Genomic DNA, 72089 nt, shown 5'->3' on the forward strand with positions numbered 1-72089 from the left:
CTAGGCACATGTTCACACTATCCACTAAACAGAAAAAACTCATGAAAAAAAACAAATTAAGCAAATACCATGCAGTAAATAAATAAATAGCAATAGCGCATGAAATTAATATAGGGTGCTTAGTTAATATAATTTTCATCAAAAAAATGTAAAAGCCATCCCACCACGTCATGGTGACCTTATTCGGGATGGTCCTAACCTCTAATTTTAAAACCTTACCATTTGTCAGGTTTTAATACTAGAGGTTAGGACCATCCCAAACAGGGTCACCGTGACGTTAGAATGTGTCCGGCAGTATACAAATCACATACTTGTAGTCACTGGATGTGTGAACACCGCTCCATTCATTCTCTACGGGAAAAAGTGCAGCGCTCAGAATCCCTATAGGGAATGAAAGGAGCAACAGTCCATTCTCCCCAGGGATAATAGTGCCCCAGCGATCGGACCCCCCAATAATCAACACGTTATCACTTTTTTGGATAGGTGACAACTTTTTTTCACTGGTCAACCCATTTAATATGCAATTTGATTGAGCATTTAGTCTTATGAACAAAATTGGGGGGCTTTTTTTTCTTTCCTGGGACAGATTTTTTTTTCTAATGTTTAGCTTCTGATTTCCACTAATAATTGTTCCCAATATTGATTTTCCAAAAATGAGTGTGAACCTCCAAAACTTGAGAAGGCATACAATCATACTTTTGTACACACGGTGGCGCTGTGCACTACAGAGACTCCTGTACGAGGTGACGCGCTCTATCCACCGGAAGCGGCTGGTTTCCGGCAGTATGGCGGCGCCCAGTACAACGTGGGTGATGTGTCTGTAAGTAACGGGAATGAAGCGTAAGAGCTCGGCCCGGGGCGGCCCCGTGCAGATAAAGAAGCTCCAGCTCTCCGTGCAGCACTTTGTGGAGAAAGCGGAGGCTCCGGATGCTGAGACTCGAGGTGCTGCGGGATTCCCGGCCCATGCCGGCAGAGCGAAGAGCCGTAAGGAGCTGAGGAAGGAGAAGCGGCTCTCCAAGAAGATCAGGAGGAAAGCCTACTACGAGAGGAAGTTCCCAGGAAAACAGGGGGTCACTGAGAATGACCAGGGGGCATCCAAGGCCGCTCACCCCGCGGCAAAGAAGCCGCCAGCACCCGCTCAGGAGGGCAGAGAGGATCCACCCGTGAAGAAAGCTGCAGTCACAGCAAAGAGGCCAGACGCCAAGAAGAGGAAGAAAAAGAAGAAGCTCGGCAAAGAGGAGGCCAGGAAGAAGTGTCTGCTGGAGGCCAATGAGAAAGAGGACAAGGAGATCAAGAGGCTGGAGAGGAGCCTGAGAATGAACAGGAGGAGGAACAAGAGCTCCCTGCCCCAGGCCTTCACACAGGATGGTCTGGACTATATCCTGGGGGTCCTGGAACCCGGAGGGGCCAACTTTGGCCTCTACGATGATGAGGAAGAGGAGGCCAACACTGCAGAAAAACTGCAAAAACTGTATGAGGGTGTAGATGAGGAAGAGACTGGGAAGGACGACGGGAGTGATGAGGAAGAGATCGGGAAGGACGACGGGAGTGATGAGGAAGAGATCGGGAAGGACGACGGGGGTGATGAGGAAGAGATCGGGAAGGACGACGGGAGTGATGAGGAAGAGACGGGGAAGGATGATGGGAGTGATGAGGAAGAGAAGGGGAAGGACGACGGGAGTGATGAGGAGGAGAAAGGGTCTGAGATGGGTGATGACATTGATGGAGAAGAGGAAAATTATGTCAATGAAGGAGGCTATGCTGAGGAACAGCTGTCTGAAGAGGATGAGGCTGTAGAGCGGGAACGTGAAGCCTCCGGAGAAGAAATTGCAGAGGAGGAGGATGATGTGAATGAACCAGTTACTATTACCAAGGTATGTTTTTTGGTTTTGGTCCCGTTATAGCTTTAGTTTATTTTTGCTCTGGGGTTAAATAAAATAGTCTGTAACATTGTTCTTGATTTGAAAATTGCTAAAACCTTAATGGAAACCTGATGGACCACTTTGTCATATTATAGTGTGCGCAGAGATCTCTCAGGGTCAATTAAAAGGTTGTCTGGGTTATTTGTAAAAAAAAAAAAAAAAAAAACTGGAAATGTGTTAAAGTAGTAAAATGACTGTTACCGATTAAGTCCAACCTCCAGCACTTGCGGCTTCATTGGTCCTGCTGCTGTGACTTCACATGACTGCCACAACCTATTCCTGGTCTCAGTGGTAAGTCCAGTGATTGGCTGCAGTGGTCACATGAATGATCTACAGCAGGTGAGCATAGAAGGGCCGGCTGGAGGCAGGGAATTGAATATTTAAGTAATATGTATTTTTATACCACATTTCTAGGTCTTAAATTTAAAAAATCTTCCCACATTACTTTGTTAAACACATCTGGCCTGGCTGTTATGGAAGCTGCTATGATTCTAAAAGCCTCCATACATGTTATTGTCGGCCAATATCACTGGGTACAGCAGACAATCCAATGTGTATGGGTCACCAGCCAACATATAGTCAGGGAAGATGTCAATCAGGCATGTCCAGATTCGGACTGCCGATCACATTGTTTTCCTGGAGATAAGCTTCCAGCCGCCATGTGATTCAGCGGCTTGCTCAAAAAGAACACAGGAGCGCTCGGCCGAGCGAAGCCGCAACTGAGAACTTACAGCAGCCGGTGCCAGGTGATTTTTAATCACTAAAATCTGGGGAGGGAAAAAAGTTTTTTGTACTGCCGTAATCGCAATGACCCTGGGAGTCGTGTTAGTCACTTTTCCTTCACAGTGACTATCGTAAAAACAAAACAATGGTGGAATTGCGTTGTTTTTTTGTGTGTTTTTTTTAACCAACTCTCAGCACTTGGAATTTTATCCTTGTTTTGAGCACATTACATGGTAAAATAATTGACATAATTGAAAACTGCTGTACAATTTGTTCCTCAAGAAGACAAGTCCTCATACAGCTATGTTGGCAGAAAAATAAAAATGGGGCTGAAAAAAACGGAAACGTAAAAAATGAAAAATTGCCCAGTCTTTAAGTGGTTTCAACTATTAAATTAACTCACGGTAGTTGTTCCATTTTTATATGCTAGTGTAGAATTAAATTGTGGATTTATTTACAGTGTACCATGGTCAGGAATGTGGTGTGTCGATGTGTAGTGAGGCCGTATGTATCAAGAGCGGAGTATTGTTATCCAGTGTGTCAGTGAATGAGTGACAACAAATCTGTACTTGCTTTCACTATTTCTATAAATCTCATATTGTTCTGCCATTGCTTTTCACACTGACTAGAAGTTTGGAGCTTTGAGGTTGAGATGAAACTTTTTTTTAACCCTCTATGATCTGTACCGGGTTGTTTTATGTATAGACTCTATCGCTACATTTATGTGAAGATGGGTGCACAGTGGACATCTGTCTGTGATTGAGAGGCTGAATACGATGAACCCAAAACCAGGGGGGAAAAAATACTGACTGCTCTATTACCTCTAGTTAAAAGTTAACAGTAATGTGAATGGAGCCTCATTTACACTTGTGTCATTGCTGATGTAATTATCCCGGTTATAGGTATGTGCACACGCTAAGTATTTGCTGCAAACACCAAAGTGTTGCCAAAAATATGCAATATAAAATATGCACATTTTGACGCATTTTTTTTATGTTTTTTATTCTCCATTCATTAGAATTGGTGAAAAACGCTGAAAAAATTGACATGCTCCAAACTTGAAACTGCTTCCAATCTGCAAGGAAAAAATAAGCAACGAGTGCATGAGACTTCAGGAATCTCATTCACTTTGCTGGTATTAAGAAATCCTTTAGTTTTTGTAACAAAAATGCATGGAATAAAAGTGACAAAAACCCAGCAAATACTTACCTTTTTTATTATTATTTATTCCATGGCGCTTTACATGTGAAAAGGGGAAATATAGACAAGTGTAATATACAAGTGTAAGACAAGGGACACACAAGTACATAAGGAGAGGGGACCCTGCCCGCGAGGGCTCACAGTCTACAGGGATGGGTGAGGATACAGTAGGAGAGGGTAGAGCAGGTTGTGCGGTGGTTCAGTAGACAGAGGATCATTGCAGGCTGTAGGCTTGTCGGAACAGGTGGGTCTTCAGGTTCTTCTTGAAGGTTTCCGTTGATGGTGAGAGTCTGATGTGTTGCGGTAGGGAGTTCCAGAGTATGGGGGAAGCACGGGAGAAGTCTTGTATGCGGTTGTGGGAAGAAGAGCTAAGGGGGAGTAGAGAAGGAGATCTTGGGGTGATCGAAGGTTGCGTGCGGGTAGGTACCTAGAGACCATGTCACAGATGTATGGAGGAGACAGGTTGTGGATGGCTTTGTATGTCATGGTTTGGGTTTTGAATTGGATCCTCTGGGCAATAGGAAGCCAGTGAAGGGCCTGGCATAGGGGGGAGGCTGGGGAATAGCGGGGAGACAGGTGGATTAGTCGGGCAGCAGAGTGTAGGATGGACTGGAGCGGTGCTAGAGGGGAGGCCAGAGAGTAGGAGGTTGCAGTAGTCGAGGCGGGAGATAAGAGCATGCACTAGTGTTTTTGTGGTTTCGTGGTTGAGGAATGAGCGGATCCGGGAAATATTTTTGAGTTTGGGGCGGCAGGAGGAGGCGAGGGCTTGGATATGTGGTTTGAAAGAGAGCGCAGAGTCGAGGATCACCCCAAGGCACCGGGCATGCGGGACTGGGGAAAGAGAGCAGCCGTTGACATTGATGGATAGGTCTGGTGGAGGGGTAGAGTGAGATGGGGGAAAGATGATGAATTCTGTTTTGTCCATGTTCAGTTTGAGAAACCGAGCAGAGAAGAAGGCTGAGATAGCAGACAGACATTGTGGGATGTCAGTCAGTAAGGAGGCGAGGTTGGGTCCAGATAGGTAGATCTGCGTGTCATCGGCATAGAGGTGATACTGCAAACCATGGGATTCTATGAGCTGTCCCAAGCCGAAGGTATAGATGGAGAATAGTAGGGGTCCTAGGACAGAGCCTTGGGGAACACCGACAGACAGGGGGCGAGGTGAGGAGGTGGTATGTGAGAGAGAGACAGTGAATGTACGTTCCGTTAGGTATGATGAGATCCAGGATAGGGCCAAGTCTGTGATGCCAAGAGATGAGAGAGTCTGTAGCAGGAGGGAATGGTCTACGGTGTCGAAGGCAGAGGACAGGTCCAGGAGTAGGAGGACAGGGTAGTGTCGCTTGCTCTTGGCGGTTAGTAAGTCGTTAGTGACTTTAGTTAGGGCAGTTTCAGTTGAGTGATGCGGTCGGAAGCCAGATTGTAACCGGTCAAAGACTGAACAGGAGGAGAGGTGGGAGGACAGTTCAAGATATACATGCTGTTCCAGTAGTTTTGAGGCATGAGGGAGAAGAGATATCGGGCGATAGTTGGACACAGAGGATGAGTCTTTTTGCTTTGTTTTGTGGTTTTGCTCATTTGCACATTATCTATTGCTCATATACAGTCAGAGTATAATTGTATCACATTTCTATAGATTAAGGTATATTCATACATGTTGATTTAACCCTTTTTTTTTAACCTGGAGACTTTGCAATAATTATACAAAGTCACAGTGGTTGTGTTTAGGAAAAGGTGTCTATTATACCAAATGGGAAGCAATGATGACATTTTCTTTTTCTCTCAGACTCCTACAGGTGTGGACAAGAAATATGTTCCTCCTCACCTGAGACGATCTGCAGATGCTGCGGATGCAAAGAAGAGAGAAGAGCTGGAGAGGCTGAGGAAGAGCGTGAAGGGATTGATGAACAGGTATCGCATGTCGCAGCCACCTAAATAATAGCGTCCTTGATCCTGAGCCGGATGCTCGCTCTTGGCTCCAGGCCTGGAGTGCATATTCTACTTTATAGTTCATATTTTTAATTGACAGGATGAAACTCCGTCATCGGTAAATCATGGATAAGCTTCAGCTAATTAATTTACTCCCTTGTTGTGAGTGGAGGCTGCAGGTCACTCCGTGATGTATGGAGTTTACCCTTTGTCAGAACAAGTTGATATTCTCCTGAATAGTGCACCTTCTCCAATTATCGTTTCCCAAATGTTCATCAATTACGATTTATGATTGAATGTTAATTGGGTAGTGATTGATTAGCTTCACATTCCTCATCAGATTGCAAATGTGTAATAACAGAAGACTCCTACAAAGCCACTCGAAAAATTAGTTATGTCCGTACCTGGGAAAGCTGAATGATGCTCATTAGAGCTACCACACTTTCCCAGACCACTGAAAGGAAAAGCGGTCATATTATGAGTTCCTATGGGATATATCATAGCATAACTAGTTCCATTTATCATCAGAGCGTCTAGGAAAGCCGTAACTTGTAATGCCCTCATAATCGTTCTTGCCTTTCCTATATACTGCTTATGTTAGGTGCCATGTGCTGGAAGTATGAAAATTTCTCTTTCGCTTCATTGGGGGACACAGGAACCGTGGGTGTATGCTGCTGCCACTAGGAGGCTGACACTATGCAAATAAGAAAGTTAGCTCCTCCTCCGCAGTATACACCCCTCCGACTGGCGCTCAATTACTCAGTTTAGCTTAGTGTCAGTAGGAGGTGGACACGGGTCTTTCATTAGACCCTTATCTACCTCAGTGTGCGTCGTTTCTTTACAGGTTCCGAAGGGATACAGAGTGAATAGTCACATCTGTACTCCTACAAAGAGACTATAAGTGCAGCGTGTACTGCCACCCCGTATCCTCATATGTCTACCAGCCAGGAACACATATGCGTGTTCGCCTTCTGTCTCTCACCCACTCGCCTACCAGAGCTACTGTCGGTGGATGGAGACACGGTCTGCAACTGGAAATGGGGTAAGTCAGGACTGCAGGAGGTAAGTATCAGCAGGCTGAACCCCCCCTCTCCTTCCCATGATAGTAATCCCCCTGGGCGGTGGGGAACGGGCAAGCTTCCTTAAGCGGCATTACCTGTATTTAGCGTTCTCAGCGCCAGCGCCGCGAAAGTGCGGTTCTCTTAGACCTCCGCGCCGCCCCACGCTCTCTGGCGGCCGCCGTTTCTAATCCAGGCCCCGGCTTCAGTTCTGGCCTAGTTCTGAGGCGAGGCCACGCCCCCATTTTCAGGCGGGCTTTTTCTTCTGAGGAACAGTCCCGCCCATATGGCGCCGCCCACCGCTTCTCTGAGGGTTAGAGGCGTCGCAGGGGCCCGCCCACTCCTCCCAGTATAGGAGGGAGTGGAGTTTACTTATGCTCCTAACAGAGTGGCTACCTCCGCCTCCCTCTCTGGTGAGCTGATTCCCGCCCACAGCATTCAGGAGCGTTTGTTTACCTCACAGTTTTTCTTCAGCCTGTGAGCTGCTCGTCTCCGCTTCAGCGTGCTGTGTACACAGGTTCCGTGAGTAGCTCTGCGCTGCAGTCTGACGCCCTCCTCAGCTCTCCGTCCCCTAACCGTCTGGCACGGTTAGTGGGGTAGCTCATAATGTCTAATTCTAAACCAATTTGCTCTGCTTCTTCCTCTGTGGTAGTCAGTCATTTTGCATGTTCTTCTTGCAAACGCAAGTTTCCATCAGGTCAGTCCTCTCCCCTCTGTCAGGACTGCAGCAAGCCCACTGAACCCACCGCCCAGGAGCCCCCGGTTGTCCCGAGTGAGGTTGAGGCCCCTATCCCAGGGTGGGCTTCCTCTCTGTCTCAATCTGTGGCGGATCTCACCAAGGTGTCCCAGACCTTAGTGTCTGTACTGGATAAGTTGCCACTACAGACTTCTGCAGGACCCAGCAGGTCACAGGATGCTCCGGTCGAGCCTGTTAATATTAGCCGCAAAAGAGCCAGACGGGAGCACAGATCCGGTTCCTCTTCCTGTTCCGCATCGCCCCATAGTCCGTCCAAACAGCCGCCCTTATCAAGATCTTCCTCCCCTGAGCCAGGCGAGACTTTCTCGGATGGACCCTCCGAGGATGTTTTGGAGCTGGACTCGGACCAAATCGCTGATATAAGGGATATAGTTCAGAGCCTCACTGCAGCGATTAACCAGTCCTTAAATATCAAAGATTCTCCTGCGGAACCCGCGGACCAGGAGGTTTCTTTCAGACGGTCGAAATCACCTTCCAAGGTCTTCGCTCATCATTCGGAGTTCCAGAAAATCCGACCAGGCGTTTTCAAAGAGGAAAACGCCTTGGGGTGTTATATCCTTTCTCGCCGGAACTCATTGCAGACTGGTCAGCTTCACCGACCGTGGACCCTCCGGTTTCAAGACTGTCTAACAGCACGGTCCTTCCGATTTCTGGTGGAGCATCTCTAGCAGACACTAATGACAGAGTCATAGAATCTTTTGCTAAGTCAGCCTTCGAAGCGGCGTCTTCTGTTCTAAGCCCGGCCTTTGCTTCTACTTGGGCTTCTAAGGCCATAGCAAAATGGTCAAAGGACCTCCGCCAAGACATTTTGGCTGGAGACCAGCCAGAGCAGCTGGCGGATCTCGCTGACCAAATTTCGCGTGCAGGCGAATATTTGGTCTCGGCCTCCCTGGATGCCGCATCCTGCGCAGCTCAGGCATCATGCAACTTGGTGGCTATTAGGCGCACAGTTTGGCTTGGCAAGCGGACTTATCGTCAGAAAAGTCCCTCACCAGTTTACCGTTTCAGGGATCGCGTCTTTTCAGCGATAGGCTGGACCATATCATTAAGGATGCCACTGGGGGCACAAGCACCCTTCTTCCCCAGTCAAAATCTCGTCGACCTCCCCAGCAGAGGCCTCAACCGCGCCAAGAAAGGAAAAGAGTCTTCTTTAGGCCCACTCCTTCCTGGCGGTCTCATTCTACCCAGGGTAGATCTACCAGACCTAGACCTGGAAGATCTTCCTCCGCATGACTGGAATCAGAACACCGGAGCATACTCCCAGGTGGGCGGCCTTCTTCTTGCCTTCAGGGACGTATGGCTTGCCTCGGTGGAAGACGCTTGGGTCAGGGAAGTTGTATCTTCAGGATACAAATTAGAATTTGTTTCTCGTCCTCGGGATCGATTCTTCGAATCCCAACCCCCGACTTGGTTCCTGGTTTCTTTACAGCCATCGACTCTCTTCTCAAGTCGGGAGTGATTGTTCCAGTACAAAAAAAAGAGTGATTCACAGGTTTCTATTCAAACCTGTTTGTAGTGCCGAAAAAAGGAGGCACGGTTCGGCCCATTCTGGGCTTACAACTACTGAACAAAAGGGTCCGTCTGCGACATTTCAGGATGGAGTCCCTTTGTTCAGTAATCGCTTCCATAGAGGCACAAGAATTCCTGTGCTCCATAGACATTCAAGACGCCTATCTAATGTCCCAATCTTCCTGGGTCATCAAAAATTCCTGCGTTTCGCGATACATCAGGATCACGTTCAGTTTGTCGCCCTGCCGTTTGGGCTCGCCACCGCCCCCAGGGTTTTTGCAAAAATCATGGCAGCATTGATGGCCATTTTGAGGATCAGAGGTCTCGTGCTCTTCCCGTACCTCGACGACATCCTCATCAAAGCTCCATCCTTGCCCCAGGCTCTTGAAAGTCTCACCATTGTCTGCGACACTCTCTTGCTCGATTCGGGTGGATCATCAACACAAAAAAGTCCTGCCTTGTTCCAACACAACGCCTTGTGTTTCTAGGCATACTTTTCGACACTCGTCAGGCAAAGGTCTTCCTACCCGACGACAAGAGAGTAACTCTTCGGCGGGATGTTCGTTTGCTTCAGGGCCCCCGACTCATTTCCCTCCCATCAGCCATGAGAGTTCTAGGGAGGATGGTTGCAACGTCGGAGGCGATTCCCTCCACCCAATTCCACTCAAGACCGCTTCAGCGGGCCATTCTGTCGCAGTGGAACAAGTCTGTCTCCTCACTGGATCTTCCAATTCGACTCTCATTTCAGGTCAAGCTGTCCCTCAATTGGTGGCTAACATCCAGGGCTGTGGAGTCGGAGTCGGTGCTCATTTTGGTGGAGTTGGAGTCGGTATAAAATGGACCGATTCCTAAAATATATAATAAATTGAGTACAGTAGTTCAATGCAGAATATGCTGAATATTTTTTCATAGGAATTTGGGAAAGTTATGAAATGTCCTATAAAATGGCTGTTATATTCCTGATCTAAGGCTACATTCACACACAGCGTTTTTCCTGCGTTTTTTGAGGATAAGTTTTTCAGTTGCAAAAGCAGATCAGCTTTTTAAAAAACTGCATCACCTGAAAGGTTTTTGAGCTCATAGATAATGTTTTCAATAGCAAAAGCAGATTAGAAATCTGCTCTATCTATACATCCATTTATCCATATCTGAATCCATATCATATCTGTACCAAAAAGAATGAAAGCCGGATAGCACACAGACTAAGGCTACTTTCACACTAGCGTCGTGCACTGCACGTCGCTATGCGTCGTTTTGGAGAAAAAACGCATCCTGCAAAGTTGCCCGCAGGATGCGTTTTTTCTCCATAGACTAACATTAGCGACGCATTGCGACGTTTGGGCACACGTCGCATCCGTCGAACGACGGATGCGCCGTGTTTTGGCGGCCGTGACGCACAAAAAAACGTTACATGTAACTTTTTTGTGCGTCGTCTCCGCCATTTTCGACCGCGCATGCGCGGCCGAAACTCCGCCCCCTCCTCCCCGGACATTACAATGGGGCAGCGGATGCGATGAAAAACTGCATCCACTGCCCCCGTTGTGCGGCGCTTCCACACTATGCGTCGGTGCGCTGCAACGTCGCATAGCGACGTGCAGTGCACGACGCTAGTGTGAAAGTAGCCTAACACTCCTTTTTTTTTTTTTTTTTTTTTTTTTTTTTTTTTTTTTGCACCAGTCAGGGACACCTCATAGCTGCCCAAAAGGACGCCCAGGACAGGCATTGCTCGTCTTCAGTAACACATCAACATCAATTGATAGTTGGAATAAATAGACTGCATTCACCACATCTTCTTAAGGTGCAGGCTTTATTTTCAAGTGTTGTAGGGGTGTGCAGTATGAAGTATGAGGTTCTGCAGCAGCTGAGGTGTGCAGTATGAAATTCTGCGGAACAGCATGAGGTTCTGGCCCCCCAGGTTTGATCCTGGCTACGCCCATAGTGTGAATGTAGCCTGAGGATCTAGGCTTTGTCTTAGCTGAGATAAGTCATAGTGTGTGTGTGTGTGTATATATGTATATGTGTGTCTATATATATATCTAGTACAGCCCAAAAGTTTGGACACACCTTCTCATTCAAAGAGTTTTCTTTATTTTCATGACTATGAAAATTGTAGATTCACTCTGAAGGCATCAAGACTGTGAATTAACACATGTGGAATTATATAATTAACAAAAAAGTGTGAAACTGAAAATGTCTTATATTCTAGGTTCTTCAAAGTAGCCACCTTTTGCTTTGATTACTGCTTTGCACACTCTTGGCATTCTCTTGATGAGCTTCAAGAGGTAGTCACCGGAAATAGTTTCCACTTCACATGTGTGCCCTGTCAGGTTTAATAAGTGGGATTTTTTGCCTTATAAATGGGGTTGGGACCATCAGTTGTGTTGTGCAGAAGTCTGGTGGATACACAGCTGATAGTCCTACTGAATAGACTGTTAGAATTTGTATTATGGCAAGAAAAAAGCAGCTAAGTAAAGAAAAACGAGTGGCCATCATTACTTTAGGAAATGAAGGTCAGTCAGTTCGAAAAATTGGGAAAACTTTGAAAGTGTCCCCAAGTGCAGTGGCAAAAACCGTCAAGCGCTACAAAGAAACTGGCTCTCATGAGGACTGCCCCAGGAAAGGAAGACCAAGAGTCACCTCTGCTGCAGAGGATAAGTTCATCCGAGCCACCAGCCTCAGAAATCACAGGTTAACAGCAGCTCAGATTAGAGACCAGGTCAATGCCACACAGAGTTCTAGCAACAGACACATCTCTACAACAACTGTTAAGAGGAGACTTTGTGCAGCAGGCCGTCCTGGTAAAATAGCTGCTAGGAAACCACTGCTAAGGACAGGCAACAAGCAGAAGAGACTTGTTTGGGCTAAGGAACACAAGGAATGGACATTAGACCAGTGAAAATTTGTGCTTTGGTCTGATGAGTCCAAATTTGAGATCTTTGGTTCCAACCACCGTGTCTTTGTGCGACGCAGAAAAGGTGAACAGATGGACTCTACATGCCTGTTTCCCACCGTGAAGCATGGAGGAGGAGGTGTGATAGTGTGGGGGTGCTTTGCTGGTGACATTGTTGGGGATTTATTCAAAATTGAAGGCATACTGAACCAGCATGGCTACCACAGCATCTTGCAGCAGCATGCTATTCCATCCGGTTTGCGTTTAGTTGGACCATCATTTATTTTTCAACAGGAAAAGGCTGTGTAAGGGCTGTTTGACCAAGAAGGAGAGTGATGGGATGCTACGCCAGATGACCTGGCCTCCACAGTCACCAGATCTGAATCCAATCGAGATGGTTTGGGGTGAGCTGGACCGCAGAGTGAAGGCAAAAGGGCCAACAAGTGCTAAGCATCTCTGGAAACTCCTTCAAGACTGTTGGAAGACCATTTCCGGTGACCACCTCTTGAAGCTCATCAAGAGAATGCCAAGAGTGTGCAAAGCAGTAATCAAAGCAAAAGGTGGCTACTTTGAAGAACCTAGAATATAAGACATGTTTTCAGTTGTTTCACATTTTTTTGTTAATTATATAATTCCACATGTGTTAATTCATAGTTTTGATGCCTTCAGAGTGAATCTACAATTTTCATAGTCATGAAAATAAAGAAAACTTTTTAATGAGGTGTGTCCAAACTTTTGGTCTGTACTGTATATATGTAATCAATATTATACAGTGTTACATATTTACAATTTATTAGTTTTTTGTGTTCTAAAGTTGTATTCCAATAAATAGATAGTATGTTCTACCTAAATATCTTGATTATTGGATCATAGAAATGATTAAATGTCTGATGTTCACATTGTACTACAATAAATTTTTCGCTTAAATATAAGCAATATATGTCGGAGTCGTGGAGTTGGAGTTGGTGTAAGGGAAATTGAGGAGTCGGAGTCGCAGGTTCGGCTTACCGACTCCACAGCCCTGCTAACATCTCCTCTTATCGCCCAGGGCCGATCGTTCCTTCCGGTACATTGGCAAGTGGTGACGACAGACGCCAGTCTTCTGGGCTGGGGCGCAGTGTTTCGCCATCTCACGGTACAGGGCCGTTGGTCAAGGCAGGAAGCGACTCTTCCGATCAACGTCCTAGAGATACGGGCTATTTTCCTGTCCCTGATTCATTGGGACAAGCTGCTCAAAGGTCTGCCAATCAGAAGGACAATGCCACAGCGGTGGCATATATCAACCACCAGGGAGGGGCTCGGAGTTCCTCGGCGTTGGCCGAGGTATCCAAGATACTTCATTGGGCAGAAATATCAGTCCCAGCGATATCCGCCGTGCACATTCCGGGTGTGGAAAACGAGGCCACCGACTTTCTCAGCCGCAAAGGCCTCGCAGCAGGGGAATGGTCCCTGCATCAGGAAGTCTTCCAACAGATTTGCCTTCGTCGGGGTACTCCGGACGTGGATCTGATGGCGTCCCGTCTGAACAAGAAAGTTCCACGGTTCGTATCCAGGGCCCGTGATCCCCTCGCAGTGGGCGCCAATCCTCTGACCATTCCTTGGTCACAGTTCGCGCTCCCCTATCTGTTCCCTCCTCTTCCTCTTCTTCCCAAGCTGTTGAAGAAGATCAAGGCAGAAGGGGTACCAGAAGGTCTTGGTTCGCGGACATCGTCAACCTTCTCGCGGACGCTCCTTGGACACTCCCAGACAGACCAGATCTGCTGTCTCAGGGTCCGATTTACCATCCCAATTCTCGGTCGCTCAATTTGACGGCGTGGCCATTGAGACCGCGGTACTGAAAAAGTCAGGGTTTTCAGATCGGGTAATTCACACAATGATCCGGGCTAGGAAGGCTTCGTCTTCCAAAATATACTATAGAATGTGGAAGGCATATTTTCGTTGTTGTGAGTCCAATCGCGTTCCGCCAATGTCTTTCTCGCTCCCTTCTATTCTAGCATTCCTCCAGGTAGGCCTGGACGGGAGTCTGGCCCTTAGTTCTCTAAATGGGCAAGTTTCGGCACATTCAATTCTTTTCCAGAAGACGCTATCCTCTCAGCCGCAGGTAAAAACCTTTTTACAAGGGGCGGCCCATGCAGTTCTTCCTTATCGGGCTCCAGTGGATCACTGGGATCTCAATTTAGTCCTAGAGGCTCTACAAGGTTCCCCCTTTGAGCCTCTCAAGGAGGTTTCTCTATCTCTTCTCTCTTGGAAGGTGAAGTGGTCTTTCTAGTGGCCATTACTTCCATCCGACGTGTCTCTGAGTTGGCAGCTCTTTCTTGTCAACCTCCTTTTTTAGTGATTCACCAAGATAAAGTTGTTCTACGGCCTCCGCCGTCCTTTCTTCCCAAGGTGGTATCTGCTTTCCACTTGAATGAAGACATCGTTCTACCTTCTTTCTGCCCGGCTCCAGTTCATCCCCGGGAACGCTCCTTGAACAGACTGGACCTGGTCAGGGCGACGAAGATCTACTTGGCTAGAACCGATGCGTTCCGGAAGACAGATTCTCTTTTCGTCATCCCAGATGGGGCTCGAAAAGGCCTGTCGGCCTCCAAGGCGACTATTGTGCGCTGGATCAGATCGGCTATCTTAGAGGCTTATCGGATAAAGAACAGAGTGCCCCCTTCTGGGATTAAGGCTCGCTCCACTCGGGCAGTGGGCACATCCTGGGCGGTTCACCACAGGGCTTCTGCGATGCAGCTTTGTAAAGCTGCAACCTGGTCCTCTGTTCACACCTTTGTAAAATTTTACAAGGTCCACACCTACGATTTGGCGGATGCCAGCCTAGGAATAAAGGATCTTGCAGGCGGTGGTGGTGAGTCCGCTGACCTGATGGAAGTTTGTTTCCCACCCCAGGGACTGCTTTGGGACGTCCGATGGTTCCTGTGTCCCCCAATGAAGCTATAGAGAAAGCAGGATTTTTAGTTGCTTACCGTAAAATCTGTTACTCGGAGCCTTCATTGGGGGACACAGCACCCTCCCATGTTTTCTACTTCTTTACTTTGTTTTATGTAATATAGTTCTAGTTGAATTGTTGGTTTACTTTATATTACTTCTCCTACTGCTTTCTCACTGAGTAATTGAGCGCCAGGCGGTGGGGTGTATACTGCGGAGGAGGAGCTAACTTTCTTTTTTGCATAGTGTCAGCCTCCTAGTGGCAGCAGCATACACCCATGGTTCCTGTGTCCCCCAATGAAGGTTCTGAGAAACAGATTTTACGGTAAGCAACTAAAAATCCTGTTATCCTCAGGCCCATAATGTCATGAAGGGGTTTGATTAATTTTGGGACTGAAGTATTCAGTAAAAGTAGCATTTTGTGCTGAATTTGGGGAAACCATTTGTTATATTAGTTGTGTTCAGCAGTTTCATTTGTTCGTTGTTTTTTTTGCAGTCAGCTGAAAGTTTAACATTTAAGAACAAGGTTGCAATGGCGGCTGAATCATTGTGAGCGCAGCTATAAAATTCTGAGCTGCTGCATGTCTTTAAAAATCAGTTTTTAGCACTTTTTTTCCCCATTTTAAAAATTAACATTTATTGGAAACTAGTCAGACCCATAATAGTCAATCGGGCATCTCTGCTTCTGTGTGCATCAACATGCAACAGATCAATTTGGACATTAAAGGGGTTATCCGCAACACTTGTAATTTTTTTTTCCTTATGTGGCCAGGATCTTACATCTTGGATACCCGCTGTTTACCCTAGATACCAGCTTGCTCGCTGGTCCTGATCACTGGTGAGTCTGTCTAACTATGTCCCAGCGATCCCATCCATGTCGGATCGTTGGTGGGATCGCTGGGACATCGTTGTGTGTAACGGGGCCTTAAGTTTAAAGCTAGGTTCATACTGCGTTAAAGCAGCCCATTTAACGCATAGCGTTGACGGGCTGCATTAACGCTATAGCATAACGCAATCGCATTATGCTATATCGCTAGCGCAGATGCTTCATCAGCGCTAGCGGGGACGGACCCTCGGACGCTGCAGCCCGCGTCTGTGTCCAATGTAAGCTGGCAGAGATTGGCACTGGGCTGAACAGGCAAGTAGTTAGTAACTACCTGCCTGTAAGATCTTAGCCCGATTAGGAAAAAATTACTGAAATCTCGGATAACCAGTCTCATTCAATTTATCTGTCCCTAAAAATGGAACAGACAGAAGGATTGTCTGCACGCTGAGTGCACGTCTTCTTCTAAACGCCATCACTTTATCATAACGGGGGCACCCATACCAGTCTTGGCAATGTAGGGGCCACAGTACATGGTAGTATCCAAAGTGAATGGCGTTGTCCTGCAGTTTCCTTCACTGTTGGTGGTCAGGAATCTGGAAAAAAAAAGGACCACAGCAATCCAAGTCTGTACAATATTTCCTTCATTGTCAGGATTTATGGGAATATAACTTCAAGTGATTGAAAATCCCAGTGAAATGATGTCAATTTATCATATGGAAATACCCTTTGAAATTCAAATTTAAAGGGGTCGTCCACCTCTACAGACAGATTTATTTATTTATTTTTTTTACTTAAAAATGCATGTATTAAAAATAAAATACTTTCTTTAAATCCATTTAGTTAAAAATGTTGTACTGTTTGGCTTTTACAAGCTTTTTTTCCCTGCACATTTAACATTGGTGTGGTCTTAAATGAGCTGAGAGAAGAATCAGGAAAAATGAAAAGGCAGATAGAGAGTTAGAAACGCTCCCATTAGACAGAATGAGCTCTCTGACAGATTCTCGGTTCACCCGTTCTGCAGCCAGCAATAGACAGTGCAATACAGAGGCTATAGAAAGCAAATGGTGCAAATTGTCTAATGACACCCAACAATAAAAATAAATTTATTTAAAGAATGGGAGGAAAAATGGTCAAATGGTCATCTCCTTTAATGCCTACATGATACTATTAATTGTATACCGTAACCCAGTAGACGGCATGTGATGGCTGCTGACAACCAGGATGTTATCACTGCCCTCTGATCGATAGAGAGACGTCGATGTAAGAACCCCTGGGTTCAGATGTGGACATTTATTAGAGTGCTGCAAATGTGCAGAATTTTAACACCCACAATAATTTCTGATCACCGTACCAAATAACATCTTATTTCTTGTCGTAGACTGAGTGAACCAAATATGGCGTCCATCAGCGGGCAACTTGAAGAACTCTACATGAGCAACAGCAGGAAAGATATGAGTGACACCTTATCCGATATCACCCTCAATGCCTGCATCACGCCAGCAAAAATGCCTGACCGACTTATGATGGAGCATGTGCTTCTCATCAGTATTTTACACCATACAGTAGGGATCGAGGTAACAAGGCCCATCTTGCTACATTAGCATATGGTATAGACAGAAAAGTTCAGCATTTGTTAAACCAATTTGAATCACATTTCTATCTGCTAAATCTAAAGACTTTTTAAAAAAATAAATGCATTTATCACCTGTTCACAGGATAGATGATGATTGCGCCAAGAATGGAGGATCTGTGAAAATGGACCTCCGCTCCATCACCTTCACTGAGATTGACAAAACTGCTTTCACCATAAGATCCATGAAAGTGAATGGCACCACTACTTCATAAGGGTCTTTAGGACCTACCTGTAGGGATTAGTGGGATCCCAGTGGTTGCATCCAAGCAATAAACACATATCATGTGAATGGGATATAAATATATGTGTAAAGAATCCTTAGGAAAATCACTTTTTTATTTATTTTTTTTTCTTCCAGGTCGGGGCACACATCCTGGAAACGGTGGTGAAGCAGTTTCATGACCAACATGGAGATGTCACAGATAGTAAAGAGTGTGATAACCTTCTCACTTTTATCGGACACTTGTACAACTTCCACGTCATCGACTCCCGCCTGGTGTTTGATATTTTAAAGATACTGGTGTCCACATTTACAGAGAGGAACATAGAGCTCGTCCTGCTGCTGCTGAAAAATGTTGGTTTCTCTCTGCGAAAAGATGATGCTCTGGCACTTAAAGAACTGATCTGCGAGGCTCAGAACAAAGCCAGCACTGTGGATAAGAAATTCCAAGATCAATCTCGTGTGAGAGCCTATATAAAATGTATTCTTTATGCTTAGTTGTCTGTGTGTCATAGTCAGGTCTGCACACAGTCATAGTGAAAGCTGTCGCAAAGAGTTTTTATTTTACCGTATTACACGATGCCAAAGAGGGAACTTAATGCACGAAAGAGGTGGCAGCTCCATCTTCAGAGACCCGGCTAAGCAGCCGCGCTTTCTCCTGAATAGTCCCAAAATCTGATAAAGCAAGAGAGAAAATCTCAAATTATTTGCATGTCTGTACTGACCAGAAGTACACTAGAGAGGAATCTTTAAAAGCTAATGGATTATTTCAATAAATGGAAGGCAACAGCATATTTCATGGTTTTATTTATGGTAGTTATTACGTGGCTCACCTGAATATAACCTGTAAAATCCTGTCAAGCGTGCTTATAATGTTCCTTAAGGCCAGCTCTAAGTCTCCTCCGCTTTTCCAAAAGCTGAGCTCAGCGGCTCTGCCAGAGTTGATAACACGAACCGCTGAACTGCTGCGCTCAGTTATTGGTTGCAGTGCTGTCAATGTCATGTCAGCGCAGCAAACATCGGGAGCAGCGGTGGAGACTCAGCGCCCAGATGTGGAGATGATGAGTAAAGAACAGTGTTTCTAAATCAAACTGCAGCCAGGGGTAGGGATTTTTCAAAATCCGGAAAACCCATTTAACAGTGCGCCACCTACTGCATGCTCATGATAGCCCCACTATAGTACAAACCTGCAGCTGTTGCATATTCCATCAGTCGTATTTGTACCTATTTTGCCCTGGCTGTGGTATTGCAGCCAGGAGAGAACAGAAGATATTAGTCTCCCACTTTGGCAATTGGAGGTGAGACAACATCATTCTAACATATATTCAGTGGATAGGTGAGAACTAGTGATGGGCGAACGTGCTCGGATAAGGTGTTATCGGAAAATGCTTGTGTGCTAATAGTATTTGAGCAAACTGAAGATATTCTATGTTCAAGTGCCCGCGGCTGCATGTCTCCCTGCATGTTTCGGCTGTTGAACAGCCGTGAGACATGCAGCCTCAGGGACTTGAACATATTATTCAAGCACATCAAAGACACTGTTACCACCCAAGCATGCTCAGATAACACTTTATCCGAGCATGTTTGCCCATCACTAGTGAGAACATATTTAGACTTGATAATAATTTAATAGCACCAAGGGCTATTTCCCTGAATAAAAGTGCTTTCAGCATTGATGAGGCTAGTTTCAGACTAGCGTTTCCGGGCGCAGCGCATGACCGCTGCTAAGCTCCGCCCCGGCCGCTCCCCCTCCATTCAGCTCCTCTGATCGCATGATGCTGCATGCGATCAGCGTACCCTATATTTAGCGTTGGGTACGCTGGTCGTGCGCTGGCACACTTGCTGGCGCATCTGCCCTTTTGGCGCTGCGCTGAGCGCACAAAAATGCAACACAGTGCGTTTGGCGCATGTCGGCGCAGCGCCGAAAGGGCATATGCGCCGGCAAAAGTGTGCCAGCGCACGACCAACGTTCCCAACGCTAAATATAGGGTACGCTGATCGCATGCAGCGTCATGCGATCAGAGGAGGAGCTGACCGGAGGGGGCGCGAGCGGGGGCGGAGCTTAGCGGCGGCCCTGCGCTGCGCCCGGAAACGCTAGTCTGAAACTAGCCTGATGGTTACCACTGAGGTGGTGTGAACACGTGCCGATGTGTGGCTTAATTTCTGTATTAGGTCACAGACCGTATTTACCGCAAAAGAAAACTGTCCGTCATTTTGGGCAGCGTGTGACAACATTTGGCATTATGTTTCCTAGTTTCTGTAAATACACAATTTCCAATGTTACAAATGAATAAGACGTTTGCTGCTTCTTTATTCTAGGTCCGCTTTATGCTGGAGATCATGTTGGCACTAAAGAACAACGATATGCGCAAAATACCAGGTTATGACCCCGAACCAGTGGAGAAATTACGTAAACTTCAACGTTCATTGGTAGGAGAGTTTTCAAGTAAAACACACTGAGCTTGTCTCTAGCCTGTAACTATAGGGGGCGCATAGTCCTGCATAGGAGCTGTGTACACGTCTGTTTTTTTTTTTTTTCCAAACATTGTACGTCAAGACAGTTGAATCATTTTGCATCTTTATTTTATTTGTTGAGCAACAAAAATTAGTTGCAATAAAGTATTGATAATTGTAAGAAATATATTAGAAATATGACTGAGGATTTATGTATCAGTTTGTCAGTAAAGTTTTGTTGTGTTTATGCAGGTTCACAACAACGTGTCCGGCAGTGACACCCGTCTCCGTGTGTCCCTGGAGAATATTCTGGAAGCCGACAAGATTGGTCGCTGGTGGATTGTTGGATCATCATGGAGCGGAGCACCAATGATAGGACAATCCACAGTAAAGACATCGGCACCAGCAGTTGGAAAGGTATTTCTTGCCTATTGTTGTGTTTTTTTTTTTTTTTTTAAATTCACAAATGTTTTTATTCTTTGTAGTCCCTGCTATGTGATATTGATAGTTGAGCCTAAATCATGAAAACAGGATATTTATCATGTTTCCAAAGCCCATGTCCTGCTTTTAGTGTGGACGGGGAGGATACCTTCTGCCAGTACAGACCCCACCTGACAAATTAAATAAACATCAAACCTATGATCTCATCTTGTGTAGCACAAAAGGCAATTAGCTGTTTCCTAGTACTGTCTAGGAGACTCTGTATTCTGCTTCTTCCTAATGGCTGCAAATTCCAAGCGTTCTAATTATCAGCTTCTCAGATAATTGTGTAACTTGTACTCACACCACCAGGCGTTCGCAGATAGTTTTAACTCAACCGCCACTGCAACTGTAGAAAGACCAGGAGAAACTATGCTGTTTTCTTCCAAAATCTTGCATTAGTTTACAATGAACAGTAGCTAAAAAGTAGTAATCTGTACAGGGCAGTACACATGTGTCTTGAGTAATGGCTGCTGTAGACTAAACTGAGGAATAAGGGAGGAGCAACCTAATACAGAGCCAAACTACAGGAGGGACAAAGGGACAGTCTTCAAACAGTCTAATTCTGCCTAGCAACAGCAGAGAAATTTTGCTGATTGGAGGAAAAACTAAACACAGAGAAATATACATTATAGGTTGTTCCCATTCGTGTGGCACCACACTAGGTGCTAGAGCATTTTTATTTGATTTTAAAGGGAACCTGTGATCTCGTTTTCCCTATAAAGCACACCCTCCCCCCTACCCCCACAGGCAGCACAATTTGCCTTAAAAAAACAAAAAAACATTGAAGTTGTCCAGCGCTGTATTTTAATGTGTACCGAGTGGTCCAATGGGCATTTCCGGACCATGCTCATGCCCCTTTCTGCCTTTTAATGCCACCCTCCATTTATGATTTATGTACCCAGCCTTTTTTTTTTTTTTTTTTAAAGTTTGTAGCTTGGTTGAAATGTATTAAAAGACAGGAGAATGAGGAGGCAACAGCTTTTATAGTGAAAACATGATGACCATTTCCCTTTTCAGGAAAGTTCTCATTGGTTACTGCTGGTGCCTCTTCCACAGTTCATGTCTGTGTGAAAGGCATCGGCATGGAAAGTTTCATTACTAGATCTAGCGCAGGGCGACCAGTTGATAGAGCCAGCAGGGTTGGACAGTATGCTTCCTGTTAGGGTGATTTTCCAGGCTCCACGTAGATTTCTGCAGTCAACTCTGTATGACTACACCATCCAAAAAAGAGAAAGAAGCAATGCCTAAAAATACAAACTTTATTATGACATAATAAAATATCACAGAAAAAATCCATTGATATGTATAGACATAATTATGTGGGGAACGTAACACACAAAAAACCGCACGTAAGGCAAATAGCAATGCTGCATATATTAGTCTTATAATTCCCTGGCAAAAAGTGAAGCCACAGGAATGCATAAATTTGATTTAATAGTAAGAACACAGTGGTATATAGAAGTGCCAAATATAATAAAGCACATGGAAATGCAAAAGACAAGCCAGAATGGGGATACTGAGTAATGCGGCATACATAAGCACAAGTGGCAATAAGAACATAAACCCAGCATGTACCCAGGCGCTGCTGTAAGGATGCTGCTAGAGCATATTTACCTTAAAGTGCGGGCAGGAGACCCCTGACGCGCGTTTCGCGTTAGCTTTCTCAAAGGGGAACATAATTAGGCTGCCTCTGCACTCTTTTATATGGCAGTGGAGTGAGCGGGGAGGCGGCATTGATGCGGGCTTCCTGCGCGCGCGGCCCGGACAAGCATCATCATTGAGCGGCGCCGTGTGAAGCCGCGCCTCCTCCAAACTCGACGCGTCAGAGCAGGAGAGGGAAGGCGGTGGCACATGGACGCGTTACCATGACGACGCCAGAGACCCGGGCAAGCATCGCCATTGATCAGCGCCGTGTGAAGCCGCGCCTCCTCCAAGCTGGACGCATCAGAGCAGAAGAGAGGAAGCGGCAACACAGGGACGCGTCGTCATGACGACGCCAGGGACCGGACCACGCACAGGAGACACCGCACCAAACAGAATATATGCACTAAATAAAGGTAATAATTCCCTATGTTTCCAAGTAAAAATATGCCCTTTATGAAGGGAAAGAGGGACTAAAGAATGTAAACGGTAAATCTAGTTACTAATTGGAGCAAATACCAATGACACGATAAACTAGATTATTTAAGTGAGTATACATTGTATAAATAAGAAAAGTGCTAAAATAGTGAGACAATATAGTGCCAATGGGAAAATATCATATTAGTGAAACAATCACAATAACTAAATTTAGATTTAAACGGAGTCCCCCAAAAAGAAGAGGAAGAGGAAAAGGACATCCAAGTCCATATACGATAAACAACCACATGATATACAGTATAAGAGATGTGAGACATGTAATATATAATATAAAATGTTCCTCCAAATGCGATAACTGGAAAGGGGACCAGCATGGAACCATGAAATTTCCTCCAAATTACGCAGAGGAAGGAGCAGACTTGGAGCGCCACATCCACACCAACACTCAAGGAGCAAAGGCAGCCATATTTGAAGACATCTAAAAGAACAATAATAATAAAATTAAAATCAAAATTAAAACAAACAATAAAAAAGGGATAAAGGGGGAGAAAGAAAACAGAGCTTATAACAGAAAATTACAAAAACTGTGCAAAACTGATAACCTCATTAAGACCGTCAGGCTGTACAGAATGGATCCTGGATATCCATCCTGCTTCCAATTGTGCAAGCATCTTTCTCCAGTCACCACCCCTAACATCAACATGCACCTTATCTATTCCAAAGGCCTTCAAAAGATTAGCATTACAATCATGCATTAGTTTAAAGTGCCGTGGTATCGGTTTTAGGGAGGAGATATCTTGTATATCTGCGGCATTCACGATGTCGCGATAGTGCTCCCTAATTCTGGTCTTTAAAGGCCTTGAAGTCAACCCGACATAGATTTTAGGACAAGGGCAGTGGGCATAATACACCACTCCAAAGGAATCACAGGTAATGTGCTGTGTAATCGAGAAAGTCTCACCATTGCTGGATTCAAATGTAGTGGCTCGTACCATATTGGGGCATGCAATACAACTGTCGCATGGGAAGAAGCCCCAGAGAGGACCCCTGGATCCAAAAGCCCTCCCCGGTTGAGGACCAGGATAATAACTTCGGACAATATGATTTTTCAAATTAGGTGATTTCTTGTAAGTGATGGATGGATAGTCCAAAAGACATTTAGCCAAACATCTATCCTCTTTTAATATGGGCCAAAACTTCTTTAGAGATTCCTGCATGCCCCGCCAATTGGTATTAAAAGTCGTAATAAACCTTACCTTAGAATCTTGAACAGGTTTCGAACGTGGTTTCAATAGTTCATTACGATCAAATTTTTTTGCTGCTTGTAAACCTTTTTTAATGCATCTTCGCGAGTAACCCCTTTCCTGAAACCTATGAAACAAATCATCTGCTTGCTCAGTAAAGTTGCTCTCATTGGAACAAATTTTCCTCGCCCTAAGGAATTGACCCTTAGGTATACTCTTAATCAGGGAGCAGGGATGAGAGGAGGAGGCATGGAGGAGCGAGTTAACAGATGTTTCTTTACGAAAAATATTGGTTTCCAAGAAACCACTCGAGGGATTGGTAATCAAAATATCAAGAAAGTCAATAGAGGACTGACTATATTTACACGTTAACTTGATGTTCAGCTTGTTGTTATTTAGAGTCTCAACAAAATCAAGGAGGTCTCGCTCTGAGCCCTGCCATACCATGAGAATATCATCGATATAGCGGACCCAGAGCAAGACCCCCTCGATGTGTGCAATGGGTTTAGTGAGAAAAATTTCTCGTTCCCACATGCCCATGAAAAGATTTGCATAGGCAGATGCAAAATCAGCACCCATTGCGGTCCCCTGCTGTTGTAAATAAATACTCTGAAAATAAAAAAGTTATGCTCCAGGGTAAATTTCAGCAACAAAAGTAGGAATTCAATAAAATCCGGATTGTGCTCAGACATATATAAAAAAGTTTTAGTGGCCATAATCCCATCCTGATGCTGTATTGATGTGTATAACGCCTCCACATCCATGGTGACCAGCCACATATCTTTTTCGAGGGGGATACCATCGATTTTTTTCAAAACGTCCCCAGAATCCTTTACATAAGAGGGGAGGTCGGCTACCAGAGGCTTCAAATAGAAATCCAAAAATTTGGAAACAATCTCACATAGGTTCCCATTGCCCGAGACAATGGGACGCCCAGGAGGAGAGGAAGCATTTTTGTGAACCTTCGGTGTAAAATATATGCATGCCATTTTCGGATAGAGAGGTATCAGATGGTCCCTGAGATCCTTAGTGATGGTGCCTGTATCAAAGGCTTGATCCAGAATGTCCTGCAGCTCTCTTTTAAATTTGAGGGTGGGGTTGAATGTTAATTTTTTGTAGCATGCGTCATTCCTAAGTTGTCGAAAGGCTTCCCTTTCGTTCATTGAAATCGGCCATACCACCACATTGCCCCCTTTATCAGCCTGCTTGATGACAACCCCTTTAAGGTTTTTAAGCTCATTGAGAGCTGCCCTCTGCGAAAAGGTCAAATTGTCCCCAGAACCTGAGCGCTTTAAATTCTCAAATTCCTTTGTCACAAGTTTGACAAAAAGTTCAATATGGGGATAAAGATTGAGAGGGGGAAATTTTTTAGAAACAGGGGGATGGAAGGTATCCTTACCTTGAGGGGCCGCAATATGTTGATCATTCCCCAATTCTTCAAGGATAGAGATAGCATGCAGCTCATCTTCAGTCCAAACCTCCCCCATTCTTGGCTTATCATGCAGCTTTTTCAAAACTAGTTTGCTGGCAAAGAGGTGGAGATCTTTGGTGGCTAAGAATGAGTCAAAAGGAGAGGCTGGTGAAAACGACAAACCCAAGCTTAAAACCTCCAATTGTGAGGGGGTTAATTCTATGGAAGACAGATTGATTACCTGCATCCTGGCAGAACTGTGCAAAGTCTGCCCATGCGTTTTATGGGGAGTATGGCCTCTTCCAGTATTATTTTTCCTCAGGTTGTAGGTTCGTTGTTGCGCTTTACTACTCTCCCTAGAGGATGTTGACGAGATGGAGGAGGAACGAGATGTAGATCGCCCCCGCGTATCATAGGAAGACCATTTGTAAACAGCACCATCATTAAAATCCTTTAAGTCTCTTTGAAATTTCCTAGTTTTCACCACCTTAACCTCCTTCTCCCACGTTAAAAACTGATTATCCAAATCCTTGTTAAGAGTCTCAATCTCGGAGGTACATAAACATTCCAACAGTTTCTGACGCGTACAGTCTATGTCGGTATCCAATTTTTCAAGAGTTTTTCTGTCATTCCCAATGAGGAGTTCTATCAAGGATTTGGAGCACAAAGTACAAGCATCCTCCCATCTAGTTCTAAATAGGGGGTCATCAGTGTTAAAGGAAGGCATAATTCGGATCCGCAAGCCCCTTGGAATCAAATTTTTAGCCAAATAGGACTCTATCGAGGCCTTATTCCACCATGTTTTAGTTCTTTTTTTAAGAAAAAAATTCAAAGAATTTTTAAGCTCCGTTTTCTGACCACCTTCACCAATACCTGAAGGTGTCACCAGCCTCTCCTTTTGACTCATTCTTAGCCACCAAAGATCTCCACCTCTTTGCCTGCAAACTAGTTTTGAAAAAGCTGCATGATAAGCCAAGAATGGGGGAGGTTTGGACTGAAGATGAGCTGCATGCTGTCTCTATCCTTGAATTGGGGAATGATCAACAAATTGCGGCCCCTCCAGGTAAGGATACCTTCCATCCACCTGTTTCTAAAAAATTTCTCCCTCTCGATCTTTATCCCCATATTGAACTTTTTGTCAAACTTGTGACAAAGGAATTTGAGAATTTAAAGCGCTCAGGTTCTGGGGACAATTTGACCTTTTCGCAGAGGGCAGCTCTCAATGAGCTTAAAAACCTTAAAGGGGTTGTCATCAAGCAGGCTGATAAAGGGGGCAATGTGGTGGTATGGCCGATTTCAATGTACGAAAGGGAAGCCTTTTGACAACTTAGGAATGACGCATGCTACAAAAAATTAACATTCAACCCCACCCTCAAATTTAAAAGAGAGCTGCAGGACATTCTGGATCAAGCCTTTGATACAGGCACCATCACTAAGGATCTCAGGGACCATCTGATACCTCTCTATCCGAAAATGGCATGCATATATTTTACACCGAAGGTTCACAAAAATGCTTCCTCTCCTCCTGGGCGTCCCATTGTCTCGGGCAATGGGAACCTATGTGAGATTGTTTCCAAATTTTTGGATTTCTATTTGAAGCCTCTGGTAGCCGACCTCCCCTCTTATGTAAAGGATTCTGGGGACGTTTTGAAAAAAATCGATGGTATCCCCCTCGAAAAAGATATGTGGCTGGTCACCATGGATGTGGAGGCGTTATACACATCAATACAGCATCAGGATGGGATTATGGCCACTAAAACTTTTTTATATATGTCTGAGCACAATCCGGATTTTATTGAATTCCTAGTTTTGTTGCTGAAATTTACCCTGGAGCATAACTTTTTTATTTTCAAACAGAGTATTTATTTACAACAGCAGGGGACCGCAATGGGTGCTGATTTTGCATCTGCCTATGCAAATCTTTTCATGGGCATGTGGGAACGAGAAATTTTTCTCACTAAACCCATTGCACACATCGAGGGGGTCTTGCTCTGGGTCCGCTATATCGATGATATTCTCATGGTATGGCAGGGCTCAGAGCGAGACCTCCTTGATTTTGTTGAGACTCTAAATAACAACAAGCTGAACATCAAGTTAACGTGTAAATATAGTCAGTCCTCTATTGACTTTCTTGATATTTTGATTACCAATCCCTCGAGTGGTTTCTTGGAAACCAATATTTTTCGTAAAGAAACATCTGTTAACTCGCTCCTCCATGCCTCCTCCTCTCATCCCTGCTCCCTGATTAAGAGTATACCTAAGGGTCAATTCCTTAGGGCGAGGAAAATTTGTTCCAACGAGAGCAACTTTACTGAGCAAGCAGATGATTTGTTTCATAGGTTTCAGGAAAGGGGTTACTCGCGAAGATGCATTAAAAAAGGTTTACAAGCAGCAAAAAAATTTGATCGTAATGAACTATTGAAACCACGTTCGAAACCTGTTCAAGAATCTAAGGTAAGGTTTATTACGACTTTTAATACCAATTGGCGGGGCATGCAGGAATCTCTAAAGAAGTTTTGGCCCATATTAAAAGAGGATAGATGTTTGGCTAAATGTCTTTTGGACTATCCATCCATCACTTACAAGAAATCACCTAATTTGAAAAATCATATTGTCCGAAGTTATTATCCTGGTCCTCAACCGGGGAGGGCTTTTGGATCCAGGGGTCCTCTCTGGGGCTTCTTCCCATGCGACAGTTGTATTGCATGCCCCAATATGGTACGAGCCACTACATTTGAATCCAGCAATGGTGAGACTTTCTCGATTACACAGCACATTACCTGTGATTCCTTTGGAGTGGTGTATTATGCCCACTGCCCTTGTCCTAAAATCTATGTCGGGTTGACTTCAAGGCCTTTAAAGACCAGAATTAGGAAGCACTATCGCGACATCGTGAATGCCGCAGATATACAAGATATCTCCTCCCTAAAACCGATACCACGGCACTTTAAACTAATGCATGATTGTAATGCTAATCTTTTGAAGGCCTTTGGAATAGATAAGGTGCATGTTGATGTTAGGGGTGGTGACTGGAGAAAGATGCTTGCACAATTGGAAGCACAATGGATATCCAGGATCCATTCTGTACAGCCTGACGGTCTTAATGAGGTTATCAGTTTTGCACCGTTTTTGTAATTTTCTGTTATAAGCTCTGTTTTCTTTCTCCCCCTTTATCCCTTTTTTATTGTTTGTTTTAATTTTGATTTTAATTTTATTATTATTGTTCTTTTAGATGTCTTCAAATATGGCTGCCTTTGCTCCTTGAGTGTTGGTGTGGATGTGGCGCTCCAAGTCTGCTCCTTCCTCTGCGTAATTTGGAGGAAATTTCATGGTTCCATGCTGGTCCCCTTTCCAGTTATCGCATTTGGAGGAACATTTTATATTATATATTACATGTCTCACATCTCTTATATATCATGTGGTTGTTTATCGTATATGGACTTGGATGTCCTTTTCCTCTTCCTCCTCTTTTTGGGGGACTCCTTTTAAATCTAAATTTAGTTATTGTGATTGTTTCACTAATATGATATTTTCCCATTGGCACTATATTGTCTCACTATTTTAGCACTTTTCTTATTTATACAATGTATACTCACTTAAATAATCTAGTTTATCGTGTCATTGGTATTATTTGCTCCAATTAGTAACTAGATTTACCGTTTACATTCTTTAGTCCCTCTTTCCCTTCATAAAGGGCATATTTTTACTTGGAAACATAGGGAATTATTACCTTTATTTAGTGCATATATTCTGTTTGGTGCGGTGTCTCCTGTGCGTGGTCCGGTCCCTGGCGTCGTCATGACGACGCGTCCCTGTGTTGCCGCTTCCTCTCTTCTGCTCTGATGCGTCCAGCTTGGAGGAGGCGCGGCTTCACACGGCGCTGATCAATGGCGATGCTTGCCCGGGTCTCTGGCGTCGTCATGGTAACGCGTCCATGTGCCACCGCCTTCCCTCTCCTGCTCTGACGCGTCGAGTTTGGAGGAGGCGCGGCTTCACACGGCGCCGCTCAATGACGATGCTTGTCCGGGCCGCGCGCGCAGGAAGCCCGCATCAATGCCGCCTCCCCGCTCACTCCACTGCCATATAAAAGAGTGCAGAGGCAGCCTAATTATGTTCCCCTTTGAGAAAGCTAACGCGAAACGCGCGTCAGGGGTCTCCTGCCCGCACTTTAAGGTAAATATGCTCTAGCAGCATCCTTACAGCAGCGCCTGGGTACATGCTGGGTTTATGTTCTTATTGCCACTTGTGCTTATGTATGCCGCATTACTCAGTATCCCCATTCTGGCTTGTCTTTTGCATTTCCATGTGCTTTATTATATTTGGCACTTCTATATACCACTGTGTTCTTACTATTAAATCAAATTTATGCATTCCCGTGGCTTCACTTTTTGCCAGGGAATTATAAGACTATAATATATGCAGCATTGCTATTTGCCTTACGTGCGGTTTTTTGTGTGTTACGTTCCCCACATAATTATGTCTATACATATCAATGGATTTTTTCTGTGATATTTTATTATGTCATAATAAAGTTTGTATTTTTAGGCATTGCTTCTTTCTCTTTTTTGGATGGTCTTTTCATGAAGCATTTTGTCTTTTAGGCTTCTGTTTTGGATAATCTGTATGACTACAGATTACTGAATCCTTAATGTGTGCAGCTTGCACACTGCCACATACCGACCATTAGCCAACTTCTCTCAATATGCTGTTGAGAAAAGCGGATGAGAATCGAGTTGGCACATGACCATAAGTCTGTAAATAAGATAGTTGTGGTCACACGGCAACTCCTCCAGGTGATATAAGAGTGGAATCCTGACAGTGTGAAAATTTGTGAAGCCCCAAAAACACTTTTCAAGCCACGCTTATGCAATGCATTCCCACTGAAGGTATTTTTTCCATCATTTGGAAAAGGCAGTAAAAAAAGCTACAATAGAAAAGGAAAAAAAAAAATAAAAAAAAAAAAAAAAAATATATATATATATATATATATATATATATATATATATATATATATATATATATATATATATATATATCCGACTGCACAAATAGTTTGCACAAATATTAGCGTAAGTACTTTTAACAACAGTTTTCTGTTGTAAAGTGTGTGAATTTTTTGCCCTTTGTGTTTTCTTACTGCTAAAGTTATTTACCCCATAAAACCCAAACGAGTCAAGTGCTGCAAGTGAAATCCTACAGATTTAATGTGGGACATCTGTGATTATTGTATACATTTCCCTATTTTATTTTTGAAGGTCAGTGCGAAGATCATGGACCTGGCTCGCAAGCAGCGGATGAACACCGACATCAGGAGAAATATCTTCTGTGTTATCATGACCAGTGAAGATTATTTGGATGCTTTTGAGAAGCTACTGAAGTAAGTAAAGCAGTCAAAATGGGTCCCATGGGCACAAACGTGTTCAGGATATGTAACATTTCTTCATTGCAGTGAATGGAATTGAGAGACTGTGAAACACTCACTGTAGACTCCTATTAATCTCTTTTTGTAGTATATGACTGGAGAGAAAAGAGGAAAAAAAGTGCTTTTTATAAGGCAACTCAGATATTCTACAATTGGTAGCAAAGATTGGTTAAAAAAAAAAGTACCAAGGTGGGTATTTTTGCTCGCCTTGCAGTTTTAGGGCACAGTCAGACGGCCGCATGATATGGACAACGATCGCAGCGCATTACTCTACTTGGCCATGGGCTTTCCCTATACGAGCGTGACAAGCTGTATTTCTTAGCAGCTGAAAAAATTCTGAAATTTGTAATGCTATAATTGGTTTTCTGAAAACCATAACAATTTTTTTTTTTTGTCAAATGAGCTTATGTGCAGTCTTGCTTTTTACAGGCCAACCTGATGTTTTTATTGATATAGTTTGGGGTAAATGATCAATTTTGGTGTGGCTACCATAGGAAAAAAAAACAACAATTCTGTCAATTGTATTTTTATTTCTTTGCAGCGTTTGCCATACACGTTAAATAATTTTATATTTTGACCTGACTTTTACGGACGCAGTGATACTGAATATGAATATTTTTTTAAATATATATATTTTTTTTTAATTAGGTAAAATAGTGTTGATTTCAAATTTTTAAGGTTTTACATAATTTAATATTAATTTCCTTTTAACCCTTTCGCGCCTGAGCCTGTTTTCTCGTTCGCTTTATTGGGGGACACAGAGACCTTGGGTGTATGCTGCTGCCACTAGGAGGCTGACACTATGCACAAAAAAAGATAGCTCCTCCTCCGCAGTGTACACCCCACCGACCGGCAGAGAATTCCTCAGTTTAGCTTAGTGTCAGTAGGAGGTGGACACGGGTCTTTTATTAGACCCATATCTACCTCGTCGTGCGTCGTTCCTTTTCAGGTTCTACGGAGGGATACAGAGTGAAAAGTCACATCTGTACTCCCACATGGAGTCTGCAAGTACGGCGTGTACTGCCACCCCGTATCCTTGCAGTTCTCCGCGGCAGGACCAGCCAGACGGACGCCGACACCAAGACGTGCCAGCGACTCCAGGGGTCCTTGTCGCCAGTCTCCCTCCCACTCGCCTACCAGAGCCTGTCGGTTGGATGAGACGCAAGACTTCTTCAGACAGGTAACGGATCGTGGATAGGTGAGTATTAGGCCCCGGCTTCATATTTATTTACCTGCTGCCCATTCCCGACGGTCACCTCTTCAATGGTCACAGGGGTAGGCGCTGCGGTCGCTCGCAGTCGCCACAAGGCTATAGGCAGCTCAATGTTGCTGGGCATCCCCCCCCCTTCCCTCCCCCCTTTCTGGGTACAGGGAGCACAGGGTTTTTTCCCATTGGGAGCGACTTGCGACTGCGGCGTCCCACTTTTTCGGACCTCCGCGCCGACCCCCTGCTGACAGGCGGCCGCCGCAACTAATTTAGGCCCCGGCTTCAGTTCGGGCCTACCGCTGCGTCGCGGCCACGCCCCCCGCCCCTTTCTTCTAAGCGGGCTTCTCTCCCGCTCTTCCCAGGCCCTCCCACCGCCTGCCCTTCACCTGCCCAGCCTGTTATTGGCTAGAGGGCGGTGAATCGTTAACCCTGCGTGGTGCTCCGCCCTCCCTCCTCTCCTAAGGCGCGCTTTTTCTCAGGACGGCGCCATTTTCCCAGCCTGTTAGCCGGGCACCAGCTCCTCACTGGACAGCATCTTCTCCAGCTGGTTTTTTCAGGAGGTCTGTCGGCCGGATTTCGCTCTGACCTGCATCCACTGACAGGTCGCAGAGCATCGCTTCTGGGGACACCGGACCGTGAGTAGCTCTGCACTGCAGACTGACCCTTCTCCGCCCTCTGTCCCCCAACCTTCCGGCATTACCTCAGCTTTTCACTATGTCTAAGTCTGATCGTACCCGTTCTACCGCCCCCCCCTGCACTTTAGTCAAGTACTTTGCATGTTCTTCGTGCAATCGCAAACTTCCCTCAGGCCAGTCCACTCCCCTCTGCCTGGATTGTAGCAATCCAATTCAGCCTGACGCCGTCCAGGAGCCATCTGCGGCCCCAGGTGAGAGTGAGCCCCCCATGCCTGGCTGGGCCTCCTCGCTATCTCAATCAGTGGCAGACCTCACCAGGGTGTCTCAGTCCCTGGTGGCCGTTCTTGATAAGTTGCCCCTGGACTCTTCAGCAGGGCCAAGCAGGTCCCAAATTGTTCCATCTGAATCAGCCAGCGGTAGTCGCAAAAGACCCAGGCAAGATTCCCAGCCGGAATCCTCTCCTAGTCCCATCTCACCGCATAGCCCTTCTCACCAGTCTCCCTCTCGGGCCTCCTCTCCCGAGTCAGGGGAAGCGCTTTCGGACAGGTCATCTGAGGGGATTTTAGAGCTGGATTCAGACCAGGATGCAAGCATGAAGGTCACAGTGCAGGACCTCATTGCTGCGATCCATCATACCTTCGATATTGCTGACTCCCCTGCGAAATCCTCAGATCAGGAGGTTTCGTTCAGACGGGCAGAAACTCCCTCCAGGGTTTTTCCTTTCCATTCCCAGTTTGGGAAAATTTTTACCAAGGAAAGAGAGGATCCGACCAGACGCTTTCAAAGAGGAAAACGTCTCGGCATACTCTACCCATTTGCTAAGGAGCTCACGGACAACTGGTCGGCCTCTCCCTCGGTCGATCCGCCCGTGTCCAGGCTATCCAATAACACGGTTCTCCCGCTTTCAGGCGTGGCGTCCCTAAAGGATTCTAATGACAGGATTATAGAATCCCTGGCGAAGTCTGCCTTTGAAGCGGCTTCAGCGGCGGTGTGTCCAATCTTTGCTTCATCCTGGACAGCAAAGACCATAGCCACGTGGGCAGACGACCTTCGGCAGGGCATCTTAGATAAGGCGCAACCGGAGCATTTGGCCAATCTCGCCAATCAGATCTCCCATGCTGGGGACTATCTTCTTTCCGCTTCCTTGGATGCTGCATCCTGTGCAGTTCAGGCGTCAAGCAACGTTATTGCAATTCGACGTACACTTTGGCTAAAGGCATGGCAAGCGGACTTGTCTTCTAAAAAGTCCCTCACTAGCCTGCCTTTTCAGGGGGTGCGCCTCTTTGGGTCCCAATTGGACCAGATTATTAAGGACGCCACCGGAGGCACGAGTTCACTCCTCCCTCAGTCCAAGCCTCGCAGACCCCCACTAAGGCGTCAGTTTCGACCCTTTCGGACTTTCCGCCGTTTCAATACGGCGGACAACTCCTCCAGCCAACAGAGACCGCAGGCTCGCCAGGAGAGAAGGAAAGTTTCCTTCAGACCCACTCCTTCCTGGCGACCCCACTCCTCCCAGGGCAGACCGTCCAGATCTAGATCTGGACGGTCTACTTCAGCATGACTATCATCGGGCACGCGAAGGGCCTTTCCAATTGGGAGGTCGACTTCTTTCCTTCAGGGACGTTTGGCTGGCCGCCGTGGAGGACGCCTGGCTCAGGGAGGTCGTATCCTCAGGATACAAGATAGAGTTCGTCTCTCTCCCACGGGATCGTTTCTTCGAATCCCGGCCTCCAAAGGATCCAGCCTTGATCCCGGGGTTCTCTACAGCTATCGCCGCTCTCCTCAGTTCCGGGGTGATTGTGCCCGTTCCCGAATCGGAGCGCTTCACGGGGTTCTACTCGAACCTGTTTGTAGTGCCGAAAAAAGACGGCGCAGTTCGACCCATCTTGGATCTCAAGCTGCTCAACAAGAGGGTCCGCCTTCGCCACTTCCGCATGGAGTCGCTTCGCTCGGTCATCGCCTCCATGGAGGAGCAGGAATTCATGTGCTCAATAGACATCCAAGATGCCTATTTACATGTTCCAATTTTCTCCGGACATCAGAAGTTCCTGCGCTTTGCGATTCGACAGCACCACTACCAGTTTGTCGCACTGCCCTTCGGTCTTGCCACCGCTCCCAGAGTCTTCACGAAGATCATGGCTGCGTTGATGGCTTTGTTGAGAGTCAGAGGCCTCGTTCTTTTCCCGTACCTAGACGATATTCTGATCAAGGCTCCCTCATTCCAACAGGCTCACCAAAGTTTGTCAATCGTCCTGGACACTCTTTCCAATTTCGGGTGGATCGTCAACAGGAAAAAGTCCTGTCTGGTTCCTACCCAACGCCTGGTCTTTCTAGGTCTTCTGTTCGACACTCGTCGGTCAAGGGTCTTTCTCCCACAAGAAAAGATTCTCTCTCTGCAGCAGGAAGTACGATCGCTGCAGACCTCGCGATTCCCATCCCTCCGTACAGCCATGAGGGTCCTGGGAAAGATGGTCGCGGCGATAGAGGCAGTTCCCTTTGCCCAATTTCAAGCCAGACCTCTCCAGTAGGCCATTCTGTCGAAATGGAACAGGTCGCCTCGGTCCCTGGATCGCCCTGTCCATCTTTCTTACCGGATCAAGCGGTCTCTCAACTGGTGGTTGTCGTCACCTCTCATTCTATCGGGTCGATCCTTCCTTCCCATTCACTGGCAGATAGTAACCACAGATGCCAGTCTCCTCGGTTGGGGTGCTGTGTTCCGCAACCACACTGTTCAGGGTCGATGGTCGGATCGGGAATCAGCGCTACCGATCAACGTTCTGGAGATTCGAGCGATCCATCTTGCTCTGGTCCACTGGGAAAGGCTCCTCAAGGGACTGCCGGTACGGATTCAGACAGACAACGCCACAGCGGTGGCATATGTCAACCGCCAAGGGGGAACATGGAGTGTTTCAGCCCTGGCGGAGGTGTCCAAGATTCTTCGTTGGGCGGAGATTTCCGTCCCGACAATTTCCGCGGTTCACATTCCCGGCGTAGACAACTGGGCCGCCGATTTTCTCAGCCGCGAGGGTCTCGCGGCGGGAGAATGGTCCCTACATCCGGAAGTGTTTCATCTGCTCTGCCTTCGGTGGGGAACCCCGGATGTAGACCTCATGGCGTCTCGCCTCAACAGGAAAGTCCCACAATTCGTGTCCAGGTCTCGGGACCCTCTGGCAGTGGGCGCCGACGCCCTGGCCGTTCCTTGGTCCCAGTTCGAACTTCCCTACCTGTTCCCTCCTCTGCCTCTTCTTCCCAAGCTGTTGAAGAAGATCAAGGCAGAAGGACTTCCGGTCATTCTCATCGCCCCGAATTGGCCCAGAAGGTCTTGGTTCGCGGACATTGTCAACCTTCTCGCGGACGCCCCCTGGAAGCTTCCAGACAGAACAGATCTGCTGTCTCAGGGTCCGATTTGCCACCCCAATTCTTGGCCGCTCAATTTAACGGCGTGGCTGTTGAGACCGAGGTTCTGAAACGAGCAGGATTTTCCGACCACGTAATTCAGACCATGATCCGAGCCAGAAAGCCATCATCTTCCAAGATTTACTACCGTACTTGGAAGGCCTATTTCACTTGGTGTGAGACCAATGACGTCGCGCCCATGTCCTTTTCGCTCCCTTCAGTCCTAGCGTTTCTTCAGGCAGGATTGGATGCGGGGCTTGCCCTCAGTTCCCTGAAGGGTCAAGTTTCGGCGCTGTCCATTCTGTTTCAGAAAACGTTGGCTTCCCGTCCTCAGGTTAAGACCTTTCTTCAGGGCGTGGCTCACACGGTCCCGCCGTACCGGGCGCCCGTGGATCCATGGGATCTTAATCTGGTTCTTGAGGTTCTGCAAGGTCCGCCCTTTGAACCCCTCAGGGATATTTCCATTTCTCTCCTTTCTTGGAAGGTAGCCTTTCTGGTGGCCATCACCTCCGTCCGGCGCGTGTCGGAATTGGCAGCTCTTTCGTGCCGCTCTCCCTTTCTGGTTCTCCACCAGGATAAGGTAGTTCTGCGGCCTCCGCCCTCGTTCCTTCCGAAGGTGGTGTCCTCGTTTCACCTTAACGAGGATATCGTGCTCCCGTCCTTTTGTCCGAATCCAACTCATCCCCGAGAGCGGTCCTTGAACAAGCTGGACCTGGTTAGGGCGGTAAGAGTCTATCTGTCTAGTACGACTTCCTTGCGAAAGACAGAGTCTCTTTTCATTATCCCTGATGGAGCGCGGAAAGGTCACCCGGCGTCAAAAGCCACCATTGCTCGCTGGATCAGATCGGCTATCCTGGAAGCCTACCGTGTTAAGCGTAGCAGAGCCCCTCCGGGTATCAGGGCCCACTCTACTCGAGCAGTGGGCGCCTCCTGGGCGGTGCGCCACAGAGCTTCCGCACTGCAGCTTTGCAAAGCTGCAACATGGTCATCGGTTCACACGTTTGTGAAATTCTACAGAGTCCACACCTACGCTTCGGCGGACGCCAGCCTAGGTAGACGGATTCTGCAGGCCGCGGTGGTGAGTCCGCTGGCCTGATGGAAGTTTGTTTCCCACCCCAGGGACTGCTTTGGAACATCCCAAGGTCTCTGTGTCCCCCAATAAGGCGAACGAGAAAACAGGATTTTTGGGTTGCTTACCGTAAAATCTGTTTCTCGGAGCCTTCATTGGGGGACACAGCACCCTCCCATGTTTTACAGCTCCTGTTCTTACTTTGGTTGAATGGTTACAGTTGAGTTGTTTATGTTGTCAAACTATTCTGTTACTTCTCCTACTGCTTTCTCACTAACTGAGGAATTCTCTGCCGGTCGGTGGGGTGTACACTGCGGAGGAGGAGCTATCTTTTTTTGTGCATAGTGTCAGCCTCCTAGTGGCAGCAGCATACACCCAAGGTCTCTGTGTCCCCCAATGAAGGCTCCGAGAAACAGATTTTACGGTAAGCAACCCAAAAATCCTGTTTTTGCCTTCGTGACCAGGCCAATTTTTTCAATTCTGACCAGTGTCACTTTATGAGGCCATAACTCTAGAACGCTTCAATGGATCCTGCTGATTCTGACATTGTTTTCTCATGACATATTGTACTTCAGGATAGTGGTAAAATTTCTTAGATATGAACTGCGCTTATATGTTAAAAAATCGAAATTTGGCAAAAATTTTGAAAATTTTGCAATTTTCAAACTTTTAATTTTTATGCCCTTAAATCAGAGAGTGATATCGCACAAAATAGTTAATAAATAACATTTCCCACATGTCTACTTTACATCTGCACAATTTTGGAAACATAATTTTTTTTTTTTTAGGAAGTTATAAGGGTTAAAAGTTGACCAGCGATTTCTCATTTTTACAACAAAATTTACAACACCATTTTTTTTAGGGACCACCTCACATTTGAAGTGAGTTTGGGGGGTCAATATGACAGAAAATACCCAAAAGTGACACCATTCTAAAAACTGCACCTCTCAATGTACTCAAAACCACATTCAAGAAGTTTATTAACCCTTCAGGTGCTTCACATGAATGAATGGAATGTGGAAGGAAAAAAATAAACATTTAACTTTTTTTCACAAACATTTTACTTCAGAACCATTTTTTTTATTTTCACAAGTGTAAAAACAGAAAATGAACCACAAAATTTTTTGTGCAATTTCTCCCAAATACGCCGATACCCCGTATGTGGGGCTAAACCACTGTTTGAGCACACGGCAGAGCTCAGAAAGGAAGGAGTGCCGTTTGACTTTTTCAATGCAGAATTGGCTGGAATTGAGATAGGACGCCATGTCGCATTTGGAGAGCCCCTAATGTGCCTAAACAGTGGAAACCCCCACAAGTGACCCCATTTTGGAAACTAGACCCCTTAACCCCTTCCTGACATCCGACGTACTATCCCGTCCACGGTACCCGGGCCCGTATGACCGTGGACGGGATAGTATGTCTACCGCGATCAGCGGCGCCCACGTGGTGAGCGCCGCTGATCGCGGCCGGGTGTCAGCTGATTATCACAGCTGACACCCGGCACTATGTGTCAGGGGCGGTCACGGACCGCCCCCGACACCTTAACCCCTTGCACACCGCGATCAAACATGATCGCGGTGTACCGGGAGTTAAAGGGCAGCATCGGGAGGGAGGGGGCTCCCTCCGTGCTTCCCTGAGCCCCCCACGGCAGCGCAATGTGCAGCGCTGCTGTGGGGGGCTCCTATCCTCCAGGCCCCCGAATCCAAGATGGCGACGGGGACCTGAGGAAGCTGGCTTCCTCAGTGCCTGCAAAGCGCAGGCAAGAGGAAGTCTTCTTCAATGCCTGTGACAGATTGCTGATCTGTCACAGTGATCTGTCATGTGACAGATCAGCGATCTGTCACAGGACAGTGATGTCCCACCTGGGACTATGTAATAAAGTTAAAAAAAAATAATAAAAAAATGTAAAAATAAATTTAAAAAAATCGCCAAATAAATTAGAAAAAAAAAATATATATTCCCTCAATAAATCCATTTTTTGGAAATAATTAAAAAAAAACCAATAAAAGTACACATATTAGGTATCGCCGCGTCCGTAATGACCCGCCCTATAAAACTGTCCCATTAGTTACCCCTTTTAGCGAACCCCTTAAAAAATAAAAATAAAAAACGAAGCAAAAAATGATTTATTATCATTCCGCCAAACAAAAAGTGTAATAACGCGCGATCAAAAAGACGCATATAAATATCCATGGTACCGCTGAAAACATCATCTTGTCCCGCAAAAAACGAGCCGCCACACAGCATCATCAGCGAAAAAATAAAAAAGTTATAGCTCACAGAATAAAGCGATGCAAAAATAATTATTTTTTATATAAAATAGTTTTCATTGCATAAAACCGACAAAAACATAAAAAAAGACCTAAATGAGGCATCGCTGTAACCGTACTGACCCGAAGAATAAAACCGCTTTATCAATTTTACCGCACGCAGAACGGTGTAAACGCACCCCCCCCAAAAGAAATTCATGAAACGCTGGTTTTTGTTCATTCTGCGTCCCAAAAATAGGAATAAAAAGCGATCAAAAAATGTCACGTGCCCGAAAATGGTACCAATAAAAACGTCAACTCGTCCCGCAAAAAATAAGACCTCACATGACTCAGTGGGTCAAAATACGGAAAAATTATAGCTCTCAATATGTGGTGATGCAAAAACTATTTTACAATAAAAAGCGTCTTTTAGCGTGTGACAGCCGCCAAACATAAAAACCGCCATAAATAGTAAATCAAACCCCCCGTTATCACCCCCTTAGTTAGGGAAAAATAATAAAACTAAAAAAAAAGTATTTATCTCCATTTTCCCGTTAGGGTAAGGCTGTGTGCACACGCTGCGGATTAGGTGCGGATTCATCCGCGCGGATTTTGTAAAATCCGCAGGTGAAACCGCAGGTCAAAAGACCTGCGGTTTTAGCCGCGGATTGCTCTGCGGTTTTGTCCTGCGGTTTTTCATCTCCTCAATAGAGGAGATGGCAAACCGCAGGGGAATCCGCAGAAAGAATTGACATGTCAATTCTTTCTGCGGATTGAAAACCGCAGATAATCCGCGCGGAAAATTCCGCACCGTCTGCACTGCGGTTTTTGATTCCCATAGGGAATCATGGTACTGTACACCGCAGCAAAAACTGCTGCTGGTCCGCAGCGGCCAAAACTGCTGCGGAACCCCAGCAAAATCCGCAGCGTGTGCACACAGCCTTAGGGTTAGGGCTAGGGTTAGGGCTAGGGTTAGGGCTCAGATTAGGGTTAGGGGTGTGTTGGGGTTAGGGTTGGAGTTATAAATGGGGGTTTCCACTGTTTGGGCACATCAGGGGCTCTCCAAATGCAACATGGCGTCTGATCTCAATTCCAGCCAATTCTGAGTTGAAAAAGTCAAATGGTGCTCCTTCCCTTCCAAGCTCTGCCATGCGCCCAAACAGTTTTTTACCCCCACATGTAGCGTATCAGCCTACTCAGGACAAATTGCAAAACAATTTTTGGGGTCCAATTTCTCCTGTTACCCTTAGGAAAATAAAAAATTGGGGGCAAAAATATCATTTTTGTGGAAAAAAATGATTTTTTTATTTTCACGTCCGAGTGTTATAAACTTCTGTGAAACACTTGGGGGTTCAAAGTGCTCACCACACATCTAGATAAGTTCCGTGGGGGGTCTAGTGTCCAAAATGGGGTCACTTGTGGGGAGTTTCAATAGTTTAGGTACATCAGGGGCTCTCCAAACGCACATGACACCCGCAGACCATTTCATCAAAGTCTGCATTCCAAAACGTCACTGCTTCCCTTCCGAGCCCCGACGTGTGTCCATACAGTAGTTTTCTCCCACATATGGGGTGTCAGCGTACTCAGGCCAAATTGGACAACAACTTTTGGGGTCCAATTTCTCCTGTTACCCTTGGGAAAATGAAAAAATTGGGGACTAATTGATCATGTTTCTGGAAAAAATACGATTTTTTTATTTTCATGCCCTGGCATTATAAACTTCTGTGAAGCACTGGGGGGTTCAAAGTGCTCACCACACATCTAGATAAGTTCCTTGGGGGGTCTAGTTTACAAAATGGTGTCATTTGTGGGGGGTTTCCACTGTTTAGGTACATTAGGGGCTCTCCAAAGGCAACATGACACCCGCAGACCATTCCATCAAAGTCTGCATTCCAAAACGTCACTACTTCCCTTCCGAGCCCCGACGTGTGCCCATACAGTAGTTTTCTCCCACATATGGGGTATCAGCATACTCAGGACAAATTGGACAACAACTTTTAAGGTCCAATTTCTCCTGGTACCCTTGGGAAAATAAAAAAATGGTGACTAAAAGATCATGTTTGTGGAAAAAATACGAATTTTTTATTTTCACGCCCGGGCGTTATAAACTTCTGTGAAGCACTGGGGGGTTCAAAGTGCTCACCACACATCTAGATAAGTTCCTTGGGGGGTCTAGTTTCCAAAATGGTGTCATTTATGGGGGGTTTCCACTGTTTTGGTACATCAGGGGTTTTCCAAACGCGACATGGTGTCCGATCTCAATTCCAGCCAAAAACGTCAAATGGCGCTGCTTCCCTTCCGAGCTCTGCCATGCGCCCAAATAGTGGTTTACCCCCACATGTGGGTTATCAGCGTACTCAGGACAAATTGCACAATAACTTTTAGGGTCCTGTTACCCTTGGAAAAATAAGAATTGAGGGTGAAAAGATCATTTTTGTGGAAAAAATATGATTTTTTAATTGTATGGCTTTATGTTTTAAACTTCTGTGAAGCCCATGGGGGTTCAAAGTTCTCACCACACATCTAGATAAGTTCCTTAGGGGGTCTAGTTTCCAAAATGGGGTCACTTGTAGGGGGTTTCCACTGTTTAGGTACATCAGGGACTCTCCAAACGTGACATGGCGTCCAATCTGAATTCCAGCCAATTTTGCATTGAAAAAGTCAAACGGCGCTCCTTCCATTCTGAGCTCTGCCCCCACATATCAGGTATCTGCGTACTCAGGACAAATTGCACAATAACTTTTGCAGTCCAATTTATCCTGTTACCCTTGGTAAAATAAAAAAAATTGAACCTGAATTATTTTTTTTATGAAAAAAAGTTAGATGTTCATTTTTTTTTAAATATTCAAAAAAATTCCTGTGACGCACCTTAAGGGGTGCAGTTTTTAGAATGGTGTCACTTTTGGGTATTTTCTATCATATAGACCCCTCAAAGTGGCTTCAAATGTGATGTGGTCCTAAAAATAAAATGGTGTTGTAAAAATGAGAAATCGCTGGTCAACTTTTAACCCTTATAACTTCCTAACAAAAAAAAATTTTGGTTCCAAAATTGTGCTGATGTAAAGTAAACATGTGGGAAATGTTACTTATCAAGTTTTTTGTGTGCCGTATCTCTGTGATTTAAGGGCATAAAAATTCAAAGTTGGAAAATTGCGAAATTTTCAAAATTTTTGCCAAATTTCCATTTTTTTCACAAATAAACGCAAGTTATTTGAATGAAATTTTACCACTAACATGAAGTACAATATGTCACGAGAAAACAATGTCAGAATCACCGGGATCCATGGAAGCGTTCCAGAGTTATGACCTCATAAAGGTACAGTGGTCAGAATTGTAAAAATTGACCCGGTCATGAACGTGCAAACCACCCTTGGGGGTGAAGGGGTTAAAGAACTTATCTAGATGTGTCGTGAGCACTGTGAACCCCCAAGTGCTTCACAGAAGTTTATAACGTAGAGCCATGAAAATAAAAAATCATTTTTGTTCCACAAACATGATCTTTTAGCCCCCAATTTTTTATTTTCACAAGGGTAACAGGAGAAATTGGACCCCAAAAGTTGTTGTCCAATTTGTCCTGAGTACACTGGTACCCCATATGTGGAAGAAAACTACTGTTTGGGCACACGGGGGGGCTCGGAAGGGAAGTAGTGACGTTTTGGAATGCAGACTTTGATGGAATGGTCTGCGGGTGTCATGTCACGTTTGCAGAGCCCCTGATGTGCCTAAACTGTGGAAATCCTCCACAAGTGACCCCTTTTTGGAAACTAGACCCCCCCAAGGAACTTATCTAGATGTGTGGTGAGCACTTTGAACCCCCAAGTGTTTCACTAAAGTTTATAATGTAGAGCCGTGAAAATAAAAAAATCATTTTTTTTCCACAAAAATGATCTTTTAGCTCCCAATTTTTATTTTCACAAGGGTAACAGGAGAAATTGGACCCTAAGAGTTGTTGTCCAATTTGTCCTGAGTACGCTGGTACTCCACATGTGGGGGGAGGGACCACTGTTTGGGCACACGGTGGGGCTCGGAAGGGAAGTAGTGACGTTCTGGAATGCAGACTTTGATGGAATGGTCTGCGGGCGTCATATTGCATTTACAGAGCCCCTGATGTACCTAAACAGTGGAAACACCCAATTCGAATTCCAACCCTAACCCCAACACACCCCTAACTCTAGCCCTAACCCTAGCCCTAGCCTGCCTACCTGCTTTTTTTTTCTTTACTTTTTTTTTTTATTTTTGTGTTTTTTATTTTTTGTATTTTTGACTCATAGTAACGCCACTTCTCCTCTGATCTCACACTGGCAGATGATCAGAGGAGAAGCAGCGTTACTATGTGACAAGATCGCTGCCCGGCACATAGTAGCGCCACTTCTCCTCTGATCTCACACTGACAGATGAGCAGAGGTGAAGCAGCGTTACTGTGTGACAAGATCGCTGCCTGACACAGCTGTGCCAGGCAGCGATCAGCTGTGCCAGGCAGCGATCTAGTCACACAGTAACGCTGCTTCACCTCTGCTCATCTGTCAGCATGAGCTCAGAGGAGAAGTCGCGTTATAATGAGGGAGATCGCCGGGAAACAAGCAGCTTTCCCAGCGAGCTCTCTTATTGGCTGCTGTGACGCGACGTCATCAGGACCTGAACCAATCAGGTCTCGATGACATCGGGGGTCCCAGCATGCATTGTGCACCGGGATCCCCGCGTTATAAGGTATGAGGGGGTCCCGGGGGGCACAAAACCGCCGACAGTAGATAAACGTCGGCGCTGCACAAAGCTCAGCAAGCGCCAACGTTTATCTACTGTGGGCGGTCGCGAAGAGGTTAAGACCCCCTTATGGATTTGAGTCTATGATCATCTAATCTCTGAATTGCATTCGATGGTTAAAATCATGGTTACTTATGAAGTTCAGCTTGTCAATACATCATTATGGATTGGCGTCGCGCCACTTTCCCAGAACTGTAAGCCATAAATGCTGAAGACAGTGGCATTTAAGGAGTTAACAGCAGCGATCAGAGCAAGCGCTGATCACTGCTCTTAGAGTTTGATGCTGGCTGGTGATGTTATACCTATATGATACCCCATAATGCCTGCTTGGTACAGTACAGGCTCTGCTCTTGAGTCCCCTACGTACTGCCATAGCGAATACCGTACCATACATGCCAGTGGGGTTTATTATACTGGATAGGGCCTTTCTTCAGAACAGACACGTGTGTACACACATGGCGGAGACTTAAGGACTAATGTGGATGATTATCTTATGGACTTGGCTCAGCACAGTGTTGAGATTCTATAAATATCAGGGATTAATGACTGCTCTATTCTCTTAATTTTAATTGTTTGTGTCAGGTTGGGCCTGAAGGATCATCAAGAACGAGAGATAGTCCATGTTCTTATTGACTGTTGTCTGCAGGAAAAAACCTACAACCCTTTCTATGCCTTCCTGTCCAGCAAGTTCTGTGAATATGATCGACGCTTCCAGGTAATAATCCATCCCATCATTTCCATACATACAATGTATAACTTCTTACTGCTTAATGCATCCGAAACGAAAAAGATGAAGCGACCGTCTGCAGTTGGTTTTAAATAAGTTATTTAATGATTTTGTGCCTACATACAGTGGGTACGGAATGTATTCAGCCCCCTTTAAATTTTTCACTCTGTTTCATTGCAGCCATTTGGTAAATTCAAAAAAGTTAATATTTTTTTCTCACTAATGTACACTCTGCACCCCATCTTTACTGAAAAAAACAGATGTAGAGATTTTTGCAAATTTATTAAAAAAAGAAACAAATATCACATGGTCATAAGTATTCAGACCCTTTGCTCAGTATTTCTTGGGAATGATGCAACAAGTTTGTCACACCTGGATTTGGGGATCCTCTGCCATTCTTCCTTGCAGATCCTCTCCAGTTCCGTCAGGTTGGATGGTGAACGTTGGTGGACAGCCATTTTCAGGTCTCTCTAGAGATGCTCAATTGGGTTTAGGTCTGGGCTCTGGCTGGGCCAGTCAAGAATGGTCACAGAGTTGTTCTGAAGCCACTCCTTTGTTATTTTACCTGTGTGCTTAGGGTCATTGTCTTGTTGGAAAGTGAACCCTTTGGCCAGTCTGAGGTCCAGAGCACTCTGGAAGAGGTTTTCATCCAGGATATCTCTGTAGTTGGCCGCATTCATGTTTCCTTCAGTTGCAACCAGTCATCCTGTCCCTGCAGGAGAAAAACACCCCCATAGCATGGTGCTACCACCACCATGTTTCACTATTGGGATTGTATTAGTCAGGTGATGAGCAGTGCCTGGTTTTCTCCACACATACCGCTTAGAATTATCACAAAAAAGTTCTATCTTCACCTCATCAGACCAGAGAATCTTATTTCTCATAGTCTGGGAGTCCTTCATGTGTTTTTTAGCAAACTCTGTGCAGGCTTTCATATGTTTTGCAGTGAGGAGAGGCTTCCGTCTGGCCACTCTGCCATAAAGGCCTGACTGGTGGAGGGCTGCAGTGATAGTTGACTTTGTGGACCTTTCTCCCATCTCCCTACTGTATCTCTGGAGCTCAGCCACAGTGATCTTGGGGTTCTTGTTTACCTCTCTCACCAAGGCTCTTCTCTCACGATTGCTCAGTTTGGCTGGACGGTCAGGTCTAGGAAGACTTCTGGTGGTCCCAGACTTCTTCCATTTAAGGATTATGGAGGCCACTGTGCTCTTAGGAACTTTGAGTACTGCAGAAATTCCATTGTAGTCTAGTCTATTCTGATCAGTCCATGGTAACACACTACAAAATACCTAGCAGAACCACAAAATGACCCTACAAAATAACTGGCTATAAATATGTACATGGTTTTTAAAGGAAACTTTCGAGCAACATTTTGCTGCCCTAACAGTGGATAGGGTGACTTGGTTATAGACCCAACTTGCCTGATGTAGTGTGTTCTTCTTAAGCTCTTGCAGGTAAGAAGAATGGAAGATGTCCAGTGTACACATTCCTGAGCTAGGCACATCTATAATGCTGGCTGCAAGCTTCTGTGAACACGCTGCAGTTTTTTTGCATTTTTTATCTGCAGATTTGTCACAAAACCTGAGGAATTTCCTAGTCCCAGCGAAGTGAATGAGATCCCTGAAGTCTCAAACAAATGTTGCTTATTTTTTTTTCTTGCAGATTTACAGTAGATTTAAACCTGCAGCATATCAATTCTTTCCGCATTTTCCTGCAGATTTCACCCATATTGATGAGTGGGCAAAATATTCTTATTTTATGCACCATATTTCTTGCCAAGAAATGCAGAAATGCGTGCTGCAATTACTTAACGTGTGCACATACCCTTAAAGTGGATCTGTCACCAGATTTCACAATACAAACTGCCCATCTTATTGCATAGATTTGTTGGACCGGATGGCTGACCGCTCCTAAGTGTCCCTCCTCCCTGCTGAGATCTCACACTACTCAGTACAAACTGCAGCTGTCAGTCCATAGCTGGACTCCATTTTAATATTAAAATTACACAAACCGTTACAAATGAATTTCCTTGGTAAGGACGGCAACATCAACCGGAATGAGAGATGTATTGAATAATCTATATAGTGTGTTACATTTTCTCTAAAATCTTCTCTACAATCCTTTTCAGTTTTGTAATGGGCATTACAGTTTCAACTTTTCAGTTATAAAATGACATTTTTTATTTGCTTTCTCTCATTACTCAGTGTTCAAGATCTCTGCTTTCTGTTTTGCAATAGAAACCGTAATTGTGCAGATCTATTCTGGTTATGCTGGGGCTGATCACAATTGCATACATATGAGAGCACGGTGGCTCAGTGGTTAGCACTGCAGCTTTGCAGCGCTTGGGTCCTGGGTTCAAATCGCTCCAAGGACAACGTCTGCAAGGAGTTTGTATGTTCTACCCGTGTTTGCATGGGTTTCCTCCAGGCTCCGATTTACTCCCACACTCCAAAGACATACTGATAGGGAATTTAGATTGTAAGCCCCAATGGGGACAGCGATGATAATGTCTGTTGAGCGCTGTGGAATTAATGGTGCTATATAAATGAGTAAAATAAATGTGACAAGTCCTGCACCCATGTGTCTGTTACATGACCCAGATTTTAATTCCCCGAAAGTGAACAAGAAAGTTTTTTCTATTGAATGACAGCAAGCAGAGATCTTGAGAAATCCTCATGTTTGTGATGAAAAAAAGATGATGCAGATTTACAATAGTTAATATCTTTTATTTGTTGGAACTGTAGTCCGGCATTAGGATTGTACAACCTTTCACTGAGCCACGTTGCAGATGGTTAGGCAACATGATCGCACTGACTGGTTTCCTTTCACTGCTTATTCCCATTTTCAGATATTTTCTTGACAATTTTGTGCAAAAGATGAAGGGCAATCTCACATCAGTAGCTTGCCAGTACTGTTACTATTAGGACTGTATGCCTCCCGTACAGAGATGTGTTATTTGAGTGTGTTTTTCTTTTATTTTTTTTTTCCAGATGACATTTCAGTTCAGTATGTGGGATAAATTTCGTGATTTGGGAAGTTTGTCGACGACCACTTTATCAAACCTCACAAATTTTGTGAGTCACCTGATAAAAAGAAAATCTCTACCTCTCTCTATATTTAAAGTAAGTACCGTATTAGGCATAGCTGGCTGAGAATAAAAATGCAATAATACCGAACATAAGTAACACCATAAGGCAGCATTCTTGCTAATTTTGGAGTTATAAATGTCCTTACAGAAAAGGCTGACAAACCTAAAGAGAGCTGAGCATAACATTTAGCGTCTCTTGTATAAATCTTTATCCAGGTCATGGAGTTCAGTGAATTAGATAAGATTAAAGTTTCCTTCTTACGTCAAGTTCTCAACAAGTTGCTGATGGACACTGAAGCTGATGATCTTGCTGTCATATTTGGAAAGTAAGTGGTGTTATAATTTTGGTTACACCTAACTTAAAGGGGTTCTCCAGGGCATGTAATATTGATGATTTATTATCAGGATAGGTAATATCAGATTGGAGAGATCAGACACCTGTCACCCCTTCTAATTAGCTTTTAGACAGAGACACTCTGCACAGATCCATTCCTTGTTAAGCAGTCTCTGCTGAGTGCTGCAGATCAGCTCCTAATCCCTTCAATAGCAATTGTCTGTAGTCTTGCATCAAACCTGAATTTTGGGTATTTTGGTCCATAATAGGACAAGTATTTCTTGCATGCGGACAAATTGGTAAATATGATTTAGGAATCTACTGTAATCCCAAACCACACTCAGCAGTGACAGACAAGCTGCTGTGTACCAGAGTTTTACACCTGTCAGTCACAGCTGAGAGGAGTGAAGAAAGTGATCCTTATGTGAATAACAGCAGAATGGATCTGTCCGTGTACTACGCTCCTGCCCGTGCACTATACTCCCATCCGTGTGCTATGCTACTTTGTGTCAGAGCGGCATATTTAGATGACCAATCTATTGCTATAAGGAAAATCTGCATGGCAAAATGAAATCTGTACGTTTATATAACAGTGAGCATGATCTTAACAAAACTCCATCCTCACATAGCAGATTTACAAATATGCAGCATGCCTATAATGTTGCCGATTTGCGTTGCATTTGTACTGCAAATTTTATCTTTTGCAATGCATGCAACTTAGGCTCTGTGCACACGCTGCGGTTTTTGCTGCAGATCCGCTGCAGTTTTGGCCGCTGCGGATCTGCAGCAGTTCTGCAGACAGTGTACAGTAGCATGTAAGTCTGTGATTTACAATCTGCTGTTTACATGCTGCAGATTTTTAACTGCGGAAAAGCTGCGGTTTTGAATCCGCAGAAAGAAATGACATGTCACTTCTTTTCTGCGGATTCTGCTGCAGTTTACCATCTCCTCCATTGTAGAGGTGATAAACCGCAGGCCAATCCGCAGGTAAAATCGCAGGTCATTTTACTTGCGGTTTTACCTGCAGTTCCGCAGATACAAATCCGCAGCGTGTGCACATAGCCTTCGTTTTTGGCTCTTGTTAGTTGCACTTTTACTACAGCAGACATGTCTGATATTGTCTGTAGTGTGTGAACGTACCCCCGAGTCTTTAATACTTCTATGGTTTTAAAAACCTTGCGATAGAGACGTTCTGTGGGTTTAATAACCAATAACATAACCATTGTCCTGTTTTGTTTTTTTATTAGGATCTCTGATAACCCAAAACTGGGAATGCTTTGTGAGGGCTTAAAACTCTTCATTTCCCATTTCCTGCTAAAGAATGACCGTGCAAAGAGAACGGCGCAGGAGGCAGAACTGCTCACTCAGAAAGCAGACTTGGCCGTTAAAGCCCTTCAGGCGAAGGAGGGCAAGCTACGTCTGTAGAGGCGTAGTGGCATCGAGGACATCGCACAGGTCCGCATCCTTTAGTGTTACGTGAAGTGACGCGGTACTGTGCTCATACTGTGTATAGGGAATAATTGTAAAGGTTTGATGAACACGTAAGGACCAGGTCACGTAATGTTATTTAGCCTGCAATGGTACTACGCCCAGACTGAAGCTGGGGAATTTTTAACATTTGATGCTGACTGAATTATTCTGACACTTTATTATAGGAAAAGAATGTGCGGAAGAATAAACTAGCGGCTGTGAGCACCCAGCGCAGTCATCAGCGTTGTGTGCCTGTACCTGTGACCGCTCTGCCAGTGACTGATGGCACAGTGGTGGATATTCTCCATAAGCTATTAAGACATTCATTAAATTTAGTTTTTTTTTAACTGGACCCCAAGAAATGATATAGCATCCCTATAATGACATTATCCAGCCTGACAGAGGACTTTTCTGGTAATAGAAGTCTGTGGACCTGTCTAGGTTGTACATCCTGACTCTAGACATTGATGAAAACATGTAAAAATATGGCCTGATGCTCATAATCTTTTTACTATGACTTAAAACATTGCTAAAATGTTGCCGATTCCAAACTGTAGTCATTTCTCACACTACAAGTTTCCAGTGATAAATCATCCTGACATATTTGTCCAGTAATGTATGAGATTAGCACACTGATGTTATTTCTTTGCCCCAAAAATAACTTTTGCCCACTGCAACATTTTCTGTCTCTTGGATAGGAAACCTGTGTACTTTACCATAATATGGTAAGCAGATGTATTTTTCCAACTGACCACTAGATGGTGATCTGTCAATAAAACATTTGTTATATAATTGTTTTGTCTTCCATGAGAGAGAACGTGGGGGAGAGCAGATGGGAGCTGGTAAATCATGTCCTTTAAAAGTGAAAGAACGGTCACAGCTGCAAAAGTATTTTTAAAGCAAAACAAATGACGCTGCACCGTCAGCAGAAACACTTTATTCTCCATGTTATTTATTGCTTTTGGGCCCTTTAAAATTTAAACATCAAATGTTTTAATTTTCTATGAAATTGCAATTTTTCCTTTTATTATAGCCCTTGCACTTTAGGTCAAGATCTATGCTGGTCAGATGGTGATAAAGCCCAGTTATCAGAGCTGTCTCTTGTAAGAAGCTGAGTATTTATGGTGATCAGCACATGAGCTGGACAGATTTTTATCAACTGGAAGCTAAATAGATTTCTATTGAATGGCAGCAAGCAGAGATGTTATAAGGAATATAACCACAAAGAGAACTGTAATTGGTCATTTTTCCTCTCTACTTCTGTGTTCTGTTCACAATCTTGTTACTTAGTAAGTGCCTTGTGAACGGTCTGGTCAATCATGGCTCCCTGCCATGCCATATGAAGGTCATCTTGAAGGAGTAAACATGGAAAGGCAACAGGAATCCGAGCAGCAGCAGTGCCAAATTGTAAGGGTATGTTCAGATGTGGAATTTCATTGTATATTTTCTAAAAGTAGACATGAAACAGTAATATGATAATGCCACCCAGCATTTCACACCTGTAATTTTGCAGCAAAGTGTAACCTTTTATAAGAAAAAAAAAAAAGTCATACAATAAAGGTAGAAGATGTGCTGGTTTCATACATGTCACTTATGCCTGTCCTCTACATATCGCTTATTTCACCAGAGTCGTAGAAAATGATGATGAGCAAATGTGCTCAGATAAGGTGTTATCCAGGCATGCTCGTGTGCTAATCGAGTGACTTCGGTGTGCTTGAATAATATGTTTGAGTCCCCTCGTCTGCATGTCTCATGGCTGTTCTACAGCCACAACACATGCAGGGTTACCTGTTTTTTAGGCAATCCCTGCATCTGCCAAAGGCCATTTGGAATTTTATAATAGCATTTGGGGGCTGTATAAAATTATTAACTTAAACATTAGCCAACTATATTTATTCAAGCAATTTAAATAACTTGCAGCTCCCCCCCACACACACAGTATAGTGCAGCTCCCCCCACAAACACAGTATAGTGCAGCTCCCCCACACACACAGTATAGTGCAGCTCTCCCCCCACACACACAGTATAGTGCAGCTCTCCCCCCACACACACAGTATAGTGCAGCTCTCCCCCACACACAGTATAGTGCAGCTCTCCCCCACACACAGTATAGTGCAGCTCACCCCCACACATAGTATAGTGCAGCTCTCCCCCACACATAGTATAGTGCAGCTCTCCCCCACACACAGTATAGTGCAGCTCACCCCCACACACACAGTATAGTGCAGCTCACCCCCACACACACAGTATAGTGCAGCTCTCCCCCCACACACACAGTATAGTGCAGCTCTCCCCCCACACACACAGTATAGTGCAGCTCTCCCCCCACACACACAGTATAGTGCAGCTCTCCCCCCACACACACAGTATAGTGCAGCTCTCCCCCCACACACACAGTATAGTGCAGCTCTCCCCCCACACACACAGTATAGTGCAGCTCTCCCCCCACACACACAGTATAGTGCAGCTCTCCCCCCACACACACAGTATAGTGCAGCTCACCCCCACACACACAGTATAGTGCAGCTCACCCCCACACACACACAGTATAGTGCAGCTCACCCCCACACACACACAGTATAGTGCAGCTCACCCCCACACACACAGTATAGTGCAGCTCACCCCCACACACACACAGTATAGTGCAGCTCACCCCCACACACACAGTATAGTGCAGCTCACCCCCACACACAGTATAGTGCAGCTCACCCCCACACACAAAGTATAGTGCAGCTCACCCCCACACACAAAGTATAGTGCCTCTCCCCACCACCGCACAGTATAGTGCCTCTCCCCACCACCGCACAGTATAGTGCCTCTCCCCACCACCGCACAGTATAGTGCCTCTCCCCACCACCGCACAGTATAGTGCCTCTCCCCACCACCGCACAGTATAGTGCAGCTCCCCACCACCGCACAGTATAGTGCAGCTCCCCACCACCGCACAGTATAGTGCAGCTCCCCACCACCGCACAGTATAGTGCAGCTCCCCACCACCGCACAGTATAGTGCAGCTCCCCACCACCGCACAGTATAGTGCAGCTCCCCACCACCGCACAGTATAGTGCAGCTCCCCACCACCGCACAGTATAGTGCAGCTCCCCACCACCGCACAGTATAGTGCAGCTCCCCACCACCGCACAGTATAGTGCAGCTCCCCACCACCGCACAGTATAGTGCAGCTCCCCACCACCTCACAGTATAGTGCAGCTCCCCACCACCGCACAGTATAGTGCAGCTCCCCACCACCGCACAGTATAGTGCAGCTCCCCACCACCGCACAGTATAGTGCAGCTCCCCACCACCGCACAGTATAGTGCAGCTCCCCACCACCGCACAGTATAGTGCAGCTCCCCACCACCGCACAGTATAGTGCAGCTCCCCACCACCGCACAGTATAGTGCAGCTCCCCACCACCGCACAGTAAAGTGCAGCCCCTGCATTCACACACACAATACTAACCCTTCCTCCTTGTTCCCCACGCTGCTCCAGGCTCTGCTCCGGTCTCATCGGCTTCACTGCAGGTACAGCGTGACCCACGATGAAGTGACGTCATTGCGCGCCTGCTGAGTCACAAGTAGAGGGGAAGCGATGGGAGAGGGAGGGTCTGACGCTCTCTCCTCCATCATGGCTTTCAACTGTATCGGCATCTACGATGCCAATAAATTGAATGAGCGATGGAGACGGCACTGGGCCTGGTCTGCCTGCCCCTAACGCTGTCCCTGACCGCGCATCTCTGAAAAATTAAAGGGCCCACGGCCAAAAAAACGGGCAAAGTGGCAGCGGGTTACACCAGATTGTCTAGTTACACAGGCAGACCGCTGACGACGGTGCGCGCTGAGTTATCTGTGACAGATCTGTGCTAGATTGCACAGTGCACCCAGGCCGCCAACGTTCACAGCAGCACAGGTCTTCACACAGGACGATGTGCTGCCAACAACGATGATCTTTTGTCCAAACCAAAAGATCATTGACCTGACAAACAAGCATTTTGCTCGTTTGTTGGTGATCAGCAGTCTTTTTAGACTGCATGATTATCATAAAACAAGGAATTCTCACTCAAGACAAATGCACCTTTAAATGTAATAATAGCTTGGGGAGTAAGCAGTACCTTTTCTTCATCTCCATTCTTCTAGATGTCCCACTTGCAGTTCCCTCAATCCCAAACAATAACACAGAGCTGGAAGTTAAGGCTTCATACTGCTTTGGTCATAGAATTATCTGAAAAATAAGATTCCTTGCTTTAATGTGCTACCAAGCTCCATCCATCATATTCCCATTGTGGCATGTGTTGTAATCCATAGGCTTTTACATACAGACGCTGGGTTATTGAATGTACGCTAAATTGGTGACTATTTTGGCAGCCAGTCAATATATGAGGAAGACAATTCGAAAATAAATATTAGTGAATAGTATGGTTTGATATAAAAGTACAATGTATCTGGATCCAGGGCCAGTCACTGCGTCATGCTTCTGCCACAAGCTGTCTCTGTTCTTTGGCGCATCAGGTTGCCAATGCATCCCGCCAAGCACGTCTGTTGGCAAGCTCCCAGGGGCAGGCTTGTATGCCAGGTCTGATAGTAGATCGCTTCCTGAGTATTCAGGCAATTGACATCTATTCCACTACTGTGGAAGGAGCTTTGCCAAACTGCTGTACCAGTCCTGCCTGGACTCTATTACAAACTCAGCTTTGTTGCTGAGTCAGCTCTGCTTTACTATACTGTCACGTGTACTAATACCTGCTGGGTTACGTGTGTGATCTGCAGGTGTTGTGCACCTGTCCTCATATCAGGCTGTTGAGCTCAGGTCAGGAGCTTCATGGCCAGGCTGGACATTATGCTCTATACTTGGAGTGTGAATGTCTGGCCCAGGTTCGTTATCTTACTTTACCGTACTTTATTTATGCTTTACCACAATATATCAATAAAATAAAATCATAAAATGCTCAAATAATATTGCTACAGTATACCCAGATAACATTAAGCAGTTATTGGGGGTGCAAGCTCCAGGTGCCCAGGATAGCAGTACCAGTTTTGCCCCCTTGAGTAATAATGTTGTAGCACACCCATAAGGCTTGCCTTTGTTGCAGTGAATATTGCCCCTTCCATTGGATCGGTTGCATATATTTTTATTTCTGGATTACGGGACAGATATGCAGCAGAAATGTAAGATTCCAGATGATCAGATTTGGTGTAGAATTCTATCAAGAATTCTATGTATTTAATGTGACTGTCAGCACAGAATGACGTTCATATCGGCTCTAGGTGCACTCTTTGACTTTTAAGTGCATCTTCCACCTGTTTTCCCCTGCATCTCCACCCTCCCTCTTTATTGATTGACAGCTGTGGTTTTATAGAGCTAGAAAAAGGCAGAGATTGGTGGATAACAAGTAGTTGGGAAGATGCACTTTAATATTTGGCCCTGCATCAGTCATTCTGTGCTGACAGTCATTTTAACATGTGTGCCTCAGCTTCATGAAAGTTTAAGAAACTCATGTAGGCGTATTCCCAAGTATTGTAGGAATGATTGATGGTCATGTAGGAAATTTTGTAGCATTCTACAAAGATGTCACAGACACAGCAGAATTTCCTACTCTCCCAGAACAAGCATCGTCTCCCCCTCATAACAGAATATCGGCTTCCACGTAACTTTACTGACCACGTTTATAGCGATATCAGCACATATCCATCCAACAGGGAGCAATGAATCGTCTTCCATCTGCGTTCATTAAACTTTGCCGAGACATCAGGCACCTTATGGATTAGCAGCACTTAGTAAATACTGCCCGTGATTCCTGCGCTCAGAGACACTTCAGCGCTCTCACAAGTGTCAGGTGTTCCTTCTTTCAGTTTGTAAAACAGCGAGCCAGTGATGGAGGAATGCGGTAAAATGCCTGGGTCAGGAGAATGCAAGCATTGCTTTTCCAGACTTTACAATGGGACAAATCCAAAAAAAAAAGAGAAAATACATCTTTTCTACTTTCTTTAGGAATGGCCCTGTATGTGAAAACGGATAAAGGGCCTTTGGGTCTTGTGCCCTGAATGGAGAGTAGCTGAAAATAAAAGGATCCTCTGTGCCATCACATCTGGCTACACTTTAATATATCATTTTTAGCAATATTTTTGTAACTTTTTTTTTCTCTTAATATAGCTTTAGAATTGCAGGGAAAAAATCATTTTCCTGATACGGTTCCAAGTCCCCTACATAGATATGGTGAGAGATGATAAAGCCTTGGTTATTTCCAGTCGTCACTTAAGGCCCCTTTACATTTAGCGATCCGACCCGGTCAGGATCGTTGGTGCATCGCTAAATGATTGCTAGTGAGCTGTCACACAGGCAGACCTCAGCGATGCAGCAGCGACGCAGCGCACGATACTCACCTTTCACACACAGCGATCCTGGAGTCCTCCCGCCCGCCTCCACGGGTAGCTCGTCGGCGCCAGAAGGAAGCAGACGTCGAGAAATGGAGCCGTACATTCTCGCGCGATCAGCGATGGACAGCGGGGGAGCCGGTCGGAGGTAAGTATCACACATAGCGATATCGCTAGCAATATCACTATAACGTCACAAAATCGGTGACGTTGTAGCGATATCGCTATGTGTAAAACCCCCTTAAGAGCAGCTGGATCCACGCTGTTCTTCCACTGAACACAATGCACACTCCCCTAGTGGGTGAGATTTGGATATCAGACTAAACATTGTGTTTTTAATTTGGCTTTAAAGTGCCCATACACATACCGTGGAGAAAATAAGTATTTGATACACTGCCGATTTTGCAAGTTTTCCCACCTACAACGAATGGAGAGGTCTGTAATTTTTACTGTAGTTACACTTCAACTGTGAGAGACAGAATCTATAAATAAAAACCAGAAAATCACATTGTATGATTTTTACATAAATAACTTTCACTTTATTGCATGAAATAAGTATTTGATAGAATAGAAAAACAGAACTTAATATTTGGTGCAAAAACCTTTTGTTTGTAATTACAGAGGTGAGACATTTTCTGTAGGTCTTGGCTAGAGTTGAGTGAATATCTTCGGTTCCAAACTTATTCGGCAAGCTATAGCGCTTGCCCAATAAGCTACAGCGGGAACCCGGCATCCTGGATCGTGCCGGCTGAACAGCTGATCGCCGCCGCAGCTGCTTGTCACGGCTGTGTCACTGTCACAGCACATGCATGGGGAGCCTGTTTGTTTTTCTTACACTGAAATGCAAACTCATGTAAAAATCAATGTGATTTTCTGGTTTTTATTTTTAGATTCTGTCTCTCAGTTGCAGTGTATCTACGATAAAAATTACAAACCTCTCCATTCTTTGTAGGTGGGAAAACTTGCAGAATCGTCTGTGTATCAAATATTTTTCCCACTCTGAGAGTATGTGCACATGACGTCCCTTCAGGAAATGCCAGCTTTTTTTTCCCAGAAGCATCTTTTAAATGATTTTCTTGTGATTTCATTTCCTTAGTACTTGTTTTTAATGTTTTTGGCCACCAGTGGTTTTTATTTTTTTTTGGCCGTTTTTACATTGTTTTGTGGTGTCATTTTTGTATTTTTATTTTAACTAGTGGTTTCCATATTATTTATTTATTTTTTTTACTTCATTTAGCAATGAAGAAACCTAGCTGTTTTTAAAAGCAAAAACACTTTCAAAAGACATAAAAAGATACCCAGGATTCTTTTGAGCTTTCTAATTAACTACTGTTAAAAAATATAGAATGTCTTTGGAGCGGAAAAAGCCTGAAAAATGGTCACCTCACTTCTTTTAACTGCTTGGCATCTTAGGGTACTGTCACACTTAGCGATGTACCAGCGATCCTGACCAGCGATATGGCGCGGTCAGGATCGCTGGTACATCGCTAAGTGGTCGCTAGTGAGCTGCCACACAGGCAGATCTCACTAGCGACATCGCTGGGGACGGGGTCGCTACTTACCTGTCACACCAGGCGATCCTGCGTCCTCCCGCCTGGCTCCACGCGCCGCTCGTCGTCACAGCAGGAAGCGCCACAGGAAGCTGACGATGAGAAACAGTCCAGCCTGTTCTCGCGTGAACAGCGATAGCCAGCGGGGGAGCCGGTCGTAGGTAAGTATCAGACACAGAGATATTGCTAGCAATATTGCTATAACGTCACTAGTTATAGCGATATTGCTAGCGATATCTCTTAGTGTGACAGGCCCTTTAGGAAACATGAAGCCGTTAAAGGGAACCTGTCGCCCCCCCCCCCCCCCAGGCGTTTTTAAGTAAAAGAGCCACCATCTGCAGCACTAATGCTGCATTCTGTCAAGGTGGCTCTTTTATTTAGCGTCCCTTCCACCGCAGAAATAATCGTTTCTAAAATTAGTCAAAAATACCTGAAGTTTGACCGGGGGGCAGGTCTTTCCCCCTCTGACACAGACTCCTCCCATCCATCACTCATTTCTTTGAGTTTTCTCGTTCGCCTTATTGGGGGACACAGAGACCATGGGTGTATGCTGCTACCACTAGGAGGCTGACACTATGCACAAAAAAAGGTTAGCTCCTCCAGGGAATTCCTCAGTTTAGCTTAGTGTCAGTAGGAGGTGGACACGGGTCTTTCATTAGACCCATATCTACCTCAGTGTGCGTCGTTTCTTTTCAGGTTTTGCGGAGGGATACAGAGTGAACGGTCACATCTGTAGTCCCACAAGGAGGCTATGAGTACGGCGAGAACTGCCACCTCGTATCCTCATAGGTCTCCACGGAAGGACCAAGAACAACTGGTCCCCGTCCCCCGTCTCCCACCCACTCGCCCACCAGAGCCTGTCGGTCCGGAAGAGACGCGGACATCCTTCGGCTGGATGATACAGGTACCTCTCTCCACAGGTACCAGAAGACACTGAACAGCGGCAGGACTAGAGGGTAAGTATAGGACCCTGAGCCCTCAGCAGCCTCTTCCTTTCCCTGAATTCCCCAGCTGCACTTATCTCAGTGCTTTTCAGCAGCCGGGCTACAGTCAGGCCATCATCCTCCCCGGCTGCACTTCAGCGTTGGTTAGCAGCCGGGCTAATCATGGCTCCATTGAGGAGCGATCGTCGTGGCAGTGCGGCGCTGTCTCCGCGCCGCTCCACGCTTCCCGGCGGCCGCCGCATCTACTACAGGCCCCGGCTTTAGTTTGGGCCTACTTCGGCGTCGCGGCCACGCCCCCCTGCCTTCTTCCCCAGATGCTTCGCCCGTTCTAAGCCCGCCCACCACTCTCTTTCTCGGGCTCTGCGCTCCAGGGGCGGTGTTCAGCCCCTAGACTGCCTATAGGCAGCGGGCGGCGCCATCTTGCGGTCAGCCCGCCCCTTCCTTCTCCCTGTCTGCTCAAGGAAGCGCACGCTTTTCTACCCGGCTTTTCTCAGGCGGCCGCCATTTTTTTCTGCCTGTCAGCCGGACTCCGTCTTCTTCCCCATCGAGGGCTCCGCAGATCCAAACGAGTGGTGCAGCATTGGGGGACTCAGCAAGCGTTTGCTGGAAGCATCTACAGGACACTGGACCGTGAGTAGGCTCTGCTCTGCAGACTGACACCCTCCTCTGCCTCCTGTCCCCCAACCTTCCGGCACTACCTCAGGTTTCACTATGTCTAACTCCAAATCTGACCGTAACCACCCTGCGGCTCCCTCCTGCACTAAAGTTCTTTGCATGCTCTTCTTGCGATCGCAAACTTCCCTCAGGTCAGTCCACTTCATTATGCCTGGACTGTAGCAATCCAATTCAACCTGACGCCGCCCAGGAGCCATCTAGGGCCCCAGGCGAGAGTGAACCCCCCATGCCCGGCTGGGCCTTGTCTATCACAGTCAGTGGCAGACCTCACTAGGGTGTCTCAGACCCTAGTAGCTGTTCTGGATAAGTTACCCCTGGACACCTCTACAGGGTCCAGCAGGCCTCAAGAGGTTCCATCTGAGTCAGCCAGCTTTAGTCGAAAGAGACCCAGGCAGGATCTCCAGCCGGAATCCTCTCCTCGCCCCATGTCACCACATAGTCCTTCTCGGCAGCCTCCCTCCCGGGCCTCCTCTCCCGAGTCAGGTGAAGCGCTCTCGGACAGGTCATCTGAGGGGATCTTAGAGCTGGATTCGGACCAGGATGCGAACATGAGGGTTACTGTGCAGAACCTCATTGCTGCGATCCATCAGACCTTCGACATTGCTGACCCCCCTGCGAAATCCCCAGATCAGGAGGTTTCGTTCAGACGGGAGGAAACACCCTCCAGGGTATTCCCTTTACATTCCGAGTTTGGAAAGATTTTTACCAGGGAAAGAGGAGATCCGACCAGACGCTTTCAAAGAGGAAAGCGTCTCGGCGTTCTGTACCCGTTTGCTAAAGAGCTCACGGACAACTGGTCTGCCTCCCCCTCGGTCGACCCGCCCGTGTCCAGGCTGTCTAATAACACGGTTCTCCCGCTTTCAGGCGTGGCGTCTCTAAAGGATTCTAATGATAGGATTATAGAATCCCTGGCGAAGTCTGCTTTCGAAGCGGCTTCGACGGCGGTATGCCCAATTTTTGCTTCATCTTGGGCAGCAAAGGCCATAGCTACTTGGGCAGAGGATCTTCGTCAGGGCATCCTAGAGAAAGCACAACTAGATAGATTGGCCTATCTCGCCAATCAGATTTCCCATGCGAGGGATTATCTGCTTTCTGCTTCTTTGGATGCCGCATCCTGCGCAGTTCAGGCGTCAACGTTGTGGCAATCCGGCGTACAATTTGGCTCAAGGCCTGGCAGGTGGACCTGTCTTCTAAAAAGTCTCTTACTAATCTGTCTTTTTCAGGGAGGGAGCCTCTTTGGATCCCAATTGCACCAGATTATTAAGGACGCCACCGGAGGCACGAGTTCTCTCCTGCCTCAGTCCAAGCCTCGCAGGCCTCCACTAAGGCATCAGTTTCGACCCTCTCGGGCTTACCGCTGTTTCAATACGGCGGAGACCTCTTCCAACCAACAAAGACCGCAGGCACGCCAAGACAGGAAGAAAGTTTCCTTCAGACCCACTCCTTCCTGGCGCTCCCACTCTTCGCAGGGCAGACCATCCAGATCCGGATCTGGACGGTCCACATCAGCATGACTATCCTCGGATTCCCGAGGGTCCCTTCCAATTGGGAGGTCGACTCCTGTTCTTCAGGGACGTCTGGCTGGCCTCAGTAGAGGACGCTTGGGTCAGGGAGGTTGTATCGTCAGGATACAAGATAGAGTTCGTCTCTCTTCCACGGGATCGTTTCTTCGAATCCCGTCCTCCAAAAGATCCAGCTTTGATCCCGGGGTTCTTTACGGCCATCGACTCTCTCCTCAGTTCCGGGGTGATTGTGCCCATTCCCAAATCGGAGCGGTTTACAGGGTTTTATTCAAACCTATTTGTCGTGCCGAAAAAAGACGGGGCGGTCCGACCCATCTTGGATCTCAAGCTGCTCAACAAGAGAGTCCGTTTTCGCCACTTCCGGATGGAGTCGGTTCGTTCGGTAATCGCTTCCATGGAGGAGCAGGAATTCATGTGTTCGATAGACATCCAAGATGCCTATCTACATGTTCCCATATTCTCCGGACATCAGAAGTTCCTGCGTTTTGCGGTTCGCCAGGAACATTACCAGTTCGTCGCGCTGCCCTTCGGTCTCGCCACCGCTCCCAGAGTCTTCACGAAGATCATGGCTGCGTTGATGGCCTTGTTGAGGATCAGAGGTCTCGTTCTTTTTCCGTACCTCGACGATATTCTGATCAAAGCTCCCTCTTTCCATCAGGCACGCCTAAGTTTAACGATCGTCCTAGACACTCTTTCCAATTTCGGTTGGATCGTCAACAGGAAAAAGTCCTGTCTGGTCCCTACTCAACGTCTTGTGTTTCTGGGCCTACTGTTCGAAACTCGTCGGTCAAGGGTCTTTCTCCCACAAGAGAAGATTCTCTCCCTGCAGCAGGATGTACGATCGCTGCAGACCACGCAATTTCCGTCCCGAACAGCTATGAGGGTCCTGGGAAAGATGGTGGTGGCGATAGAGGCAGTTCCCTTTGCTCAATTTCACGCCAGACCTCTCCAACACGCCATTCTGTCGAGGTGGAACAGGTCAGCTCTGTCCCTGGATCGCCCTGTTTGTCTTTCATGCCGGATCAAGTGGTCACTCAACTGGTGGTTGACGTCACCGTTCATCCTCTTGGGGCGGTCTTTTCTTCCTGTTCACTGGCAGATTGTAACAACGGATGCCAGCATCCTCGGCTGGGGTGCAGTGTTCCGCAATCACACTGTTCAGGGTCGTTGGTCGACTCAAGAATCTGCTCTGCCGATCAACGTCCTAGAGATACGAGCGATCCATCTGGCTCTCATCCACTGGGAGAGGCTCCTCAGGGGCCTGCCTGTCCGGATTCAGACAGACAATGCCACAGCGGTGGCATATGTCAACCGCCAAGGAAGGACACGGAGTGTCTCAGCCCTGGCAGAAGTGTCAAAGATCCTTCAGTGGGCAGAGATTTCGGTACCGACAATCTCCGCGGTACACATTCCCGGCGTAGACAACTGGGCCGCAGACTTTCTCAGCCGTGAGGGTCTCGCGGCAGGAGAGTGGTCCCTACAACCGGAGGTATTTCTTCAGCTCTGCCGTCGTTGGGGAACCCCGGACGTAGATCTGCTAGCTTCTCGCCTCAACAGGAAAGTCCCACAGTTTGTATCCAGGGCTCGAGATCTTCTCGCAGTGGGCACCGATGCTCTGGCCATTCCTTGGTCGCAGTTCGAGCTCCCCTACCTGTTTCCTCCCCTGCCTCTTCTTCCCAAGCTGTTGAAGAAGATCAAAGCAGAAGGAATTCCAGTCATTCTCATCGCCACGAATTGGCCCAGAAGGTCTTGGTTCGTGGACATTGTCAACCTTCTCGCGGACACCCCCTGGAAGCTTCCAGACAGGGCAGATCTGTTGTCTCAAGGTCCGATTTGCCACCCCAATTCTCGGCCGCTCAATTTAACGGCGTGGCTGTTGAGACCGAGGTTTTGAAACGAGCAGGATTCTCCGGTCGAGTAATTCATACCATGATCCGAGCCAGGAAGCCATCATCTTCCAAGATTTACTACCGTACTTGGAAGGCCTATTTCACTTGGTGTGAGGCCAATAACATCGCGCCCATGTGCTTTTCGCTCCCTTCCGTTCTGGCGTTTCTTCAGGCAGGGCTGGATGCGGGGCTTGCTCTCAGTTCCTTGAAGGGTCAAGTTTCGGCGCTGTCCATTTCATTTCAGAAGACTTTGGCCTCCCGTCCTCAGGTCAAAACCTTTCTTCAGGGCGTGGCCCACACGGCTCCTCCGTATCGAGCGCCCGTGGATCCATGGGATCTTAATCTGGTTCTTGAGGTTCTGCAAGGTTCTCCCTTTGAACCTCTCAGAGAAGTCTCCCTTTCCCTTCTCTCCTGGAAGGTAGCCTTTCTGGTGGCTACCATCCGGCGAGTGTCGGAATTGGCGGCTCTTTCTTGCCACTCTCCTTTCTTAGTACTTCACCAGGACAAGGTAGTTCTGCGGCCTCCGCCCTCTTTTCTTCCAAAGGTGGTGTCCTCCTTTCACCTCAATGAGGATATTGTTCTGCCGTCCTTCTGTCCGAGTCCAACTCGCCCTCGGGAGCGGTCCCTGAACAAGATGGATCTGGTCAGGGCGATGAGAGTCTGTCTAGGACGAATTCCTTGCGAAAGGCAGACTCTCTTTTCGTCATTCCAGATGGGGCGCGGAAAGGTCCCCCGGCTTCCAAAGCTACTATTGCTCGCTGGATTAGATCGGCAATTTTGGAGGCCTACTGGGTTAAGCATCGAGTGGTCCCTCCGGGGATCAGAGCGCACTCTACCCGGGCAGTGGGTGCTTCCTGGGCGGTACGCCACAGAGCCTCCGCGCTGCAGCTTTGCAAAGCTGCAACCTGGTCTTCGGTTCACACGTTTGTGAAATTCTACAAGGTCCACACCTACGCTTCGGCGGACACCAGCCTAGGTAGAAGGATTCTGCAGGCAGCGGTGGTGAGTCCACTGGCCTGATGGAAGTTTGTTTCCCACCCCAGGGACTGCTTTGGGACGTCCCATGGTCTCTGTGTCCCCCAATAAGGCGAACGAGAAAACAGGATTTTTGGGTTACTTACCGTAAAATCTGTTTATCGGAGCCTTCATTGGGGGACACAGCACCCTCCCATGTTCTACAACTCCTGTTCTTACTTTGGTTGATTGGTTACAGTTGAGTTGTTTGTTCTGTTTTCAATCTATTCTGTTAGTTCTCCTACTGCTTTCTCACTAACTGAGGAATTCCCTGCCGGTCGGTGGGGTGTACACTGCGGAGGAGGAGCTAACCTTTTTTTGTGCATAGTGTCAGCCTCCTAGTGGCAGCAGCATACACCCATGGTCTCTGTGTCCCCCAATGAAGGCTCCGAGAAACAGATTTTACGGTAAGCAACCCAAAAATCCTGTTTTTGCTCTGCCTCATCGTTCTTTTGAAATCCTGGCGCCTGCGCTGTACGATATTTTCTTGGGAATGCGCACAAGTCACATCACATCCTGGCCTTCCTATCTCGCCTGCGTGGATGCGCGACCAGAGATCCCGCCCCGCAGTCGCCTATGATTTATTCACACTGCGGGGCTGGTAATCTTGGGCATGCGCAGGAGTTCTCACCACCACCCCCCTTCCACCTCACCCTCAGTGTTTTTCCTGTCCCTAGCAGTGCAGACGCAGGACAGGAAGCTCATCAGCGCAAAGATTTACCTGGCGGGCTCGGGGATCCATCTCTTCCCTTCCCCCTGTGAAGAGGCTCATGGCTTTCGCCGCTTCTCCCTGTGGAGGGCTCTCCGCAACATGATGCAGCTTCCCCCAGAGCGCGCATCCGGTGCTCCATACCATTTTCAGGGTTATTCGGACCCCTGTTAGATGAGATACTAGAAAGGGCTTCCGACAGCAAAAAAAAAAAGGTTTCCCAGAAGAAAGAGCGAAGCAGTAGCATTCCTTTCGTATGTCCCGTCCGTCCCAGAGACAATAATTTAAAGGGAATTGTAAAACGGGAAGGTGGAGTTACCCCAAGGGAGATAAGGGTAGAGGTACCCAGTTTAGTTCAGGACCATCAGGAAGACATTGATGCCCAGGAAGTTGGGGGCAGGCTTCAATTCTTTTTGAGGGGTTGTCAGGCTATCTCAGAGAATTGGTGGCTTCTTCACAGTGTAGGGGAAGGCTACAGGATAGAATTTACTCAGCCCCCTCCAGAAAAGTGTAATCTAACTGTCCCTCAGTCTCCAGCCTCCCTAAAAAGACTCTTGGGGGATACCAGGGATCTGATATTGCCCGGAGCAATCATTCCAGTACCCCACTCAGATGGGAAAATATTCTAGTCTCTTCTCCATAAAAAAAAATCTTCAGGAAGGTATAATAACATTATAAACCTAAAGCCCCTAGACCAATGGGTCAGGTACAGAAAGTTTAAAATGAGATTATAAAATCAACTATATCGTTAATAAGAAGGGATTCAGTGATGTGCACCTTAGATCTAAAAGACGAATATTATTGTGGCCATCCATGCCACTTTCCAATGGTTCCTGAGGTTTGCATTAGAACATCAGGGGATAATCTACCAGTTCCAGTGCCTTCTGTTCAGCCTAGCCTCGGCCCCTCGAATATTTACAAAACTAATTACGGAGGCTGTGGCTTTTTTAAGAAAAAAAGGGATAATTATTGTCCCATATTTGGATGATCTTCTCTTGGTGGCAGACTCTGTGCATCATCTCAATCATGATCTATCAAGCTATACTCACTGTAGAAAATCTAGGCTGGTTCATCAATTGGAAAAAATCCAACTTAGAGCCAGACACGCGGAAGATGTTTCTGGGAGTTTTCGACACCCATCTCAAAATATCCTTTCCTTTGTATGTCATCAGGCAGGTCAGAAAGGGAAGCTTTTGTAGGCTCTGGCCTTACAGATCTTTTGGTGGGCAGAAAGGACTGTCCATTCTATTTAACCTGTCCACCTAAAAGGTTCTCAAACAAGGTTGCAGACATCTTCAGCAGAAAGATGATATGGTCCGCTGAGTGCCGATTAAATAGACGTGTTTCAACAACTGACCCAGCATCGGGGTATTCCTTGAGTAGACCTGTTCGCAAACCCGGAAAAATGCTAAGGTGACAAATTTCTTCTCTCTGAATCCAGAGGACAATCCGGAAGGGGTGGACGCCTTATCTCAGAGATGGGATGGAGATTTACTGTATGCGTTCCCTCCTTTTCCATTAATTCCAAGGGTCCTTAGAAAAATCCAGGAAGATCAGGCTACAGCAGTATTGGTCACCCCCTTCTGGTCAAAAAAGAATTTGTTCTCCTTATTAGATCACATGGCTCTAGAAGATCCACTTTCCCTTCCAGTGAAAAATGACTTTGTCTCAAGGTCCCCTTCTACATCAGGAGTGTACACCTACTGAACCTGACAGCTTGGATCCTGAGAGGCAGATCTTAAGGTCTCAGGGTCTGTTGGATTGAGTGATCACTGCGATGCAAACAAGTAGAAAACCGGTAACTTCTGTCATTTATTCTAAAATCTATATATTTTGCTCTCATTTTGAGTAATCAATTATTGACTCTTCCCACCCGGACTTTCCCAAGATCCTAGCATTTCTTCAGCTGAGATTCGAAAAGGGATTAAGGCCTAGCACACTGAGAGTCCAGATTTCAGCTCTAAGCGAATGTTTGGACTACCTGCTGACAAACTATCCCTGGGTTGCTAGGTTCTCTAAAACGATCAGCAGACTAAGGCCCACACTTAGTAAGTTAGGGCCCCCGTGGGATCAAAACTTTGAACTAAATGCTCTATGTAGATCTCCCTTTGAGCTCCATAAAGACATGAACATCAAACTGCTCTCCATGAAGACGAGTTTCTTGGTATCAGTCATTGCAGCAAAGAGGGTTGGCTAGATCCAAGCCCTGTCAGTGAGAGATCCCTATCTTTGTATTCTAGATGATCGCATTGTGCTTAAGCTTGACCCAACCTTTCTTCCTAATGTGGAATTCAGTGTAAACCTAAACCAGGAGATCATTATTTCTATCTTCCTTTTGCCAGCACCCAAGGAATGAGAAGGAGAACACATTTCAGTCACTGGATGTAAGGCGGTCAATTCTACACTATTTTGAAGCTACGGAAGTTTGGAGACAAGATTCATACCTCTTTGTTCAGTTCTCAAGCAAAAAACCTTGAAAGCAACAATAGCCAGATGGATCACATCCACAATTTCCCTGGCATATGAATCAGAAGGGAGAATTCCACCAGAGGGCGTTAAGGCACATTCAACGTGAGCAATCTCCATTTCTTGGGCTGAGAGGGCAGGAGCCTCAGTGATTCAGATATGTAGAGCTACAACCTGGTCTAGCCTAAGCACCTTCTATAGACACTACAAGCTGAACATATCATCGGGCCAATAGTTAGCCTATGTAAGGAAAGTTCTTCAGGCAGTGGTCTCACCCTAAAATCCATTTATTTGCCATTTTTCCTGGTGTGTTGTCATGAGGAATGTTCCTGGAAAGTAGGAATTATTTCTATTGGTGATTGTATTTCTAGGAGTCCATCATGACAGCATCCTTACATTCCCTCCTCTGAATTCCTTGTATTTACAGTTGAAATCAGAAATTTACATACACGAAATAAAAAGACACCTATGTATGTTTTTCTCAATATCTGAAATGAAATTGGAAACCTTTCCTTCCCGTTTTAGGTCAAATAGGATTACTGTAATTATTAATATTTGCCAAATGCCAGAATAATGAGAGAGAGAATGTTTTAAGGCATTTTTATTACTTACTGTAAAGTCAAATGTTTACATACATTTCATTAGTATTTGGTGCCATTGGCCTTAAACTGAATGACTTGTGTCAAACGTTTGGGATATACTTCCACAAGCTTCTCACAATAGTTGGTCGGAATTTCGGCCCATTCCTCCTGACAACTGGTGTAACTGATCCAAGTTTGTAGGTCGCCTTGCTCCCACCGGCCTTTTCAGCTTTGCCCATACATTTTCAATAGGATTGAGATCAGGGCTTTGTGATGGCCACGCCAAAACATTGACTTTGTTATCCTTAAGCCACTTTGTTACCATTTTGGCAGTATGCTTCGGGTCATGGTCCATTTGGAAGACCCATTTCCACCCAAGTTTTAACTTCTTGGCTGATGTGTTGAGATGTTGCTTCAGTATTGCCACATAAATCTTCTTTTCTCATGATGCCATCTATTTTGTGAAGTGCACCAGTCACTCCTGCAGCAAAACAACCCCACAACATGATGCTGTCAACCCCGTGTTTCACAGTTGGCATGGGGTTTTCAGACTTCCAAGCTTCTCTCTATTTCCTCCAATCGTAACGATGATCATTATGCCCAAAAAGTTAAATTTTAGTTTCATCAGACCACAGGACATGTCTCCAAAAATTAAGGTCTTTGTACCTGTGTACATTTGCAAACATTAAACTGCGTTTTTTATGTTTCTTTTGGAGTATTGGCTTCTAACTGGCAGAGAGGCCTTTCAGTCCATTTCACTGTGGATATTGACACAATCTTGCCAGCTTCTGCCATTATCTTTACAAGGTCTTTGCTTTTGTTCTTGGGTTGATATGCACATGTTGGACCAAAGCACGTTCATCTCTGGGACACAGAACCTGACTCCTTCCTGAGCGGCATAATGGCTGGACATTCCCATCCTGTTTGTACTTGTGTATGATTGTTTGTACAGATGAACGAGGCACCTTCAGGTATCTTGAAATTGTACCCAAGGATGAGCCAGACTTGTGCATGTCCACAATTCTCTTCCTGATAATCTTGGCTGAATTCTTGAGACTTTCCCATGATGATACACAAAGGAAGCAGTGTTTCAGGTGTGCATTAAAATACATCCACAGGTGTGTCTCTAACTCAGATGTTGCAAAAAAACAAACAAACTATCAAAAGCTTCCAAACACATGAGATCATCATATGGGCAGACCAGAATTGTTTAAAAGCATAGAATATAATCTTAGCGTATATAAACGTTTGACTTTGCACAAAGTAATAAAAAATGCCTTAAAACATTCTCTCACTCATTATTCTAGTATTTGGCAAATATTAATAATTATGGTAATCCTAATTGACCTAAAACAGGAAAGGTTTATTCTGATTTCATGTCAGATATTGAGAAAAACATGCAAGATGTCTGTCCAGCCTCTGCTTGAAGACTTCCATTGAAGGAGAACTCACCACTTCTCGTGGCAGCTTGTTCCACTCATTGATCACTCTGTCAAAAAGTTTTTTCTAATATCTAATCTGTGTCTCCTCCCATTCAGTTTCATCCCATTGCTTCTAGTCTTTCCTTGTGCAAATGAGAATAAAGTTGATCCTTCTACAATGTGACAGCCCTTTAGATATTTGTAGACAGCTATTAAGTCTCCTCTGTCTTCTCTTTTGCAAACTAAACAATCCCAAATCCTGCAACCTTTCCTCATAAGACAGGGTTTGCAGACCGGTCACCATTCTGGTTGCTCTTTTCTGAACTTGCTCCAGTTTGTTGATGTCTTTTTTAAAATGTGGTGCCCAAAACTGGACACAATATTCCAGATGAGGTCTAACCAAAGAAGAGTAGAGGGAAATAATGACTTCACGTGATCTAGACTGTATGCTTCTGTTAATACATCCTAGAATTGCATTTGCCTTTTTTGCTGCTGCATCAAACTGTTGACTCATGTTCAGTCTGTGATCTATTAGTATACCCAAGTCTTTTTCACATGTGCTGTTGCTTAGCCCTATTCCTCCCATTCTGTATATGCTTTTTTCATTTTTATTGCCCAGATGTAGTACTTTGCATTTTTCCCTGTTAAAAACCATTCTGTTAGTTGCTGCCCACTGCTCCAGTTTATTTATATCTTTTTGAATCCTCTCTCTCTCTTCTCTAGTATTAGCTATTCCCTCCTAGCTTTGTGTCATCAGCAAATTTAATCAGTTTACCCTCAATTCCTTCATCTAAATCGTTGATAAAGATGTTGAACAATACAGGGCCCAGGACAGAGCAAAGTACGTGTCTTTTTATGTAGTGTATGGAAAGTTAACATTTGTGTAACAGAATTCAATAAAATTAATTTGCATCCATCCTGGTGTGGTAATTGGTAAAACACTGAGGGTGAGGTGAATGGGGGGCGGCTTTTAACCTCTCATGTGTTTCCTTTCCCTAGAGGATGAGAAGGACTACATCCTGGTGTGCTGTCATGATGGACTCCAAGAAATACAATGACCGGTAGGACTAATTCCTACTTTCTGTTGCACCATAATCATGAGAGGGTCTGAATTTTGCAGAAGCAGTATTAATGAACCCTCCTTTTCAGGTGGCAATAGTTCAAGCTGGTAGGTGGAGTAATGGTGTTGGGTATCATGCTGTATTTTTGACACAACCTGGATTTTCTGATATCTGTGGATGAACTTTTGGACAGTAAAGCTAACCTGAGCAACCGTGGTCGACCAAGTTCATCCCTTCATAGCAGAAGGACACCAGGACAATGCACCATGCCACGAGGGTGCACAAGTCACTGGTTTCAAGAACATGACAGCAAATTTTCTTAGCTTCCGTGGTCTTCACAATCCCTAAATTTTAAATAATCCAATATAGCAAGGCATATGTCAGTACCTCCAGCTAACCTGCGGCATTTGTGAAAGGCAAATAGGCCAAAATTCCAGCAGAACCACTTTGACACCTAGTGGAATCTATGTTGAATTGCTGTACTTTGAAGGCCAGGGGAGATATAATGCTCCACTAGATGGGTGTCTAGTAAAGTGTCCATTCAGTGTAAATATTTAAAGGAAATATACAAGAAATGACCAGAGCAAAAAGGGGATGATGTAAGCATCGTGGGAACCAAGGGTACATGCCTGTTGTGCCTCCTCCTATATCCTGCTCTGTGACAGGGTATAGATGTTACCGGTCTTCTCATATGGGTGAAATAACCCTTTGTCCTCCAGACCCCTGGTGTGGCCACAGTCTCTACACCCAAATAGTTTTGCCCATGAGGCTGAGAACTTTATTCCTATGAACATGCTCAGAGAAAACTGAAGACAATCTAAGAAAAGAAGAACTTGTGTATATGTTTTAGTAATTCTTTACATTTCAACCTACAGTACATCTTGTAGATAATGAGACCATTACAAATTATGGAGTAATTAAAGTGCCGAAACCTTCCAAACTCCCAGCTACTGAAATGTATATCTGTAGTTATAAGGCGATTTCAAGAACGAGACGTGTTTTTGTTTATATGGTGATTTTTTTATAAGATACAGCTGCACTTTCTATGAGGAAGTAAGACAGCTTTTATAGGAAGGAATAAGAGGATTAAATCATGTCAAGAAACATGTGGTGAAATGATCAAATGATCATATATTCCTATGAATAGCTTCCAAAGCTGGGACGGTTCGTATCATATATAGATATATACAATAAAGTATGTTATGGATTAATTAGAATACAGTCCAGCAGATCACCTTAATAGCAATAACACACAAACAATTAAAAAATAGGGCATCAGTTAGAAAAATGAACTAAAAACTTTCCCTAAAAAATTTTGAACACATTTTGTCACATTTCCCTGATTTTTGGAGTCAAATCAAGGAAAAGACAGAACACAAAAAAAATCGGTACCGGTGTCATCATTGCTCTCCATCCGTGGGTCCATTTTTACCATCAGTGTGTCATTAGTGTTTTTCCAGTATGGATAAAGAAAGGAATAAATTACAAAGCTTCTCCTATACTTGGCAATGTTAAACACAGCACATGGATGCCATCCATGTGATGTACGTGTCTTTCACGGCCCCATAGTCTTGCATTAGCCCTTGTCATCTGTGCTGCCAGAAAAAAATGACATGTCTAGCAATATAGGTTATAATGGGTACGTGTGGTATCTGTGAAAAAAAACAATACCAGACCAACTGGAAACACGGACATGTGAGTGAGGCCAAAGACAGAATGAGCTTGGTATCACCATTTTGCAGCAAAGCAAAAAAAAACAAAAAACTTTTTTTTTTTTACCATTCGAAGTGTGATGACCTGTGTGTTAATGAGACCAAAGAGAGACCTCCAGAATGTAGAAATAGACATTAATTTGACTGATACAGCAAGTCCTGTGACGAGAGCATATTTTTTTACCACTCTATTAACTGTCATATAATCTATTATGATGACTAGCAGCAGAGATACCAGTGTGAAATTTAAGAAGTTATGGGTTGTAATGAACACTCTCTCCTTTTGCGCACCTGTCTATCAAACTACAAGCAGTCATAATAGAGAAAAGACTTTCAGTGTGGGCAAGAAATCCAGTAGACCCTGGTATGAATAATGCATGCTGGACAGAAAGGAAGGTCCAACACCTATAGTGCTGGCAGAATGTCAATGAAGAGAAACCACTCACTCCAAAAGAGTGGATGGTAAGTTGAAGAACTTGAGACTCGGTACAGTTTCTGAACATATTAGACTGGAAGGTGAGCCAAAGCAGTTTTAACATAATGTGGCAG

At 45.6% G+C, this 72089-nt stretch overlaps 1 protein-coding gene across 1 annotated transcript; it reads left to right on the plus strand.

Moving 5' to 3' along the window:
* The first annotated feature begins 738 nt into the window (after positions 1-738).
* On the plus strand, positions 739-50416 carry NOM1 (nucleolar protein with MIF4G domain 1). Its single transcript, XM_073581596.1, has 11 exons — positions 739-1874; positions 5629-5753; positions 17121-17316; positions 17734-18057; positions 19915-20025; positions 20302-20466; positions 30522-30643; positions 44588-44720; positions 47723-47854; positions 48037-48146; positions 49402-50416. Exons 1-11 carry the CDS (start codon positions 834-836, stop codon positions 49577-49579), a joined length of 2637 nt encoding a protein of 878 aa, XP_073437697.1. The 5' UTR covers positions 739-833; the 3' UTR covers positions 49580-50416.
* Positions 50417-72089: the final 21673 nt, after the last annotated feature.

The sequence above is a fragment of the Dendrobates tinctorius genome, unplaced genomic scaffold, assembly GCF_039654945.1.
Source record: "Dendrobates tinctorius isolate UK_male_01 unplaced genomic scaffold, ASM3965494v1 ptg000070l, whole genome shotgun sequence".
Lineage (NCBI taxonomy): Eukaryota > Metazoa > Chordata > Amphibia > Anura > Dendrobatidae > Dendrobates > Dendrobates tinctorius.

Bases quoted from the DNA above. Each gene is read 5' to 3' on its own strand.
- NOM1 (XM_073581596.1), top strand. From the start codon at position 834: ATGAAGCGTAAGAGCTCGGCCCGGGGCGGCCCCGTGCAGATAAAGAAG. The intron at 20,026-20,301 runs GTAGGAGAGTTT...GTGTTTATGCAG, and splicing joins GTAAACTTCAACGTTCATTG to GTTCACAACAACGTGTCCGG. The intron at 20,467-30,521 runs GTATTTCTTGCC...TTATTTTTGAAG, and splicing joins CGGCACCAGCAGTTGGAAAG to GTCAGTGCGAAGATCATGGA.